This window comes from Squalius cephalus, assembly GCF_949319135.1.
Source record: "Squalius cephalus genome assembly, chromosome: 24".
Lineage (NCBI taxonomy): Eukaryota > Metazoa > Chordata > Actinopteri > Cypriniformes > Leuciscidae > Squalius > Squalius cephalus.
This window is the reverse complement of record NC_137145.1, coordinates 6,423,036-6,477,006: the sequence shown is the minus strand read 5'-3', so window position 1 is coordinate 6,477,006 and position 53,971 is coordinate 6,423,036. Positions and strand designations below refer to the sequence as shown.

The following is a 53,971-nucleotide window of genomic DNA, read 5'->3' as shown; positions in this document are numbered from 1 at the left end:
GCAGAGATATCACACAACACCTGAAATCCCCCAACTTCCGTCAACATTCCAGCGTGAATAGTAGCCGGCTATTTTTCCTACAGTAGACATAGTGAATGGCGATGAACATGGCGGATTTTGTGAGAGACGAGTAGGGTGACTTCTCAGACAGTCAAAAGCCAGAACCATACCTCCTCGATCGCTCAACAGCCTGAGGACGTGAGGATGACAGTCAACACGAACTGGTGGTGAGTGTGATATCTCTGCGCTCAATTAGCAGTGCTTCGCCTGTGCTTCACCCCAATATAGTCCCAAGTCAATATCTGCCTAGGAAATCGCCTAGTCTTAATCTGCATTGTTATTTGTACTCGTTGTGAATACGCAGGCCACAAGAAGTAATTCGTTTTTTTTTTTTTTTTTATCACTTTTACACATGACATGCTAGCTGGCAACAAAGGATTCCATTCATTATGCTAAAGCCTGGTTCACACGGCAGGATAATTAGGCCGATTTTAGCCCCGATTCACCCCTTCTGGCAATCTTAAGGATGCTCCGATTATCGTAAAATAATCTGATCAGATATTCCTGCCGTGTGTGGTGTGTTAAGACTGCTCTCGTCTGTTCGGAAGGACGTCGGGACCGCTCCGATCTCAAATCGGGGATATCCAACATGTTGGATTTTTTTGGCCCGATTTCTCCTCGTGTGTGGTGTCCCCCGGGGACAAACGAGCACGCAGCCTGTGGACTGTGGCGTGTAGCCAATCAGAAAGCGAGGTGACGAGGCGGCGAGGAAGCACCGGGAAACAAAATCAAAACATTCTTTTGAGAACGTTTTTTTTCGGTTAAAAACAAACTACAAACTATCGCCACTGCATCATCTTCGTCCGCTATGATTGTTTACTCTGAAGTCACGTTTGATCTCGAGGGATTTTGCGAGATTTCCCGTCTGACCTGGGAATGCTCAGGAGTCAAATCGGTTCGTGTGTGATGTGTTGATTTTGCCGTGTGGCTGCGCACCACACACTGTATGACCAAAACTGTTAGACCCGTGATTTTTTAGCGCCGTGTGTGGGGTCTCTCAGGTTTGGAAAATCAGCAGACAATTTTAAAATCGTCCCGTTTGAACCAGGCTTAAGCTAAGCTAGCGATGGTGCTTCCAAACTAAAACAATGCATGCACTGAGACAAAAATGCGTTTGCCCTATCTAAATGAAGGAAAGACAGTGAATAAGCCCTATTTCAAAAAACGGTGGAGTGCTCCTTTAAGTTCCGCATCCATTTCAAAGTATTGCTACTGATATAAGGTCCTAAATTGTTTAGTTCCTGTGTATTTAACCAATCATCTATCGCCCTACAATCCATCATGCTCTTTAAGGTCACAAAACTCTAGACTTTTGGTAGTACCTAGGATATCCAAGTCCACTAAAGGAGGGAGAGTGTTTTCACATTTGGCTCTTTTAACTCTGGCCTTCCTGATAATGTTCGGGTCTCAGACTCAATCTCTCAGTAAATCTAGATTAAAGACATCTCTTTAGCCAAGCATAATGCACCGCATAGCCTTGTACTGCAGTTATATCAGATTAAATGCATGTGATTACCTTTTGCTTGAAATGTTATGAACAGCAGCTACGCTAATTATTTTCCATTTGCTTTTCTTTTTTATCTCGGGATGCCCATCTCAAGGTAACTAGAGAGTACGCCTGCTCATATGAAGATATGAACATATGCTCCAATTCTCATATGAAGATTTCAGATGTCCGCCAAATGATGCTAACCCCTGCGAGGACTTCAGATGACGCTAACTCTGAATATGGACCACTGCCAAATTTTCTATAGATTGTAATCATTAGGCTCGCTTGCAATTATTGCTTTAATGAGATCATTGTTTCTGCCTAAATGAATACGTGATAGCCTATTAGCTAACTGCATGATTTATATAGTCTTAGGGCCAATCTCATTTCTCTGTCTTACCCCTTCCCCTTCCCCTACTCCTACCCCTACCCCTAATGTTACCCCTTTGTCTGCGTCTTCCCCTTGCCCCTCAATACCGAGTGAAGGGGGGTAGGGGGAAGAACGTTTCTCTAAGAAATGAGACACCACTCGATTACCGTTTGCGTCATCTTCCCTTTCCGCTAGCTGGCTGCTACGTCAACAGAGGCGATACGTGTTGACATAAACAAACGAAGATGCCGTCGTCTCGGGTTGTGATATCGATTGCCTGGTCTCTCTTTATCAAAGACATTGTTTCATTGAATGTTTCATTTCATTGTTTCATTTCATTGAATCTTTTATCAAAGACATTGTTTCATTGTATTTAACGGCGGCGCCGGCGACACCATATAGCAAAACATTAGCAAACGGCAAATAGCGCATAGCTGCTAGCTAGCGGTTAACTAGCGATTCAAAACAAAAACATTACAACGTCTTGAACGTTTTATTAAAGGTATCATAAAACACGAGTGTCATTAAACTGCTGAAAATACATACATTTGTGCGACTCACTTCTGAGAAATTCCTACCCCTCTCTTTCAAGTGTGGTCCTCCGCAGACTTCGTTTCAAGGGCTATGTAGCCCTACGCCTTGGCCCTAGCCCTTAATCAAAATGAGAATTGGGACACCACTTCCCCTCACATGAACGCGCAAAACCGAGGGGAAGGGGTAAGAGTAAGGGGTAAGACAGAGAAATGAGACGCAGCCTTAGAACTGTACTGTACACTCTTAAAAAAAGGGGTTCCTCGAGGTTCTATAACCCTGGGGTTCAGTACTGAAACTTATATTTCCTAATACATTATAGTTTGCCTTTTTGACAAATCATTTTGTGAAGAAAAAAATAAACTAACCAGGTGTTTTCTTTATTTTGTATACCATATTGTGATGGTTTTAATCTATCGAAGGAAACATTAAAAACAAATAATCGTAAAAATGCCCCCTGGTGGCGTATATGCGTTGCATCATCCTTGAATTCCTATTGGTGGATTGGCGAAGATGAACCTCGAGACAAAGTGACAGTTAATTTTTCAAACTGAGGAGTCCGCCATTTCTGCCCGTTCATACACTCAGGTAAGTTAAGTTTTTACATTTTTGAAATGATTTTACTGAAATATTTAGTATTGCAGTTAATTTTTATATTGGTTAGAGTAGCCCTTGTGTTAAATACTGATAGGCCTACTAGAAGCTAAATTGACCTCAGTAAAAGCACTGCTGTTGTCTACATTTTTGACATAGGACATTATTTGACAGTCACCTCTGATTATTCTTAATTTTAACTAAGAAACATGCATTTTTATGTAAAGCTCCTTGGAAATTATGTACTGTGAAAAGCACTATTCGAATAAATGTGAATTTAATTTAATTTAATTAACCAGCTATAAAAAAAAAAACATTAGCGTAGGTAGGCTACCATGTAAATAACGTTACCATACAGGGGCCTTAACGGTAGCCTACTTTTTGTAAATCACTGGAAATATTTCTGTGAAAATATTCAGATTAATTTATAGGTTGTATTGATGGTTATTATTATATCATTTTTTAATACCAGTAGGCTACGTGCTGACAGGACAGAACGGGCTTCCCTCCCATCATCAACACATGTGGGAGTCGAGCGCTCTGATTGGACAGCGAGTGAGACATGGGCGTGGCATGTGCTGAAGCCTGGAAGAACACAAACACCGCGGAGGTTCACAGGGGCAAGAGAACCGCGGGGAAAGTGACATTTTAATATTTTCGTGCGATGAATATGCATTTTACTTGATGGATTTGATCCTACCTGAGCAAATGAACTAGATGAAGTGTAATTATGAGCGTGCACTCAGTAAAAAGATCTTATAAGGTTTACTTTACGCATGCTTTATGAAACAACAGCGTTGAATTATTTGATACTTAGACAGAAATTGGAAAGTTGAAACATGGGATCCAAGTTGACCAGGCAAAGTAGTTTAGACAGCCAGGCGACGTTCGTTCGTAAGGATCGACAGCATCATGAACGGGATGTGGAGAAGACAAGTGGAGGAAGAGGAGAGTTTTTATTCAGTTCTCTGATGCTGAAGTCCGACAAGCTTCCCGGAATGCTGCGCAAATCCAGTCCCAGCCCTTACGTCCGGAGAGTGGCTTGGGTTCGGGAGATCCAGACCCTGCTGAAGGAGCAGAAGGGGGAACAAGCCATCGATGTGTTGAAACTGCTTAGAAAGGTACAAAACATCATTTTTTAATAACCCAGATTGTTGAACTACAGGTTGTTGTTGTTGTTGTTGTTGATGATGATGATGATGCTTAGCTTCACTAAGAAAAGAAAAATCACAAATGTGTTGTACTGTGTCTCATAGACTACAATGATATATATATATATATATAGAGAGAGAGAGAGAGAGAGAGTCTAGAAATCTCACATGCACCTCCCAGTGTTTAAAATGAATTTTCAGCATCTAAAACTTTTTAGATACTAAAGTCTGCAATGAAAAGTATGAGATTTCTATACAAATTCAAATATTTCTAATAAAATACAATAAAATGGGTACAATAAAATAAGAATTAACTGCCTTTGAAATAAAACAGTTAAAGTTACAAGCCTTAAAAACAGTACTTTGAAAGTAGTGGTAATACCATGGTGCTTTGATATGTGCCAGGGTACTAAATGAGTATCATAATACAGCATGATATTATTTACTGTATAATGTACTTCAAAGAACCTTTTACATAATAGAAGGTATACCATGTTACGTTTAGTTAAATATATTATAAATGTACTGTATATGTGATATATTACATATATATATATATGATATAGTGTGTATATGATATAGTGTACGTAATATAAAGATCGCTGGATTATTAATTTGCTGTGATATGTTTGATCATGATGGACAAACCAGCTTATAGGTGCTTTATAGTGCAGTCAGATTTGCATTTACTGCAATTGTCAAAAAGGATGATCTGGACTCCAACAACTGGAGACAAGACTATCAGGATGTCACAGATTGTTCAGAGCAAATCCCACCTCTCCAAAGCTATTCACTGGATGTTTCCTGATCACGACTGGGAGGTTTGATAGCTGTTGAACAGTTGAGGTCTTTGTGTAGTGCTCAGATATTGCAGCTGATGATTGACAGGCTCCTCAGTGCTCCATAAGTCCATCATTTTAGCAAGTCCAGTGGTGCAGACTCATTGATCCAGCTTATGCTAATGAAAGCACCACAGTTCAAGCTTGAAGTGTTTATGAGAGAATCAGCACGTATGGACTTCATGGAGGATTTTTGGTCATTTAATTGTGTTTATTGAGTAGCTTGCCAAGAGGGTCCTCAAATCACAGGAACACCTCAATGTATGCAACCTGAAGATGAGGGTCCTCCAGTTGCACACTCACTGGATAAAAGGGGCTGAGAAAAGCCTCTTTTGTCTTTTTTTGTGCAACTTGAGTCTTTTTCTAATGATGTCTCCTAGCTTGTTGAACATCTGGAAGGAGATTCTTGGCATCTGAATCAAAAGATAATTGGAACAGAATGAAATGATGGGAGATCTGATAACATGAAAACAGTAAAATAAAGCTGGATTGTCAGAGTTTCTGTGCATGTCTGTGCAAAATGATGCTAAAATGATTTCCAAGTGGTTGCCAAGACATTGCGATTTTGTTGCTAAGGTGTTCTGAGTGGTTGCTAGGTGGTTGTTTACCCCCAAGTCTCATATGGCTCATTTTTTTCATCCATTTAATTTGAGGCACAATTTCAGGTATATTTACTTGCACTTTAATCTTTCTGTTATCCCATTATGACTCTGCTTTGCCATATTGTATGAGTCATTCATTCTGAAGTATACTTTAATGGCCCTATCATATAGGCTATGTCTTAAATTGGATAAAGTCAAATGGATATCAAAATGAGTTTATCAAAATCTTTAAAAAATAAGTTATGACAAAATGGTTTTTTTTTACATTGCTTTAACTCATCAAAATAGGTTTATCACTTTTCAACTTTTTCAAGTTGGATTCAACAAAATTCAACTAATTTAGTAATTTATCAAACTGTAATTTAAGTTGAAATGAATTAAACTTCCAACTTTTTTGGGTTCTGTTTAGAACCATATGTTCTTGAATCAATTTTAAAGAACCCTTTATGTCAAAAAGGTTATTTATAGGGAGAAGTGTCATAAATGAAAGTATTGCATAATAACAGTAAGTTATGCATAATTACAAGTAACTAACCCTAAACCAAACCCTAACTCTAACCGTAACTCTATAAGTACATGTAGTTTAAAGAAATTAAAACTACCGGTAATTCCATGAAATGATCCCATGATGGATCAGGAACCCCTAAAAGGTTCTTTATGAAGCGCCTGACAGAACCCTTTAAGGTTCTAAATAGAACCCATTCTTTTAAAAGTTTATAGAAATATTAATTACATAAGCACGTAGCGCTTAGTTTGTTCAAATTATTTTTGTCATTGTTTTAATATCTGTGAAAAGTTTGGATTTAGTCACGGGGAAGTGAATTTTCAGTCCACAGTTTCATCCCTGTCTAGATATGGCACATTGTCACTTGGATGCCCAGCCAGTCGAAAAGCTTTCCAAACATGGAGCCGTCTCACTCACGTCACCCCGGCCCTGGAAGCTCTTAACACCCTGTTGAAGGAGAGAGAGGGGTCACATCAAGGCAAACCTTGCTACCTGCTAAGACTGTAGGTTGCTGAAAGAAATTAATTCCTGCGCATTGAAAATCAGCTTTTCTGTTCAGGGAAAAATGGATTGGATGTTAATCAACTGAGGGTCAAAAGGATGGAGTAGAATGCTTCCTTTTGCCCCAGAGAGAGTGAGAGAAAGAAAGTGGGAGAGGAGGACAAAAACAACATCCCTTATCTCTGCTGTAGCTCTTCCTGTGCCCTAATGAGTGCAATTCATTTTCCGCTGTTGACTCTCATTGAGCAAAGGCAGGAAACAACTCCGCTTACATGCTCTACTGAGCACATGCAGTGGATGTCAATGCTACAAAGATTGTGTGGTTGCATAATATGTTGAAATGAAAATGTTGTCTCTTTGATTGCACTTTAATCTCCCAGATATGACTCGGCTTTGCCATAATGTTTGGGTCATTCCTATTGTAGTATGTCCCCCATCATCATATATTTCTAAAAATATTGGATCAAGATGAAAGTCAAATGAGTTTGTTTACATTTATCACAGTCTTGTTATTGTTAACTAAAACTATAGTTTTTGGTAATTAAAATAAAGCTGAAATAAAATAAAATATTATATGAAAAACTGAAACAAAAATAAATAAATTTTTAAGCACATAACAAAATTGCTTAAAATTAAAATGAAAACTGGAAACATAAAAATAAAAAGGTAATTCAAAATATTAATAAATACTATAATACTATATAAATACTTCTAAAATAACACTGATCACAATTAAATGAGCATAGGGATGAATTTGAAATAATTTCACTTGAATAATTTCAGTGGATTTTGGCTAACTTTAGCTTTTTATTTCATTCCTGGCGTTGTATTAATTTTCTTTACCAGAACAAAGAGTTTTTTCTGTGGAAATCCTACTAGACTCTTTTCATAGAAAAGCTTTCTTAAATTACAATGCGTTCATATTCATTTTAGAGGTTACTGTGTTCAAAAACTACAGAAATGACCCGTGCTAATGCTTTATAGATGAAAAATAGAGAGCTTGGAGGATCTTCCAGATGGCAGGGAATCCCTGAGAAAAAGAAGTGCAATACATCAGAGTGAAACCCAAAGGGAGTTTCCACTTCCCCGGACTCAGCAGCTTTCCTCCGCCTGACAGTTTCTTCATCAATTTCAGTGGGATCTGTTTTTGAATCGACTCACAGAGTGGTGTAGTTGTTGCTTTGTGATGCTGGCGTTTGCCTCGATGCATTAAATGTGTTTCGCCCTCTTATTCACTTCTATATGTTTGCTTTGTCCCTTCTAATTGCGCAGACCAGTGGATTAAACAAGAAACCTAGTCCTCAGGGAATGTTTTCTTGATTCTCCCACATGCCTTTTTTCTTTCCCTGTTGGTCGTATCAGACTTGCTTGCCTTGGCTGTTCAGTGGGGGAAAACACTTTAGCTGTCTACGATAAGCCCGGCTAATAAGCTGTCACTGTGTCTGCACACACTTTCTCTGCCTTACGTAAAGAAGCTGGACTTAAAGGTTAGCAGCGCTAGTCCAGCAATAAATCAACAAACCGTTTCTTTCTTCCGAAGCACTAGAAGTAAACATGATGCAAAGATTACTTTATCTGCATGTCATTCAAAAAAGCCCCTCGTGTAATCTGGCGAATGGAGATTGGAGGCGTAGGATGAAAGGATTAAGTTGTTGAATATCAAGGTTTATCAGTGACCTTTACTTGAATTTGTAATCCTGCATGCTTAACAATCTCTCGCTCTCTCGACAGGACCTGGGTCTTGAAGGAACATCTCTCAACGACATCCTCTACAAGAACGCTGCCTTCCTCAACCTAGTGGATCCAATTTCCCATGAGCTTTTGCTCAATTTGGCCCGAGACATGCAGTGTCCAAAGAGGGTAAGCCACCAGCACTAATAAGCGTGGATGGTCGTACACATAAACTCGTGAGGTGGCTAGTCGAAGGGTTTGACTCGATATCATGCCAACATTAACTCTGGATCCCAAAACCTATGCACATGTTCATTACTCAGTCTCCAGATATGTAGAGCTTTTATTTTTAGCTGTCGGTAAGAGGCTTGGCGGGCCGATTCTACAGCCCCGCCGAATGATTTAGACCACGGTCAGCTGTCATCCCACTGCCGGGACTGGAGTTCGGGAGCTCGCGCTTCAGCCCTGTCCAAAATTAGTTTGCAAATCGTGAGAAGTACAGAAAGATGGAAGTGACCTTTATTTTGCTCAAGAGAGCCATCAGTGATGTTTTCATTCCATGCTGAAGTTCCACAGTCCTGTTTGGACTTAATTGGACAGAAAGGCCAGCGAGAGGAGCACTTTCCAATAATAGATCCACTTGAAGGGGCACGGCTTGACTTTTCTGAATAGCGGATAGAATCAACATTTGTCATATTTCCAACCTAAATATGTTTACCTAAATATACCTTACCTCTGCTAACATTTTTGCAAATCTCTAAAAACGTACCTATATATTGGCTACTGTACAAGATAAAAGGCAGTAAAACTCCAACAACGTTTATTCCTTTTTATACAAATATTAATTACAGAGGAAGATTATCAATTAACCCTTTGGTACTGTTCGCGTGTCGGTCAATGAAATGATTGTACTATATTTTAGTTCTATAATATTTTTTATTTCATGTTTTGTAATTTTACGGGATTTTATGGCACTAAATTGTATTTATACAGTAGTTATAATCTATGTATTCACTTTTTGAGCATGGACCTGAAAATGAAGTTTCCTACTTAAACTGTGGTAAATCTTGAATGCTTTAGAGCACAGACTTAAGTTTGGTCTCTTTTTAAATTTGAAAAAAGTTATCGTAAATACACAAAAATAGTATTTTCAATTTTAATATGAAATATATTTTTTCCAAAACATGTTTTACTCTAAAACTGTCAAATCAAAGCCATAAATCTAAACAATCTGTGAGAATTTGTTTGTGCGCCTTACCAAACAAAATTCGTCTCCCATTCATTTCCAATGCGGCCATCTTTGACCACGAACAATACAAGAGTGACTAATTTTTTCAGGACCATTTAAGCTTTTCGAATCATGTCCATGATTTGTTTTTGTGTGTGTGTTCACACAGCAAGTGCCAAAACCTTTACCAGATTTCGTACCATTCCGATGAAGGAAATAAATTCTAAAATAAAAAAACAAAGCGTAAAATTTTGAATATATATTAAAATAATTGAACAGCACCAGAGGGTTAATAAAGACTTATTATTTGCACTCAGTTCTTTACACAATTTGATATTACCTTAAAACACTTTTTCCATAGTGCATGATTTGTAAACTAATACTTTTTGACATTTGCTTCACATAATCAGCTCCAAAAGTATGGCTTTCCCGACGTAGTAAACTTGCTCGGTAGGTCACTATGAAAGAGCTCAAAGACTTGTAGAACAAGGTAAAATGGCATGGGTGCTGCAGCAAATGTGTTTTTATTTCACATTTTCTTTGATTAACACTATTTATTACGGTTAAGTGTACAGTAGAGGTGGTATGTTACTTTCAAACTTGATAAACCACCTTTATTTAACCTTTTAGCTCTTCTGTACTGCCGCAATATGTTTAACAACCAACAATAGATCTTTTTTCAGATTCACCTTCATCTGTTTTGGATAAAACTGAACGCTTTTAAGTGCCACTCAATGGACTTGGAAATTGTCACAAAAAGTGACAGTAGCAATGTAATATCATTTTGCAGAAATGTCACCACAGTCATGCTTTTTCCAATGAACTTGGGTAACATATTTCTCAACAGAAGTGCCGAGAAAACGTTTTGTCAGTCAGTGTGCATATCTGATAAAACAAGATTCTAGACAACATTTTGGGTAACCTACTGTAACCCACCGTCACTCACTCAATAAGAATGTAAGTGGGGTCACTGACTAATCGGCCGGCTCTGGCATTGCTTTTCGATTCTCTGTCACGTATTGCAATGGCCCATTTTGACAGTAAATCAATGTGAGGCTCACATAAGTTAGAAGAGGAGCACATCACAAGCATAAACAATTGTAATAGACTTAATTAGGATGCAACTCATTAAGCATCTTTACCCTGTCAGTGTGTCGGTATAGAAAGCTGGGTTGTGCGCTGTTCAGAATTTAGTTGAGAATCAAAATTCCAATTTCAAATTCCAATTCAATGCAAGGAAGTAAATAGTTGGAATTGAAATAAATACATGTAACTGTAATTTTTAAATAAAATGCAAGACAAACATTGAATGTTGGATTAAGATAGATAGATAGATAGATAGATGACAGACAGACAGACAGACAGACAGACATATAGATAGCCTAGATAGATAGATAGATAGATAGGGATGGCTGGATAGACATAGATAGATAGATAGATAGATAGATAGATAGATAGATAGATAGATAGATAGATAGATAGATAGATAGATAGATAGATAGATAGATAGATCCATTTAATGTAATAAAACCCAAGTAAAACGTTTGTTTGCGCAAGCACCGTCACAAGCATTAGCAAATAAAAATAAAATGCAAGACAAACATTGAATGTTGGATTAAGATAGATAGATAGATAGATAGATAGATAGATAGATAGATAGATAGATAGATAGATAGATAGGGGTAGGTAGATAGATGACAGAGACAGACAGACAGACAGATAGATAGATAGATAGATAGATAGATAGATAGATAGATAGATAGATAGATGACAGAGACAGACAGACAGACAGACAGACAGACAGATAGATAGATAGATAGATAGATAGATAGATAGATAGATAGATAGATAGATAGATGACAGAGACAGACAGACAGACAGACAGACAGATAGATAGATAGATAGATAGATAGATAGATAGATAGATAGATAGATAGATAGATAGATAGATAGATGACAGACAGACAGACAGACAGACATATAGATAGCCTAGATAGATAGATAGATAGATAGATAGATAGATAGATAGATAGATAGATAGATAGATAGATAGATAGATAGATAGATAGATAGATAGATAGGGATGGCTGGATAGACATAGATAGATAGATAGATAGATAGATAGATAGATAGATAGATAGATAGATAGATAGATAGATAGATAGATAGATGACAGACAGACAGACAGACAGACATATAGATAGCCTAGATAGATAGATAGATAGATAGATAGATAGATAGATAGATAGATAGATAGATAGATAGATAGATGACAGACAGACAGACAGACAGACATATAGATAGCCTAGATAGATAGATAGATAGATAGATAGATAGATAGATAGATAGATAGATAGATAGATAGATAGATAGATAGATCCATTTAATGTAATAAAACCCAAGTAAAACGTTTGTTTGCGCAAGCACAGTCACAAGCATTAGCATTTACCTTCTAGCTTTGAGTTTGCCGAGGAAAACAAGTTTGAATCAGGTCTGAGCCGGACAGTGGGATTAGTGGGAGTATTTTAACATTGCAAAAAGAGTGTTCAGGCTGGATTTTGATCTCAGTTGGACTCTTAGCAGGCGTCTCAACAGGAGAAGCCTTGAAGAGCTAAGCATCTAAACCCAGAAAACGAGAGCGAGGGATTGAAGGGCTCTAAATTTCCTCTGCTTCTTTTCTTCCTCTCTGACTTTATAAACATCAGTTTCTGGCTGACAGGTAGACAAAATCCCATCCTACTGAGCTCAGAAAAGCCACCATGCACCTCAAAGAAATGGATTCATGCCATTCAGATGTCATGCCTGAAATCCAAACCTGTTAGACTTTGTTATATAATCAGTGTTGGAGGGTAACGAAAAGTAGAGAAATCGTATGTAGAGTCAGAAAGTCTGATTCATTCTACTGAATTAGTTTGGTTGGACAGTTTGTGTACATGAACCAGATTTTTTTTAAAAAGTAATGATTCACTGATCCCAAACTCTATAAACTCATATGCAGCCTTGGAACATCTGACACATTTTATTAAATCAGTTTGTTCGGACAGTTTGTGTACATGAACCGGATCAAAAATAAATTATTTACTGATTCAAAACTCACTAAACTCATATGTAGCTATGGCAATTCATTTCAATGAATCAGTTCGTTCATATAGTTTGTGTGAATGAACCAGACCAAAAAGAAATGTTCATGGATTCAGTGTTTTGCATCCATTTTTTTCTTCAGTTTTATTAGTGTTAATTTATCAGTTAATTTATTTAAGCCATAGAAATACTGCTCTCGTTAAATTAAATTATAAATTATTATAAATAATAATAAATTATTTAAAAGAAATTAAATGCATAATTTGTTTTATTTGAAGGTATATTTCGCCCTTAAATAACTTCAGTATAGTTTTTGTTGGTAGCTTAAAGTGTGACATAATGCTTTAAATAACATCTACATCTACTTTAAATAAGAAAGATGTTGTCATTTCAACAATGTATTTCAAAACAGCATTAAATACTGACAACAGTTGTAGCAAAATCAGCTTCTTTAGCCTGAATTTGTCAGCGGTTTATTGTCTTTAGATATAACAAAATAACATCCATTCAAACAAATAGGGGAAGGGGAAGCAACAGACATATTATCAATCATTTAAATCCCCCAGTGGTGAAAATCAAGTTGTCACTGTTGTTTAATGTGGTGTTTTTAATATGCTTTAAGACAAACCATGAGCAAATTCATATCAACCAATCACGTCAACGTGTGATCGTCAACGAGTGGATCTCTTAGCTGGTGTGAGTGAGTGGAGGCGGGGCTAATTAGCATATTCATAACTGTGTTTACTTATTGAGGCAAGGGTGTAGAGTTACATTCAAGCTATTTTAAGGCATGAAGAATTTTTTTCAAGGAAAATACATTTAAATATGTCATTTTGGTGATCAAAGATGAGTTTTAAAGGATACAATTATTGACTACAGTGGGAATCTGAAAAGAGAAGGGAAAAAAGGTTACTTTATATGGTCATTCCTTTATATAATCCAATATGTTGGAAGAAAAACATTGCCATGCATCAATGGTACTAGGTAGCCTTATTAAATCATGTTGTACATTCACAAGTCACTATTCTAAGGAGGCTATGAAGCAATTGGCTGTTTTGACTGAAAAGCGTGACTTTCAGTATTATAGCTGCGTGTGGTCTGTCTCTACGAGTGGTCCGTCTCTGGCTTCTCCGTGGGTAGCTTAGTGAGCTACGGTTTTAAAGTAGCTTCTGATTGTAAGACAGGTCAATGTGTGTCTCAGTACACCACCATCTAATGAAGTTTTGATTCCCAGGAGTCAGCTGATCCTCGATCGCAGCAGTTAATCATGATGGGAATCATGGGAAATATGCAAAGGCATTTTAATGTTCTTTTGTTTGTGCGTAGCACATAAATTTTGTTTTTCATTTAGCTGTCTTACAACTGACAGTTTTTCATTAAATCGTGGCAGTTGTGTATTGAGCAATAGTGTCTTAATGTTCAGTCCCTGATTGAAAGTTCACGTAAATCCTTCCGACGATAAAACTCCCTCTGGAGTCAGTGGGAGATCAATAAAAATAGTTCGATAATTGCTGTCACTCACTTCTACCAGCAGCCAACTTAATATGCAATAGAGATTCGACTAATGTCTTTGTTTTGACTTAATAGCCATCAGAAGGCCACCAAGATGTACATGTTTAGTTTGTGTCGTTTCTTAGCTAGCCGACTCCAGTCGATGGCTTCGTCCAGTCTTTTGTGTGTTCCTGCCTCGCTTGCGTTGTTGTGCTGTAGATTTAGAGTTTAGATTAGATTAGATTTGCTCAGCTCTGCTCCGGCCAATCCGTTTAAAGAGAGAGAGGCGAGCCAAAGCCTGTTTTGATGCGATGGCTGCAGGCATTGTTGTGCAAAGGACTTGAGATCATTTTACATCAACCTCTCACCCAGCAGTTCAAAACGGCATGAATAACTAAGACCTTTTAAATGAACTCTCATCTTTATCTTAAGCTACATGGTTAGAAAGAGTACTGCTCTTAACAAAAAATGGGGGGGGGGGGTTAGAAATTATATTTTACATGAAGAAATTGACCCCTATTTTTAGGACCATTAAGATTTATTTTACAATATGACGTTATTTTAATGACAGTTAGGCCTATTTCCCCCCAAAATTTGAATTAATGTGGCCAGACATTTCACTTTAGGGTTTTTTGTTATTCCCATTCTCATTAGATTCTTATTACTCTAATACAGTATTAATTAATTATTTAAATCATCATAAATTAAAGAGAGTGCAACACTATTTTACAAATTGCGAACACCACACAATATCTTTCAAAAGTTTGGGGTGAGTACAGTTTGTTTGTTTTTAAAGAAAGAAAGAAAGAAATTCAGTTAGGATGCATTAAATTGATAAAAAGTGACAGTAAAGAAAATATTACAAATGATTTAAATTTTTAAATAATTCTGTTCTTTTGAAGTTTCTATCAATGAATCCTGAAAAAATGGTATCACTGTTTCTACAAAAAATATTAAGCAGCACAACAGTTTTCAATAATAATGATAAGAATAATAATAATGATGTGTTTTTTTAAGCAACAAATCAGAATATTAGAATGATTTCTGAATTATTATGTGACTGAAGACTGGAGTAATGATGCTGAAAATATAGCTTTGCATCACAGAAATAAATTACATTTTAAAATATGTTGAAATAGGAAACATTTATTTGAAATTATAATAATATTTCACTGTTTGTATGGTATTTTTGATCAAATAAATGCAGCCTTGGTGAGCATAAGAGACTTCTTTTAAAAAACATTATTAAATCTTACCGACCCCAAACTTTTGATTCATAATGATCGTTATTATTAATAACTTTGATTAAACATTGCTGTCTTTTATCAAATGGATGTTCATTTTATTTTATTTTTGCTGTTGCCACTTTACAGTGTTTTTCACCTCGGTATGTGTGCTGCTTATGTGTCATGTCATGCCTAACAGCACATCTTGACTATGGTAAAATGTCTAAAAAGCAATGGCCTCTTGTGTGACACTTTGTAAACTAAATCATCACTCACAGATTAACTTGAATGTTTACGTCTGTTTAACCCTTTTAATAGCACTAGACATGGTAAACATCCAAGTTGCTTTGGATTACACTGTCAGTGACCATAAGCCCTCCAGTCTCCTAGATTAGCTCTTCATCACCCTCTTCTTCTCATCCTGGCTTTTGCAGGAGTCTGATGCTCTCAAGTCCACTGAGAAGATCTGCAGGCAGCTGATCTATCACCTGACCCCTCACTCCAAGTGGAGCAGACAGAACGTGCCCAGGAGGAAGTCTCAAGCCTGGTAAGAGTCTTGCGTCTGTCCATCTGCCCCTTATTAGGATACACCTCCACAGCCAGCACAACAACTGACATCAGAGCTTAGAAAAATCAGCGCTGACAGATTGAAATACTAACAAGTGGAAGGAAACAAGATTAGCCTTTCCTGACGTCGGCATAAGATGCTTAAACAGGGGTGTGAAAGAGCACAAAGAGTTTAATTGGGTTAATATTGAGCGACTTCAATTACTTAAAGGAGCAGTTCACCGACAGTTCAATAATGAAAATTCTGTTGTCATTTACTCAACCTCACCATCAAAAAATGAATGACTTTCTTTTTTCTGCGAAATTAAAAATACGCAAAAATCAATTTCGCAAAAACTCCCATATATCACAAAAAAGTTTTTTACGCTCACATGAGGTGGTTTTTTCAGGCAATTTCGAAAAAGGAATATTCACAATGGAAACAGTTTTTTCACATTTACAGTAGGGCTGGGCGATATGGGCCAAAAAAAAAATCACGATAATTTTTTTTATATCAGTCGATATCGATAATTATCACGATAAAAGTCAAATCTTTATTTCTTTCAAGTTTAAAGGCAGATTTTTGCTCCTAAGTGAAAGTTGTAGAAACCAGAGCGTTAATTGTGGTTTTAAACAACTCTTTATTGTCAGAACATATCAGGACAAACACTTGCCAAACTGGTGAACATTTCACAAATCTGAGGTAGAACATTCAAACATTTGTCATTTTTCCTTAACAAAATAAATATCTTTATTGGACAATTAATTTCTTAGTTTCTGCATGTGCTAATTTTTATTTGGTAAAATGTAATATTCTGACTGTTTGAGTTTTATTAAACTTAACCATTGGTCATCCAGTATCATGCATTTAGATCATGATAAATGGCAAAATGCAACTTTATGGTTTCTATGGTATTTGTATGAAAAACAGTAGCCTAAATACATTATTAAATACTGTAATTATATTCCATCAGTCCTTTAATACATCCTCTAATAATATAATACAATTCAATATGTATATCCCACATTTCATGGTGCAGTAATATTACTAGGCTAACGTTACAGTAAATCCATGGTAAATGATGGGAATTTGTAGACGGAAAAGCCTTCAGTGCACAGTGTTTCTCCTGTTTGTCAGCGCTGTTTCATCTGCCTTTAAACTGGTTTAAATCACTGAGACATTGTGTTCTTCGCTGAATTCAAGCACTTCTCACTGGATCTCTTGACGAGAGCGATCAGAGTAAACGCATCGGCTCTAGTGAGCTCGCGCTGCGCTGCCGTTTGGACTTTGAGCCGAGCGGATAAATGGTCCGTGTGGCGTTTGGTTCAAATGAGTTTCGTTCCGCTTTTGGCGCATAAACATTATCGAACATTTATCGAACTCTTGATATCGTTTTATCGAGAAAAATTATATCGCGATAATTATCGTTATCGTTTTATCACCCAGCCCTAATTTACAGGTCACCTGGTGTATGTAAAAGTCGATTATTATTTAAAGATGACGTGGTATGTTTGGACAGAAGACGAGACAGTGTTCTTTATTAAACTCATAAAAGACAAAAGTATTACGGGAATAGTGGATTCTAAACAACAAAGAAATGCAACAATTGATCAAGACCTTGAAGCAGGGGGGAGAAACACACAGAAACACCTCATATGAGCTGCTCCCAGTATAAAGGCTTTCCTTGCCATTAATGCTTGGATAACCCGCCTAGCTCCTTCTATTAAAAATAATGGCTAGTGCGGTGGCTGGGATATACTCAAACCAACTAACATCCATTGCCATGATTTTTGGAATGACTTCTCGCGAGTCGCGAGAGGGAAAAATTACGTTTTACGTTTAATTTTTATCAATGGCAGTGTGTTGTGTATTCAAAGGACACATTTTTTATTATCATTATTATTATTATTATTAAAATTTAAAATAATTTGAATATATATATTAAAATGTAATTTATTCCTGTGAAGCAAAGCTAAATTTTAAGCATTATTACTCCAGTCTTCATGATGTCACATGATCCTTCAGAAATCATTCTAATATGCTGATTTGCTGATTTGCTGCTCAAGAAACATTTCTGATTATTATCAGTGTTGAAAATATTTGTACTGCTTAATATTTTTGTGGAAACCGTGATGTATGTTTTTTAGGATTCTTTGATAAATAGAAGGTTCAAACAACATTTATTTGAAATAAAAATCGTTTGTAACATTGTAAATGCCTTTACGATCACTTTTGAGTGAAATTATTCATTTCCTTAAAAAAAAACCCAACATCTTACTGACCCCAAAATGTTATACGGCAGTGTACGTGCCCGCTGGGAGTCCAGCCAACAACTTTGGTGTTGCTAACACTGTGATCTACCAATTGAGCTGCAAAAACTACTGCAGTTTTTATCTACTGATCCTGACACTTTCCATCATTTAAAAGTGCGGATGCTATTACCCTAGAGGCAGCTGTCACTTCAGAATCGAGAGATGCTAGACACTTTTTATTGATACGACTCTCTGTATCATCCCTTACGAGTGGCGCTTTGCCTCTGTGTCAAACACGGACAGGTGAAACTTAGATGAATGTTTCTCTCAGATGAGTTCCTCTGTCAGATATCATCAAACAGCAAACAGCATACGAAACACAGGGAACGTCTTTCCCTCTGGGCGTTGGGCAGGTATGGTGAGCAAGTCATTATGAAAGGGAAAGTCTTTTTAATGATATCCATGTTCTCTCCCCATCCCAGAGCAATTAACCCAGTTTGGGAGATTTCAACAGCTGCAATTTAGTTCCTCTGCTCCTTGTTTTATCACCAACTCATCTCTAAACAAGCTCCAACAATAACAAGCCATCATCTCCATCGCTCACGTAATTCGTGAACCTCTGCTCTTTCAATCTCTGTTATGAAAGCCTAATCTGCAGAAATGCCTCCTCCGTTTGTCTTGTCACACCCTCGGATGTGATCGTGGGGGGAAAAGATTGAATGCTTGAGCGAAACAAGACCCCGTTAGAGTGTGAAGATATTGTCAGGCCGAACGTTGTTCTATTTAAAGGGAACAAGAGGAGAGGAAAGGTGCTGTGGTGCTGATTCTCTCGGCTTCTAAAGACGTCCCATCTCTCTTTCCTCTTTCTAATATTCTTTAGGAGAGATTTCAGGCTCCTTTAAACCACATTGATTTTTCTTTTTCTTTCTGTGTCTCCTAGAAAAGCTTTAAAGAGTGAGGTTAGGTGGCCGGAGGGGAAAACCTGAAAGATAAAGAGCATCAGAGAGACTTGAGTAGAGCGAGAGAGCAAGAAAGCTGAGAAATACTGCATTTGTTAGCATCTGTGCCGCTAGAACCATAGTTATAGGGAAAGTTCATCCAAAAATGAAAATTTGGTCATTATTTACTCACCCTCATGGCGTTCCAAAGCAGTAAGCAGTAACTTTTTCAGTGGAGCACAAAATATTCCTCCAAAAATGACTGTTGGCAAAGTATTTTTATTTCAAGTCTCATGAAAACAATCCATAGCTTGGTGGAAGTAACAGGACAACATTTAATTTCCCCTCCATAGCTTTTGGGTCTCATTCGCACTTCTGCATATTCATAGTGGCATACTGTATATACAGTATGTGGCGTTGATGAGCAACATGTGAGATTTTCTCATACACTGTAAAAATTATGACCAATAAGTTAAGAAAACATTGCTTTTTTGTGTTATACAAGATTCAACAGATTTTTTAAGTCAGTTTAATGTAATTTAAGTTGAAATGACTTAAAAATCTAAGTGATTATACTTAAAAATTTAAGGCAGTAACTTTTTTTTTCTTTGTTTTTCAGTATATGAAGACCTCTGGATGCAAAAGCCTCTAAAAGCCACCTATGTCAAAAATGATATAATAATATTGAGTGAATGCTCTCCGCACATAGTATACGCTCATCAAATACTTTCACTTCAAACTAAATCCCAACCTCAGCCCATTCAGAAATGTCGGTACTTAGGTAGAAGCCTATAGGAGCCTGATAAAAATGTTAATATTAAAGAAAACCGTTAATATTAAACGAAAAACGAAGAAAAACTAACCTCTAAGACGGACTTAGAGGCTTTTGCATCTGAAGTCTTCATATTCACTTTGCAGTCTTGATGCAATAAACCAGTGAATGCACTGTACTTCATCACTGAGCATAGTTGAGTACTGTACTGTTGCACTGTGAAAAATACAAAGTTCTGTCATGAAACTGTAGATGCCACATGCTGATAGGTCCTTAAAGGATTAAAGGACTTTCAAAAAAACTTTTGCTGATAATTTACTCACCCCGATGTCATCCAAGATATCCATGTCTTTCTTTCTTCAGTCGAAAAGAAATGAAGGTTTTTGAGGAAAACATTCCAGGATTTTTCTACACAGAATGGACTTCAATTGCAACCAACTATACCAATGTTCAAAGAAGGTTCAAATGCAGCTTCAAAGGCTCGACACGATCCCAGTCGAGAAGTAAGGGTCTTATTTAGCGAAACAATCGGTCATTTTCAAAAAATACTTTTTAACCACAAATGCCCGTCGTGTACCATCTCTGAGATGTGCGACGCATTGCGTCATCATGTTGAAAGGTCACGCGTCACGTCATCTATCTAAGATATTTGTCTGTGTACTCCGGTTCAAAAAGGTAGGGAAGGGCGAAAAATGTCATCTCATCATCTGCTATGGGTAATTCATGTATGCTATATTGTACAGCAGTGTGTCGTGTGTGTATTGGCAGTAGCAAGTCCTGTACTTGCTCTGCAGCAGCAGCAGATCTATTCTGGCAAGACCAAATATATATACATTTTCATATCCATTGCCATGTTAAACACTCAGAGAGTTGTCATGACAGACGTATTTTTAACAGAAATATAACAAAGAATAAAACCAAATCTAAAAGTAATCCAAAGCAATCCATGCAAATTATTATATTTATATTACTTTATATTTAATTATTTTATACTACAATATACTATATTATATTAACATATATGTATACAATATTTTTTATATAGTTCTATCTAGTCATTTTATATTATATATATTATATTAAAATAATACAATATTTTATTTATTTTATAGTTTTTTATACTTATTTTAGATTTAATTCTATGTGTATGTGTGGGTATATAGAATATAATATATTATATGATTAATTCAATCTAATTTAACAAAAACAAATGTATATAGCTTAAAAATAAGTATATATATAAGCATTTACAAGTGTTTTGATTGTTTGTACTTGCAATTGTGATGCATTGCAGATCACGTCTCTCTCGCCTCTACGCTTGAGAAGCCAGTGTTGTTTTGTCGTGATTTTAAAATCTGTTCTTGATTTCAGGCTAATCACCCACATATTCTTGATAGCTCCTGGAAAATCCCCTCGTGCGAGAGCACGAAACAGCACAGCGGCAGTTGTTATTTCATCAACCCGGCGCTCCTGCAAGGCAACCGTTCGCCTCTCAGCCGTAACGGCCTCTGAAACGAAATGGAATGATGAATCTGTTTAATAAAGCAGTCGGCAGGGGTGTAGATGAGACAGCAGCAGTTCTCTGTGTAATTATCCCCTCTCGTATGGAGGTCTCGGCTCGGCTTCATGTTGATGCAAAGTTTATTGGGGGAGCGTTTGCTCTTGCATTAAAAGCAGCAAGGAGTTGGTGTTTGTCAGCTAACATCCTCCTCATTCGAATAAGCACTATGTGGGGCATGTTGGCCGCCTGCCGCTGGGGTAAAAGATACACGACCCGTCGCTGCCCTAGTCAGTGGATAGCCAGAGTTAAGAGCATGATGGGTGCGAACTCACAGCAGTCTGACACGAATGAGGACCTGCGGATGGCCACGGTGGCCTATAAAACAGACCGGTTGAGCTGAACACATGTGAGGCGGCTTGGGTTTCAGCTTATGTGATGCATGTGCCCGCTGCTGGCTGGCATACCCGCATATCCGCGCACGCGCCAACCCGGGAGCAGGTTGGCGTTTCGGCCCACATTTGAAGATGCTGCCGAGCAGAATGATCCGCATCCGATCTGTTCTGCATCCCACATCCCTGTTTTGTGTCCCATATGTTCCTGCGGACATTTACTCCCTGTGATGTCTTTGAGATTATAAGAGAAATGCACTTAAAGGAGGATTAATATTTTGCATTCCACTCAGATTTATCTTGTTTGGAAGATGTTTAGATATTTTTATTGAAGAAAAAAAAACATTTCTAGCTACTGTACTGTGTAAATTATATCCCTCTCTGAAATAATGCGGCAGTACCGTTGTTCAGTGATGGCATCATAATCATGGATTTTAATGTTTGATTATCATACAGTACCTGTCAGAAGTTTGGAAACATTAAAAAAAAAAAAATGTTTTCGAAAGAAGTCTCTTATGCTCACCAAGGCTGCATTTATTTAATCAAAAATACAATAAAAACACTAATATTGTGAAATAATATTATGAATTAAAAGAACAGTTTTCTATTTGAATATATTTTAAAATATATTTTTATACTGTGATGGAAAAGCTGAATTTTCAGTCTTTAGTGTCACATGATCCTACAGAAATTTGCTGCTCAAGAAACAGTTCCTAGTATTATTAATATTATCAATGTCCAAAACAGTTGTGTTGCTTAATATTTTTGTGGAAAACAGGAACATGATTCTTTTTGTGATGAAAAAAAGTTAAATAAACAGCATTTATTAAATAGAAATCTTTTGTAACATTATAAATGTCTTCACTGTCACCTTTGATCAATTTAATGCATCCTTGATGAATAAAAGTATTCATTTCTCTCTCTTTTTTAATCTTACCACAAATGTTTGAAATGTTATTATTGTTTCCACAAAAATGTTAAAAGCTGCAAAAACTGTTTTCAACATTGATAATAATAAGAAATGTTGAATAAGAAATATTTTATAGAAATAAGTATAAGAAATATTTCCCTCCCCAATTCGCATTTTATTTACTTTAATGCATAAAAAGTTTATTTACACATTATTGTAGTATTTGAGGTGGTATTGTCTTTAATTTATGCTGATTCAATTCGAATGTTTTACATTTAATTTTTTTTAATCGCCGCTAATGAGCCAAAAATACTGATTAAGTTTGTAGCATATGATTTAGTTGCCCCCCAAAAAGAATAATAATATTTCTAGCTAGTATATATTTTTTTATTATATCCCTCTATAAAAGTACAGTGGCATTATCATAGTTCATGATGGTATTAAATGGTCTTACATGATATACCATGATAATGTCCGAATATCATATGCATATACCATGTTATTTAATTGGTACTAAAAACTATTTTGCATTGTGGCATAACAATTAAACACAGTTCCTTCCCATTTTCATTACTATTAATTTAAGTTTATTTATACATTATTGGAGTATTTGCTGTAATGATTTTATTTTTATGCTGATTAGTTAGATTTTGTTTTATTTAAAAGTTCTATTTTACCACTTTATTTTTTTCTTAGAAAATAAGACAAAACAAATATATTATAATTATTTTTGTAGTGTACACTCTAACCCTTATTTGTCTGCTGTTTACACTCCTTTTGATTTCTTTTTTATGTATTATTTTTTCCATTTCTGCTTCCTGACCTCTTTGTTGGCCGTGTCTAAGTGTGTTTGACCTACATACTGTGTGTCTGGGCAGCCCTGGAGAGCCGAGGTTAGAAATGTCATCAACAGGTCTGACTCATCTCTCCTGTTTCTCCAAAGCAGCCCTTCACTCTCTGGTCGCCCGGCTTTTATTGAACTTGAAACTGTCGTTAATTTATCACTCTGCTTTGTTCTCTTCCCCTTTGCCCTGGTTAAAGTGTCGAGCTACTGCACTTACACCTCGACGCTCGATTTAATCCAATCAGATACGCGATTCTGCGAACTCTACCTTGACAACAGTGTTAAGCTGGCATCTTTGAGCCTTATCCCTGATTAATCGTCTATGGAACTCCATGTGGAGAACTTTTGGTACAGAACATCTCACTAGTTGTAAATAACAGGGTGAGCCGACTTTTTTCAACCAAACTGTCATCCTCGTCAGGCATGTTTTGTTTGGACTATTGTAGATTATAGTAGCACATTCCTGATTTTAATTTTTATATATATATATATATATATATATATATATATATATATATATATATATATATTAATATACCAATGAACTATAGTACATCTACAGTATACAATATGATATCAGAAGGTAGTACATGATAATGTTTGATTCTTGTTGTACTGCCTTTTAATATATGCTTATTATTTTACATTTGTAAAAATTTGGATGTAATGGAAAATTAAAGGGAAAATGTATGTAATTGTCATGAAAATAATACAAAAACAAGTTACAAATTCAGTACTTTTAATTAAAAATATTTTAATTAATTAATTTATTTTTTAAACTGTGGGGGAAATGTGACCTGAACATGTTTTCATGAGATTCACTCATTAAGACTATGGTACAGTGAAAATGTTTTTATCATTTTAATATATTTAAAAAATATGTTATACATTTTATGGTAAAACCACATGATTTTCTTATAGGCATAATAGAGCTGCACAATTCTGGATAAATTGAGAATCACAATTTTTTTTGTTTCAAATAGAGATTCTCCCACGATTCTTAACACACAAGTAAACAAAATAACTAAATTTACTAGAGGTTCTGACAAAAGTTGAATTAATCTGAATCATTAAAAAAAACTCTGTTTGAATGAATGATTTAATGACTCATTAATACTTCACTTGTTTCATTACTGTATGAATCATCGTTTTTGAATGAATCTCTTGAAGGAATGATTCAGTGACAAAAACATTTTCTAACAGTCACTAGTCGCGATGTAATTGATGTAATCGTTATTTGAAATGCCGAGTTACTTTCTGAAGGTGATTTGTTCTATTTTGATCGCTACTGTTGACATCATTGTTTTTTTTTTTTTTCGAACTATAAACTTTTATCCCAGTACTTCTGTGATAATAAGAATATTTGTAATACTGTGTGGTTGAAAAAGACTGTTTCATACCTACACATGACAACTGCTCTCTCTGGCCAACGAATGTTGAATTTGAATGTTCCGGTATTATTTTGTCAAATATCAAGCGCAGCGTCAGGTCTGGCAGGTCGTGTTAGTCAAGCTCGTGACTCTCAGCTGATCCACGTAGGAATACGACGCCTATCACTGTATTCATATATAAGCTCTTCAGTATTATCAGCTGCTATCGCGTTTCTCAGGAGCGAATTACCTAAATTCTCGAATGATGTTGTACATTAAAATCTTGAATTAATGATATCTGCAATACATTCATGTTGGTTCTGTTCTGTTTACCCTAAGGGGGGTTATCGCTGCTCTTCTCGCCCAGAACAGAACCATACCGCCAATCCAAACTGTATGCCAATTGTCAATCGTATTTGACGATGGTGATCCTGACAGAAAAGCGGGTTACATCATTTACGAATAAGATCGCGTGGGTGTTAGAATTAAGATCGCAATTTTTTTTAACGATTAATCATGCAGCTCTTATAGAAATCTATTTAACAACAATATTGATCATTCAAAAAGTTATGTTACAGTATTAGCATTAAAACAGACGAGCCATGAAATCTCTGCCTCGTGTTGAAAAGATGCATTTGCCCTCCAAACGCTTTGATTAGCATAAACATCACATCACTGTATGTAGCCTTGGCAGAAACCAAGCCAATGTGCCGACACATAAATTCCCAGAGGGCTGACGCATTAAAAAGGCCGAGCAGACAGTCGGCACCAATCCGCTGTACAGTAGAAGAGCTCAAACCAGCTATCAGCCTCTGGGATGCATCCCTTCTGAAGCAATACACTTTAATGCTGTTTTTGTAGCCATTTTGCAATGACTCTGCTAGCTGGGCACCCACTATGCTACTGTTACATAATCCATCACTTCCTTGCAGACGGCCCTCTCCAATAATTCAACTTTCAAAGCCTTATACAGGCAGGAAGAAAGGAGGTGCAGACATTAGACTCATGCTAGCAAATACATACAAGCGTGTAGCATTAGCGGCGGACAGGGTTTGAAGCTTGATCTCTGCAAAACATTGCACTGATGCACTTGCAGAGCTTTGAAGTGTCTTTTTTGAAGTGTTTCTTTCTGCAGATACGAGGGAGCAAAGCTCCTAATCAGCCATTTTAGGAGCACCATGCTATCACACGCATTGTGTGCTATTATCATCATTATAATTATTGCTATCATTACTCTTGCCATGCCACGGGCTTTTATCAAAGGGGAGCTGGTTCAATGGCTGCAAATATAACGCTACTACATGTCTAAATTGGGGAAGGGTGTGTTATAACCCGATTCAAATCGGGGGTGTCTTTGTGCATAATTAGACATACTTTTCATTCAAATTACTGCTATGTTAGCGCCGTTGAAAGTAGCCGTAGCCCTCGATTATGCTGGAAATTGGTCCTCCTTGGAGTTCCAGGAACAATCAGCCTGATAAGTAATCTGACATGCTAAAACCTTGTTTATGAACTTTTAAATTATCTAGCTTTTCTGCTTTATCTAGATACCTTCCTATATGCATTTTAATCTTTAACGTTTTTCACACATTATCAAGTAGCATGTGTTTTCCACTGGCATTGTTGGTTGAGCTAATATATGCTAATTAATTTGTAATTTTTCAGTATTTTTATAGTATTACAGTAATGGAAATATGGGTTTAATTTTAAATATATTCTTTATAGAAAATATAAATTATTATCTTCTCTTTTGATTAATGTGACCCAGAAATGTTTTATAATGAGAATTTATATGAATACATGTTTTATTAAAAGTCTAATTGTGTAAATAATGTCCCAATGCAAAATCATTTTAATGGTTCTAAAAAAAACCCTTTTTTTTCTTTCATTTTTTTTCTTTTCTTTTGACTTTGGGGTAAAATGTGACCTTAAAATGTTTTTGTGATATTCATTCATTAACATAGTACAGAAAAAGCAACAACAAATAAAACCCCAAATGGTATTCATATAGTATTATTTGCTATGGTGCTTTTCTGATTTATTTAGATTCTGTAATATAAGCCTTTTTTAGTCATCATTATTTATTTCCTTATTTTACCATATTACAATAATTGTGTTTAATTGTCTTGAAAACAATGCCACAATAAATAAAAAATCTCAATGACTTTACTTTTTTATGCAAAATATAATTTCTTATTTTTTTTCTTGGGGTTGTGAAATATTTGGCTTTGTTGCTTTATTTAGATTGCTTTCTATATGCCTCTAATCTTTAACGTTCCTCTCACATTAGCATGTGTTTTCCACTGGCACAGTTGGTGAAGCTCCCGCTCAAATCCATGTCCTAGGTGAAACCCCATGGAGAGGTAGCGATGTCCTGAAATCTCACGTGTGATTGTGTTGATTGAGTGTGAGTGTGTGCATGTGTGTTGAGTAGGATTAGCTGCTCCAAGAACTGGCACTACTTCAGTCTGACACTCACTGTTAAGCCCGCAGTGGCCTTCTGACAGGTTGGCATGAGCTCACGGTGCCACACCGAGCAATGGGTGGTATATATATATATAGCTCTGTCATCTGGGACCTTCGCAGTGCTTTTATACCGAGTTCTCTGTCTACACTCGACTTTATATATAGCCTCGACTATCCCACCAGTAATGAAATGGGATTATCCAACTGGAAAGTCATTGTTCTCTGCAGTTCGTGTTTAAGATGGCTGGGGAAATGTGTATGTGGTACTACTGAGAGAAAACCTGATTACCACCTGCAGAAGGTTTAGAGAATGACCACAACCATCATCCCTGGAGAGATTCAGAGCCCATGATGAATGTGATTTAGACTGTCCATTTGGCAGACAAACGTCACATTGAATTGTGTCTTTAAATCTAAATAAAGTCTCAGAGACATCAGTTCTTATAGAGGACATGTCAGAGTGTCAGTATGGAGATATATTAATGCAAATGGGCCTTCAAACCTGCCACGTCGTCAGGGCTTGGTAGAGAAATCATCTGAAGAGAGTTTTGACAACGTTATTTTCAGAGTTATGGTGGCATGGTATGCAGATCTGCCCTGACAGGTTTTCTTGAGCTGGGCACACACTACAATATAATCGGGCCGATCTAGACAATCCTAGGTAAAATCCTGATTATCTTGATGGTTCTACAGTTTATATTATGAGATTTTCCTGTGGTGTGAGGTGTGTTAGAGTGATTGAATCTGCTCGTGAAGAATGTCAGGGCTGCACCAATCAGAAATCCTGTGGTGTGGGGGGAACCCCGAGGACGAACATGCAAGCACTCTATAGATTGTCACGTGGAACGAAATGATACCAAATCAGAAAGCGAGCTGACGGAAGCATAACATGACTTCATCCAAACCTTTTTCTTTTTTACATGAATTTTCTGTAAAAAAGCAGTCGAAACACTATTATCGCCATTTCTTCTTGCTCATCATCCTTCATGTTTGTTTAATCTAAAGTTGCGTTTGATCGTGAGAGATTTTATGAGATTGTTAGTCTGCTTGTTTGTGAATGGAATCTGTTAGTGTGTGGTGTGTGTATTGGTCACATCGTGGCACTCCACACACTACAGTGACAAAACAGTTAAATCTTAGATTTTTTTATCGTCAGGTTTGTGGTTTCTCACATTTTAAAAATCTGATATGATTTTAATAATCTTCTATTGTGGTGCCAGCCTTCAGTCAAGTGATTTTACGGCACAGAAGACGCAATACAGATCTTTAGCAAATAAAACCGTGTTTGTTGGTAATGAAACATTGTAACATTAACATTTGTCACATTTAAGTAGTGCTTTCTTGTAATGTCTATTCAATGTTTTTGTCTACCACAATAATATAATTTATTTGAATTATTTAAAAATTTTCTCTGCAAATATTGATGCATGTGATTCATTTGATTAATTAATGAACATGTTGTGTAATTATTCAGAGTAAAATTATTCAGAATGTGTCTTGTGTGGCGGCCTCCTATATTTAATTCTTGTTTCATTGTAATCTCTCGCTGTTTTTGAGGTTGTATTTGATAGGTCATGTAAGCTCTCTGTGAAAACATGTCAATATCCCAAAGGGCAGAGTGGATGTATGAGGCAATTAGAACCAGTATATCTCTCATTAAGCAGGTTGTTCAGCTCCGCCGTGGATTATAGACTGTTCCACAGTTAATTTAATCAATGGATTTATTGGTTTTGTCTTCTGACCTTACACATGACCCTGGAAAATCACTTTTCAAATTCCATAATTTACCTCAATGTTTGATTTTTAGATATTTTAAATGGAAAATGAGTGAAAAATACTATCTGTTCAGTATATATATATATATAATTTTACTGCTTTTACTACTTATTATTTTATTTTGTAGCAGTTATGTTATTTTTGATTGCCTGTCAGTGGTTAAACATGCTATTTGCCTGATTATTGTTGTAGTTACAAATTCGACCAGTAGGGGCTAACTGCCAAACATAACCAGCCAAACCTTGACCTCATGGGCGATTCCTTTCTTAGAATATTTAGTAATACCATGGTTTATTCATGGTCTATGTATCTCACAGTATGTGCATTTTGAAAAAGTAATGTGGCAAAACTACAGTCTAAAATGGTTTGTTCCTATGATCAACAATGTCAGGAGACTGTGTTAACAACATCCTTAAGATAAAGAGTGCATGATCTTGAGTCTATACTGGAATTAGCACTTCCATGTTACCTTGCAGATGGGCAACCAATTCTGGATTACATTCTTCTACCTACCCCATCCATTCCACCCCCATTCCAACAACTCCAGGAGCTCTCAGCACCCTTCCTCACGACTATAACACCAACACACAGTGTTGTTATTGAAAAGGGCTGATACGTGCGTATTGTTTGGCTGGACCTCTGGCTCCTACGCAGAAATGTGTGAGCAGCGTGCCAGGCAGCCCCTGTAGAAAAGCCCTTAATCCAATAAGACAAGCCCAAACTCAGAACAATGAGCATACGGCGTAGGAAGTCCAAATCCTGCAGTCACAGCAAAAGCCCCTCTGAATGTAAGGCTGTCATGCCAAGCAGAGGAGAAGCAGATGGACTTTCCCCGCTGCAGAGGGGTGGGGTGCTGCAGGCTGATTGAAGAAGGGAACTGCATTGCTGTTCAGTTGTCAGCTCTCTAATTTAAAGCGTAGTTAATGCACAAGGAGCCATTTCTTATGCGTAAGAGTCTTTATTATTACCCATGTATTCAGAATATTTCATGTTGAAGTAATGCAAAAAAATTGGTCTGTCTTCCATAAATATGGAAGACAAGCTGAATTGCATTTAATTTCAGGAATCGACAACCTTGCTCATTTAAGCTGATGCCCCCTGGCCGCTGTGTCGTCCAGACTAGTGTATGGGGGAGTTGCAGTAGCAGTACATCGGAGCAATCCACACACAATTGCAAGCATCTCCGTCAGCCCGAGTTGCCACAGTTTTCCATTTTTTGGTGTGTGTACTCATTTATTCTGACAGCCCTGATTCTCTTGTCAACGTGACTGCTCTGGGCAAGAACAATGACTCATTGAACCCTATCCATACATCCGATTTTCATGTTTCCTTGCCTATTTTGTGAGTCTAAGAAAGAGTCTAATCTAAATGTTGGTCTGGCTTTGCATACATGGATATGCGGTAGATGTGCTGATGGGTAATGTGTGGAGACAGAGTGGGAAATGCAAGCGCTGTGCACATCACAAACAACATTGGTCATCACCGTAAAAAACATGTTGGCAGAGTTAGATTTAAATTGCCTGTAATTTTATGACCCTTTTCTGAGAAAATACACTGTCTGGTTAAGTCACATGGATTTTGAGATTGAATGATGACTAATGTTTGAATCACTAATATGCTTTATAGGGATCAAGTCAACCGTAAAATACTGTCACACATTTCATGTACTCTAATAAGTTGTAGGTGTGTTTTTGCTGTGTAGTTGTGGATATATTTCCTAAAAGTACTTTTGCTCTATTGAACAATCTCCCTGGAGCAACATGCATTTGGCTTTTGGAATGCAAAATGAGGAATTACCCCAGCATCAAATATGCTCAAAAATGCAACAAATGTGCTGTCAATGTTCGTATTGTGTTACATAGACTGTTTTTAGGTATCAGAAATCGCTTTTGTATTGGCAGGCGCGGAATTCTACCACTGAACCACCAATGCTTGTGGAGCCCTATTTTTGATGTTGCCTCAGTCGGATTTCACAGGCCTGCTTTAAAAATGCCCTAAAAAATCACTTTTGCATTGGCTGGGAATCAAACCCAGGCCTCCCATTAATTCTAATTAATCTAATTTATGGCAGGTGAGAATTCTACCACTGAACCACCAATGCTTGTTGATGTACTTTTTTGATGTTGCCTCAGTGGGATTTCACAGGCCTGCTTAAAAATTTGTGGCTTCAAAACTCACTTTTGCATTGGCCGGGAATCGAACCCGGGCCTCCCGCGTGGCAGGCGAGAATTCTACCACTGAACCACCAATGCTTGTTGAGGTCCTTTTTTGATGTTTCCTCAGTGGGATTTCACAGGCTATCTTTCGAAGGTTTGAAATTTTTGTCTCTCAAAAGGCACTTTTGCATTGGCCGGGAATCGAACCCGGGCCTCCCGCGTGGCAGGCGAGAATTCTACCACTTTTTTGATGTTTCCTCAGTGGGATTTCACAGGCTATCTTTCGAAGGTTTGAAATTTTTGTCTCTCAAAAGGCACTTTTGCATTGGCCGGGAATCGAACCCGGGCCTCCCGCGTGGCAGGCGAGAATTCTACCACTGAACCACCAATGCTTGTTGAGGTCCTTTTTTGATGTTTCCTCAGTGGGATTTCACAGGCCATCTTTCGAAGGTTTGAAATTTTTGTCTCTCAAAAGGCACTTTTGCATTGGCCGGGAATCGAACCCGGGCCTCCCGCGTGGCAGGCGAGAATTCTACCACTGAACCACCAATGCTTGTTGAGGCATTTTTTTATGTTGCCTCAGTGTGGTTTCACAGGCCATCTTTCGCAGGTTTGAAAATTTTCTAGCTTCAAAAGTCAATTTTGCATTGGCCGGGAATCGAACCCGGGCCTCCCGCGTGGCAGGCGAGAATTCTACCACTGAACCACCAATGCTTGTTGAGGCATTTTTTATGTTGCCTCAGTGTGGTTTCACAGGCCATCTTTCGCAGGTTTGAAAATGTTCTAGCTTCAAAAGGCACTTTTGCATTGGCCGGGAATCGAACCCGGGCCTCCCGCGTGGCAGGCGAGAATTCTACCACTGAACCACCAATGCTTGTTGAGGCATTTTTTTTATGTTGCCTCAGTGCGGTTTCACAGGCCATCTTTCGCAGGTTTGAAAATTTTCTAGCTTCAAAAGTCAATTTTGCATTGGCCGGGAATCGAACCCGGGCCTCCCGCGTGGCAGGCGAGAATTCTACCACTGAACCACCAATGCTTGTAGAACCCAATTTTTGATGTTGCCTCAGTGCGGTTTCACAGGCCATCTTTTGAAGGTATGAAATTGTTGTCTCTCAAAAGGCACTTTTGCATTGGCCGGGAATCGAACCCGGGCCTCCCGCGTGGCAGGCGAGAATTCTACCACTGAACCACCAATGCTTGTTGTGTCCTTTTTTTTCTCACCAAAAATTTACACGTCTTTTATAAATAAAACACAAAATAAAAAATAAAATGCACAAAAAATAAAAACAAAAAATTATTTTACTTTGTGTATGCTCTAAATGAATAATTTTGACTCATTATAAAAATGGTAATTTAATGTGAATTGCTAATGCTGTTGTTTTTTTTCTTTCACAGTCTTAAAACTACACTGAAAAAGAAATTAGCAAATGATACCGTGGATCTGTCTGGTATCCCTCTCTCTGGGCGTGATTTGCATCGTGTGGCATATTACCTTCAGAACAATGGTTCATCTGTGACAGCAGTGGACATCAGCTTCACGGAGCTCCTGGATGAGAGCTTGCGACTTCTTCTACCATTCTTAGGAGCGTTACCCAAACTCACCACACTTGCCATCAACGGTAACCGACTGACTGTAGCTATCCTTAAAGACCTGATAGAGGTGGTTAAGGACCCCAAAAAGTTTCCCAATTTGTCCTGGGTGGATCTGGGCAACAATGTGGACATCTTTACTGTGCCTCAGCCATTGCTGGTCGCACTACGCAGACGCTTTGGAATGAGAAGCAGTCTACCTACCATCTATGAATACAGCGAGGGCCAGGGCAGCAGCTACTGCCTAGAGACTTCTGCTGAGGAAATCAGTCTGTTTGAGGAAGAGGAGGATGACCTGGAAGACCATCTGATGCTGGAGCCCTGGAGTGTAGAAGAGAAAAATACACTGCATTTCTGTGAGAGGTGATGGACCCTGGTTCCTTGTGGTTTGGTATTGTTCTTTTGCTATTCTTATACTCCAAATTACAATGTATCAACATTGTAAAAGCATGAAGCGCCCCTTCACCACAAAACCAAACTTGAGTGCCATGAGACAAAATGGTTATGTAAAGTTGGTGCATGGAGGTGGGATTTTGAAAGAATTGAAAGGGGAAGGAGTATCAGGACATGTTCCACACTCCCACCATCTTTATTCTTAGTCCAGTTGCTGCAGAAAGAACCAGCCAATTGTTTGCCAAGTTAAAATTTAGGGTCAAACACTGACTGACCACATGTAACAAATTTGTAACACGTAAACCCATTACCACAAGCCAGTCTTTGCCACCCACACCAGCAGCCGATGTGAATATTTTAAGTTTTGCTTGTGATAGATACAGTCGAATGCTCCCCACTGAGGAGGCTTTTGTCCGGGGTATATTCGCCTCAATTAGAAGAGAGCGAGGAGAGGTGAGAGAAGAGAGAAAAAGGGCTGCTGGAGTGCCTGTGGGCTAGAAAAGAGACTGATGTCTGTGTGTGTGTGTGTGTGTGATGTTGTTCTGATGCAAATGTAGCTTTAGCCAGAGCTCATTAAACAGGACACAGGCAGCCGAGAGACTAACAATGCCACATGAGCGACGTGATTATTTTTCTTTAAATCTCATCCAGTTAGCAGTGAGAGGTAACATTACACGACACGTAAACACATGGCAGCGTTTCATCAGCACAAGAAACATGTTTGTATGGTCACAGTTGAATTGATTTCAGTGTTTTATAGAAAAGAATTTGTTTGATTCATGTCAATATTTAGTATTTTTTAAACAAATTTGATGTAACAGAGTTCATTTATTAATTATTAATGCTGTGTGTGTGCGAACGCATGAGTGTTTGACAGTAAACGTGACCTTTTGAGTTGTTTTATGATGCCCTTTGCTCCACAGGAGGTGTTTCCTTTACAGACGCATGTCTGATTTGCACTTTACATGGCGGGCTTTTCTATTTGGCTGGCCATCTCCTGTCTTTTTTTCTTTTTTTGTCTTATGACTCCAACGTCTCAATTTTAATTGTAGTTCAATGTTCAGTTCTAGTATAAATGTCACAAATGGTGTGATTCTAATGGCGTTGAGCACCTGGATGTTCTTTATCTTTCTGTTTTTTAATAAACACTAATGAATGATTGTTCTTGCTATGTGAAATAAACACTGTTTGTAAAAAAAAAAGGACATGTTTGTGTTTGTGAGATGACAAAAATGATCCTTTTTTAAGGGGCTGCTTTTGACAACGTGCCTCGTGGACAGATTGGACAGGAACTGGATCCATCCTGTTTTTACCTGCCGGATGTGTTTCTCTCTTATTTGTCTCCCAGAATGCATGTACAGTAAGTAATTACAGGAGTCAGCAGTGCTGTCAGTAAATACTGGGTTGTGTCGATACATTTTCTAACTTGATGAATCGTTTGTGGGAGTCTCTTAAAAAAAAGGATTGAGGCGGTAACACCCTGGTATTGAGTGATTTCTATACTCATAAATGATATTTATTGTATATGGTGCTCCATGGTACTTTAAAGAATATCAGTCCAAAAACATGATATTTTAGATAAGTGAGTATGTGCTTTCCAGTATGTGGTGCTGTCTTGTACCAAACGAAAAGCTCATTTTGACGAGGTTTTCTTTCCCTCTTCATTTCTCATCCCGGTGTGATCAATAGTGAGGGTTTCTCTGTGTCTCTGTTTGCTAAATGAGAACAGTGCTCTGCGTTAGCAGACAGCACTTTCTTAATGAGACTCCATAATTCATTTCAACAGCTGGCAGCTTTCACAGGCAGCCTCTGGATCTCTGCGACATATATAAAGCTCTAATTCACTAATGCAGCATTCTCATTATCTTTTTATTTTAGTTTATTTGAAAAAAAAAAACATACTCAGTAACTTCTCCTTCTTCATATATTGATGTATAGGATTGTTACCCCCCCCCAATAATTAATTTCCCTTAATAATTCTCTAAATAATTCATGCATCATATGGTTAAATAAATTAATAGCAGCTTAAATTTATTTAAAGGTGATTTAAATGAAAATATTGGGCAACACTTTACAAGAAGGTTTCATTAGATAACATTAACTACTTTAGTTACAGCATTTATTAATCTTAGTTAAGTTTATTCATTAAGGTGAAAGGTATATAAATAAATACATAAGAAGTCAAATTCTTGCACAAAATTGTTTTTGGGTTTTTTTCATCCCGGGATTTGCACTGCTCAAATTTATATGGAGATGATTTAAATGAAAATATTATACATCATTTTTTTAATAATGTGATGTGTTTGTGTATAAAGGTTTATAAATACATACATAAAAAATGACTGATTTTATAGTCTGCTCGAATTTATACGGAGAGGATTTAAATGAAAACATAATACAATATTTTTTTAATATAATGTGGTGTGTTTATTTACAAGGGTTTATAAATGCATAAAAAGAACAATTATTGCACAAATTTGATTTTGTCATCCTGGGATTTTGTACTAGTCCTTTGGCAATCTGGTGGTGTGGAATAAAACATCTGTAGCGAGTTAGAAGCTGTTTGTTGGTTTTACAGTAATAACCCTGACAATGTCAATGACCTTTGATTCGTTCAACTCCCCAACTGCACACATGACAGGAAACAGCAGCTTCAGAAGTGCAGATGTGCCAAATGAATGATGACGGTTCGCTGTCCTTTATAAACTGAGTGTTTAAAGACATAAGTCATGCATTCGGTTGATTTGTTCCATGTGTTTGGTCATTTCAATGACCTCGGTTGCAAAATTCAGCAGTTGTTTTTTACGAGACAAATGGCCAACTGTCTCTGGGGTGCATTTCTAAAGTCTTAGTTTCAGTGTTACTGGTGGTTACTTGCACCTTTTATGGGCTTAATAACAAGCCATAAAACCTAAATCTGCACGAAATTAATGACACCAGGGAATTTACGCATTTAACTTTGCATGCAAGTCACAGTGTTCCTGGAAAACCAGAAAGTTCTAAGAAAACAAAACTGGACTGGTATTTTGAAATTTCCTGTAACAAACACTGTCATTCTGATTATTCAGACACAACATATGAGCAGATTTGGTTTTAATTAACACTGAAAATTACTATTTTTAATAGTAGGCCTAATTTAATGCTTACATTAAAAATGTTAATTTATTAAGCTTAAATACATGAAACACTTAACATTTCATTTAAATAAGATCAACAATGGAAGTAACTTCATCAAATGATGTATGTTTTACAAAAAAAAGTACACGCAGTTTAGTTTTTGAGATGAGGTTATGAATGCTCCAGGTACAACTTCTGATTGAGTGAAACGGTTTGCCCAGTTTGTTATCCTTTCACTGAGCAGGCCTACTTCTATTTCACGTTTTATGGTCCATGTCGCCCCCAACTGGACAAATGTTTGAACTACTCTAACATGTGAAGGACCTAAAAAAAGAAAATATCTGCCAAGATGACCGCAAATAAACTCTAGATCAGAACATTCATAAAATAAAAAGGAAATATTATTTATTTTGATGCAAATATTTGTTTCTAAACTGTTAGAAATTTTTGCCATAAATGGATAGATTTTCCCAAAAATGAAAATTCTGTCATTACTGTAATTAGGCTAATCACCCTCATGTCGTTAAAGCCTAAATGAAATCTGTTCATCATATAAAGTGATCGCGTCTCTTTAAAAATTTCGACAACACCACTCAATTCATATGGATTAGTTTTATGAACTTTTTGAAGCGTCAAAGTGTTGCTTAGCTGTCAATTGAGGGACCGAAAGCTCTCAGATTTCATTAAAAATATCTTCATTTGTGTTCCGAAGATGAACTTAAGTCGTTTTGGAACAACATGTGGGTGAGTAATTCATAAAAGAAGTTTCATTTTTGGGTAAACTATCCCTGTAAGTCTTCACATGGAAACATATTTCATTACTGTAACTTGCACACTCGTTTCTCAGGTTTGTTTACTTTGGCAAGTAGGACTACATGCATCACTTCACTCTGACAGGTGGCAAATGTTCAGTTCTTTCACCTGTCAAAAGTGAAAACAATCTTGCTTGTAATCTAATACTATATGAATGATATGAACTTTGCTTCTCTCTCTCTCTCTCTCACACACACACACACACATAGATAGATAGATAGATAGATAGATAGATAGATAGATAGATAGATAGATAGATAGATAGATAGATAGATAAGTGTGTCGTGTGTTTTCACCTGAGCGTTGAGAGTGTGAGTGTGGATAAACTGCATCTCTCTCCTGCAGGCTGCGGTGACTCCACCATCTGTAACACTCTGACTCATTTGCATATCAGATCTCGTTAAAATTGTACTTATGCTGCGTTCCAGGCAGGTTTTTGAGCACGTAAATCACGACTTCAAACCACGACTCACGACTTTGTAGCGTTCCAGGCAACCTGTAACCCGTGTTTTTCCAACCTTATAGGCCTACCCGTGAAAGTGCACTGGAACGGCAGTCAAACCCGTGACTTCCCATCCGTGAACTCGTACTAGATCGATGTACTCCCAGTTACAAGTTGGAAAAACACGGGTTACAGGTTGCCTGGAACGCGGCATAGTCTGTAGGGCCTACATGTTAAACGTAAAACTTTTTTTTTTTTTTTTTACTAAACTCATTACCGCAATGTGTGTGCTTACGTATTTTACATCGATGTATTATATTGTTATATAAAATAGGCGAAGTTGAATTCGTATTAAATTAAACAGAGACTAATTAAATCTGGCTCCTTAAAGGGATAGTTCAACCAAAAAATGTAAACGTTGTCATCATTTACTCTCCCTCAAGTTGTTCCAAACCGGTATGAATTTCTTCTGCTGAACACAAAAAAGGTATTTTGAAGAATATGGGTATAGGGCTGCCAACTCTCACGCATTGAGCGTGAGACTCACGCAATTGACACTTTTCACACGCTCTCACGCCACACATCCATTTTCTCACGCACAGAAAAATTGCGGAGCAAAGAGGTACTTTTAATATTAAACTAATTCTCAGCTCTTAGATTCCGTCAATTTTATTACGAAATTCAGACAAAAATACGTTTGGCGCTTGTAAATGTGACGTGACAGATCGCTGAGCGCCTCAGTTCAAGTGCACGCGTGAACCGATCATCTGTTACTTTTTTATTTAAAGATGCAGTAGGCCTACAACTTACCGAAAGTATACATAATATCGACCAATTAGTGTTTTTCAACCACGGAAAGAGGTCAATATAACAGTAGGAGAACAATTATGTCACATAACGTTACATTTACCTCAGGAAAGCCATTTAATGACCATAGCATGTTAACTGAATAGAAAAAATAGCTAGAGAGGAGATTTTGCTGAGCACTATATTACATATTTATTATATTTGTACTTATGTCATTAAATAATTGTTATTATAACAAAAACTGCATTATATTTAATTTAATTTGTTATTTTTAACCTTTAATAATACCAGCAGATTGGGCCGTTTACAGCATTAGGTGAGATTATTTTTTTTAATAAAATTTAAAATAAACATGTATCCAAATTAGTAAATATTGAATCAAAATCGGAATCAAATCACAAGAATGGAATTGAAATCTTGAAATTTTTGTCAAGCAATAATAAAAACTGTATCCTACCAGTCATTGTACAATGTAAACATTGTAACATGCTGTCACTAAACTTCATAAAATTCTATTTAGTTACCAAATGTTTTGACAATCACAATTACACTTATTGTGATGCAATATTTGTTTTTACTTAGAGCAAAGTGCAGTATCTGTAGGGATTGTCTTTCACTCATCTGACCACTAGATGTCCTGCTTTCTCACTTTATTGTAAAACAATGGCGTGTGTTGCAATGCACCTCAAGCTAAAACTCGGATGCAACTGAAATAAAAGATTAAATTGATTTTAATTATGTAAGTTGGTGAGCATGCTCTATTTACGGTATTATTTTATTTAGAGCACGTAGCCTAATTAAATATACATTTCTAAAATAACGTATTTGTGTAAATGAGTTCATATGGTTTATCTTGACATGTTAAAAATCACAGGACAGCTAAGGTGATGAATTTTGAAAATAGAAACATATGGTGTTTTAAAGTATTTAAGAACCGCGGTGTGTGAGAATTAATCATTGTGAAATACCTCGTCGCTAATAAAACATTCCAGCACTTTCCAGTGCTGTAGACCAAACAAACAGCAGCCAGTTCTTATCAAACTCATTTAAATATTTTCATTAACAACAAACAGCAGGCAGTTCGTATCATACTCATTTAAACGTCCCCAGTAACCACAAAATTTTGATTAAAAGTTAGCCAGAGTTCACTAAAGAAACGCTCGAGAACAGAAAGCGCGTTGATCTGAAGAGGTAACCATAGCAACAGGCCGCTCGAGCGCTTTCCTCTGGCGTCGGACGTCACACAGACAAAAACAAAAGTAGCCTACTGTTATTTGTCACATCATATAATGTTATATGCACATTTATATATCGTAAGTAGTTTGAAAGGTCGGAATCCAATTAGAATTAGCCAGACGAATCTCAACGGATTGCGCGAGCACAGAAATTCCCTTTTGTTGAAAGTCACTGAATAATTCGCACATTAAGGCAGTTTCCTTGTTAATGAAACTGAGAGTGGGGATTTAATTAGCACGGCTAGGTTAATTAGCAAATCAGAGCTGGACATAATTATCAGCTTTCTACACATCTGCTTCCAAACAAGGTCTGTTGAGAAAGCAGTTAAAGGGTCACACTCACTCACACTCCAGTGTCGCTGCATCAAACTGATGTCTGCACACATGCGTGGCTAAAAGACACGCCCACTCGCCGGCAAACTCAACGCCGATTGGCTGCTATACATACCAGCGGGCCTTGCTATTTCGGGATTGGCGGATCCGCGCTTTGCCATTACGTTATCCTCTTTTCTACACACACACAAGGATGCTAGAAAGAGAAGACGTAATGGAGTGTTCCTGAGTGTCCTTGCAATGCAAATCACTTTAGAATTCGACAGTTTTCACGGACGGGAGTTGCAATGAAGGTATGTAAACATACATAAATGTCAGATGTTTTATTGATATCGACGAGATTTGTCATCTGCATGTAAACAACGAAATAATTTATTTCCGTAGCCTATTGACGTTCGTTATGTCAACAGTCGGACTTCTTAAGAGTTGCATCAGTTGGATGCATCAAATGACTCTGCAAATAGCAATGCGTGCGTTCTTCCTTATTTTCTATGCTCGTGCATTAGGAGTGTTTGCTTGGGTGACAGCTGCATTGTTTTTATTGTCGTTTAGCAAGAGATATCTGTAGATATCAGGACAGGTGCAGCTTGATTTGTCCAGTGGAACAGCGTGTACAAGCAGTGATCACCATAACCCAGTTTATCCCAGCACTTCTCTAATGAGATTGGAGGAGAGTCTTTGCCAGCAGTCACTGGATGAGCTGATATGAATGGACAAGCAGCTCAGACAGTCATGAGGGACAGAAGTGATTTCCCCTACTAAAACGTCACAATTAAATTATATCATAGTGATTATGGCGTCAGGATAGCGACACAAGTATTGCGCGTGCGATGACAGCAGTGGTTCCCTCTACAGAAACGTCGCGATGTAATTACGTGCTTAGTAATTATGACGTCACAATTCTTATTGTGATGATTGCTACTTGTATAAATCGGTAGGCAGTTCAGACAGTCATGAGGGGCAGAAGTGATTCCCCCTACTGAAAAGTCACAATTTATTTATAGTGTAGTGATTATGATGCCAGATTAGTGATACAAATAATTAATATCAGTGGACCAGCAATTCACATCGTTTCTCCTACTAAAAAATGTCTTGATTTAATTGTGTATGTAGTGATTATGACATCAGAATAATTATGAAAATGAATGTGATTGTGATGACTGATAGTCTTATGAATGTACATAAAGTCAGGAGGGATATAAGTGATTTCCCAGAAGAGAGTCGGAATAGTCATGAAAATAGTAATTATGTTTGTGATATCTGGCTGAGCTGTAGTTAGACCAGCGGTTCAGAAAGTCATGGCTAAATTGACATTTTTGAATTGTGGCATAGTGATTATGACATGGGAATTGTGATGAAAATGATTGTGGTTGATTCTATTTGTAATGTCTGGTTGAGCAGTTATAATTGGACCAGCATTCCAGATAGTAATGACTAAAATGTCAGTTTTGAATTATGATATACAGTATGCCATCAGAATAGTGATGAAAATGTATGGCCATGCTGGTATAAATGGACATAAACATCACAAATAATGAACTATCACATAGTGGTTATGATGCCAGAATAGAGGAACATGATGAAAAGTGTGAAGATGAAAATGACTGATTCCAATAGTGATTTTTTACAACGTGAAAATCTGCTCAGACAGAGATTATTCCTCTCATTAAAACTCAAAATTGCATAATGATTATATTTATGATGTCAGAATAGTAGACTGTAACAAGGAGGGAAGATTGTAATAAAAGTGTGATTATGATTGTTGTGATTTGCCGAGATGTTAGGAATGGAGAAAAGTTGCTCAGTCACGCGAAACAGAAGTGATTCCCCTTCTAAAACATCACAGTTGAATTATGACATGATGAATATAATGTCAGAATAATTGATTATGATGAGAGATGTGATAAAAAGTTTTGGTAGGCTACTATGATTGTGGAGGTATTTTAAATGTTAATAGTGGGAATTTACTTGCTGGGGAGAAAAGATCTGGTGATTGTGATGAGTTTTTTGTCAGCACATAATGACTAAATGCTTTCAAATACTAATTTCCATTTAATGTGTGAGGTGTTTTTTTAACTCAGTGTTGACCTCACTTCTTCAGGGAGCAGCCGTGAAGCAAAGCGTGAGTGGGTATAATTGGCGGGTTAATCACATGTTAGATAATTCTGAATAATTCCTCTCATTCAAAAGAGCACCCCTGTCTGGCCTCGTTTCTCCCTGTGGTTTCTGTGATGGCACTGTGTAGTGACACTTTTAAAGCACAGAATCCCCCGGGAAGCAAAAGGACAAACTGCCTTCTGTTCTGAAAGAAAGCTTTTTCTGAGGATAACCACTCTTCTTTTACATTGCTTTTTGGGAATTCTTTTAATGTGAATTGTGGTTATTATTTCTGGAGGTGTTCAGAACCCTGTTATTGTACAATCATTCAATGATATTTATCTGTTCATTCATTCATATTCTACTTTTGGTATCTGGTCCACACACTATAGCTGAAGTCATTATTTTTAGGACTCTAGAAAGAGTTAAACAAAAGTCTGGAGAAGTTTCAGATGGAGATAATCTGCCTTCATCTGTTTTATATTAAAAAAGCAGTGGAAATGAAATGGCATATCTCCACCAAGATCATTATTAGAAACGCCAGTCATTTTGTAATAAAGTTAGCAACAAAAAAAATCTACTGATGATTATGAAGATTTTTCTAAATTTACATTTAATAAAAAAACATTTGTCTTTGTAACATTGTCTAAATACTTTACTATATTAATGATGTCTTATTAGATCCCAGCAAGGTTCCTACACTTCTTTAAAGGATTAGTTCACTCAAAAATGAAAATGTTGATAGTATTTAATCACCCTCATGCTGCTATTTGCCAATATTTTTTGAAGAATCTTCTTCACACAGCTCTTTTTCCAAACAAGGAAAGCTTATCAGGGTTATTATAGTTAACTAAAACTGAAACTAAAACCATGAAAAAAACATTTCCGTTACGTAAAATATGTAATATACACGTTAATAAAAAATATTTAAAAAAAATATTTTTGCCAAGACAACATTACTCATTTTAATTTAGTAATAATTAATTACATTTTAATTTTAATGAAATAACTAAAATAAAAATGAATAAAAACTTTATAGGCATATAATTTTTTTTTTTAAACTGACAAAAACGCACAGCAAAATTACTTTAAAATAAAAATGAAAAATATGTCAAATTCAAAGCTGTTGAGCTAAAAAAAAAAGGCCATTTACTTTTAAACTATATGTAGTTTAATATGGATCCGTTTTATGATGTTTTTAGTCATTGTTTGTGGCTTGACTCCTTCATTTTAATTTTTGGATGAGCTATTCCTTCAAGAAACGTTTCTTAAACCAACAACATGTTCAAAGCTGCTCAGTCCCATATCTGCTTGTGTGATTAGTTATGCACTCTCATGTGAATGCTCATTAGTCAGAAGTCATTGGAAGTCGTGCATCTCTGTCAGTGGAAGGGGTTTCATTACTCTGTAGTTCTTTCTGAGCTTTACAAAGACCGTCGCTGCCGGTGAGAGGAGAGACAAGGCATTTGCTTTACCTTTATTCCGTTGTGAATCAGAAGTGCTGATTCATTGTTTTTAAGAAAATCAGGCACAAGTCAGTGGAACGCATCTTATCAAGTCACCTTATTCCCAGTGCTTAATGCAGTTATAAGTTTCTGCATGTATTAAATCTTGAGCACTGGAGACATTAGTCTGAATTCAGTTGATGTTGGCATGCACGTGGTCTCGTCCAGTGTCCTCCTCATCAATTAAAAATAAGCATTTACCTTAAGATTTGCTTTCAAATGAGTCCCTGTGCAGCGAATCGTGACTTAGGGGAACTGTAACGCTCTGTTTTCCTTGAAGGAAACAGCGCTCTGAAGGCTCTTGGTCTGACATGAGAGAATAGGTCATCAGATCTCTAAAAGCAGGAGACTGTATCGCTGGAGTCCTCTAGACTGTCAACCTGTCAGAAACTATACCAGAACCAATGCTGGGTCAGACGTACTTTACGCCAGACGGACGAGATGTGCACACACACGTTATATAAACAAACACTGCTTTTTCCTTTAACTTGTTCAGTCATTTCTCATTTCTGTAACTTCCACTTTGAAACCTTTATGCAATGCATTATTAAGATATTCTTAAAGCACGCTAGATTTGGGGAAAGTTACTTTTAAAAGTAATGCAATACAATATTGCATTACTCCCTAAAAATGTAACTAATTGTGTTTTTTTACTTTTTATGGAAAGTCAAGTCACCTTTATTTATATAGCGCTTTATACACTACATATTGTCTCAACTCAGCTTTACAGTGATAACAGGAACATGATTCAGTGATGCAAACAGAGTTCATTTTGGCAGCTCTAAAAGAAAATAATGCCATTGTTCAGCTGAAGTAAGTTCAGTGTTGATTCAGTTTCGTTGTAAAGATCATACATTTTTAAATGAGTTAATTTCATCTTTAAAGCAGTTCTGCAGAAAACAGCGATGTCATCGTCCAGCTCAGTTCAGTGTCAGTGCAGTCAAATCAACAATATTGTTGAATATAAAGTAAAGGGTTAAGTTACTTTTGCATTACTTTTTCTGACCTAGGCTGGGTTTGCTTGTTTTGTTTTTAAATAATAAAAAAGCAAATGTAAAGGACCTTTCACACCAGAAGTGAAATAAACAAGCCTCAGGCTGAAGGAAATGCAAATTCACTCTTGTACAGTAGAGGGCGCTGCTCAAAATAACCTTCAGCGGTGCTGCCACTCTGGATCACAGAAGAATAGGATGCAGGAGAAGAAAGTTCTCAAACCAAAAAATGAAACACAAATGTGATGTTTAACTAAATGTAAACAGTCCTACTCGACCCGCTCCGAGCGAGATTCAAACTGGGGTCTCTAGCGTGGGAGGCGGGTGCGCTAACAAGGACGCTAAAGACCACAGTCGCTAGAGCTGTCGCTAGAGCTCCTCTTGAGGTCAGGGGAGTGAGGTTTACACATACACACAGCTCTTACTGGCCTACGTCCGTTACACTCACCCCCCTAAACCTCACTCCCACCCGGGTCACGGCACCAAATCTAACCAGTCCTACTCGACTCCCTCCAAGTGGGATTTGAACTGGAGTCTCCGGCGTCAGTCGCTAGCTCGCCTCTTGAGGCCAGGGGAGTGAGGTTTACACGCACAGCTCTTACAGGCCTACGTCCGACCGTTATAGCATTACCGCATTTTTGCTTATTTGTACGGTTGAATTGGATCGTCGAAGGTCAGCAGCAAAGACATTGGTTAATAAAGTGAGATTAAATACATAAAGTATATTGTGATATTTAACATATTTAATTATTGCTGGTTTGTGTAAAAAAAACAAACTTTTTTCTATTAATTTTGAGGAACACTGAATCTGTTTTTGTGCAAGTGATATAAGTAAATGCAAACTCACATTTAGTCTAGAACTACAATAAACATCATGTTCACAACGCCTCTGCACTTACTCTGATTTCTCTCAACATGGAGACAGAAGAGCTGTCAGTCAATAAATGGGAAAACAAAGTAACTTGCGTTACTTATTTGAAAAACTAACTCCGATACTTTGTTGTAAATTTAAAAGTAATCCGTTACTTTACTAGTTACTTAAAAAAAGTAATCTTATTACATAACTTGCATTACTTGTATTACTTTACCCGCAACACTTTACTCACTTTGATTCAAGTTTATTTGTATAGCGCTTTTCATACAATGTCTTTCAATACACAATACAGCAGTAATATACTGTTATACGATAATACAAGTTATGTGGTTAGTAAACAATGTATTCACAATGAACACAAAGAACATGTTAGACAATGATTACAATTTTTGATTAAAATAATTACAAAAGGATCATTTTTGACATTCATATTTTGAATGTAGATCCAAAGTTGGTATCATCTGAAGTCTTTGCAAGTTTAAAAAAGTCATGCAATACTTCATATTCTACATTCAGGCTTCATAAATAGTGCTGCAATTTGTTAGTAACAAATGCAAATATACACAAAAAATGCGAGGTCTTGGGGTTAGAAGCTGCCGTGTTCTTCTCTCAGTGGTTTTGTGATGGACGTGGCCGCCTCGCTGAGCTCACGGGGCTCTAATTGAAGTGACAGGGGGAAGCTGTGCCACCGGCTCTCTGCCAGACTGAAGCACGAGCAGCGGCTTCATGCCCTGACCTTACGTTACGCAACACGGAGATCACGCTAACTGCCATACTGTTCAAATACTGAGGGAACTGCCAGAGGGATTCCTCTCAAACCCAGGGTGCACTTCATGAGCAGCCAACATCATTTATAATATGATAAACAGGAAATATTAGTGGCCTGCCAGACAGACTTCAGTATAAAGGTTGTGCTTTTTGAACTGGCTTACACTTATTAAATAAAAAATATATTTGTTTATTATATAGTAGTACTATAGTTATGGCTAATACCAAGTTACAACAGTTTTGCAGAAACACTTCCATTCAAAAGTTCTGGTTCAGTCTGTATTTTTTTAAAGATATTAATACTTTTATTCTGCAAAGACTCATTTCATTGATCAAAAGTGACAGTAAAGATATTTAATATAATGTTACAAAAGATTTCTATTTCAAAAAAATGCTGGGTTTTTTTTCTTTTGGTTTTTCCTGTTTATCATAAGAATCACAGTTTTCACAAAAATATTAAGCAGCACAACTGTTTTCAACATTGATAATAATAAGAAATGTTTCTAGATCAGCAAAACAACATATCAGAATGATTTCTGAAGGATCATGTGACACTGAAGACTGGAGTAATGATGCCTAAAAAGTCATCACAGGAATAAATTACATCATAAAATATATTTTAAATTGTAATAATACTTCACAATATTACTGTTTTTAATGTATTTTTGGTCAAACAAATGCAGCCTTTGTGAGCATAAGAGATTTCTTTCAAAAACATAAAAAAGTCTTACTGACCCCAAACGTTTGAATGGTCGTGCATTTATGTGTATTGTCGGGTCCACTAGTCTGAGCACATTTTATTTAGTTTTTCTAATTTGATGCAGTTTTTTCATTACAAATAATATTATCAGCATAACAATTAGTGTTAAGTGTTGCAAAATCAACCAGCTATTTTGCTATAATGTCTGCTCTGTTGTCTTTCTATATAAGAGAAAGAATCACTATTATCAAATTGTTGTGTGCTCATACTGTACATACACAAAAAACACTACACACAGCAGTGTTGGCCTGCATTTTGTAAGTGTTTAAACAGCAAACGGAAAAAATTGGTTTGACGTTAGACGTTCGATATTCACATATTTATATATGAATATATAAATATGTGGCTTAACCTGCCCTACACTGAGCAACAACAGATTTCAGCCGCTCAGCCAACACTGATATGTCAAACACAGAACAACCCATCGCTCTCTCTGCACCATAGGATGCATGTATGCTCATTTCAGCTCATTGATTCTCCTGCTCTTTAACAGAAGATGCATTCCCCCCCTCCTCTGAAGTGTTCTTCTGAGACAAGACATCACGGCGCCATGTTGGATCACAGGCACTGATGAAAGCTGCCGGTTAGCCATGTTTCATGATGGTTGTGCATTTGTATGCATAAATGAGGGTTTATTAATCAAAGAAACAATGGATGTTGTTTCCTGTACAAGGATTTTATTTTTATGCTTTACTGTCCCTTCACTGAGCAAGCACGGATCTGATTGGCAGACTTTACGAACCTTCTGTGAGTTTTTATTAAAGTGCACTATGCAACTTCTTTTTTGTTTAAAATGAACAAAATTTAAATAATGAGTCAACACGCAATCGAAACATCTTCCAAAACGTGTTTTTGTCTTACCCTGATTCACTATGGTAAGCCCGTTATAAGTGTTTATATTTTAGACCTGTCAGTATGGTAACCGTGGGAAATTGCGTAGATGCGTCACTCGCCCGTGTGTCTCTTCGAATCTGTTAATACAGAAAAGTTGCTCCAGCTACTTTGATGCGTGTATGTTGTGGGAGTGGCAGGGGTTAGTTGTCACAACGAGCGAGAAAGGTTGACACGGAGCAGCTAAATCTTGAACCTCTGGGGAATCACCCATTTTCAACAAACAGCATCAGAGTCAGCTGGCAAAAAGAGAATGCGACAGAACTCGTAATAAAACAAGAATCAACATTGGCTTGGCTTTTCAGAGATGGCGAGAACTGAGGGATTTGAAATGTTTGAAATTTGTATGTAAGGTATTTTTTTGAAAGATAAATTGCCATATGTAGCCCTCTAACAGAGTTCATTGTAAAGCGTTATCTATTGTGAAGGGTCAATTCATTATGGTTGTTGTAGCGCTGTGCTGGGATTTACACTCACCTAAAGGATTATTAGGAACACCTTTTCAATTTCTCATTAATGCAATTATCTAATCAACCAATCACATGGCAGTTGCTTCAATGCATTTAGGGGTGTAGTCCTGGTCAAGACAATCTCCTGAACTCCAAACTGAATGTCAGAATGGGAAAGAAAGGTGATTTAAGCATTTGAGCGTGGCATGGTTGTTGGTGCCAGATGGGCCGGTCTGAGTATTTCACAATCTGCTCAGTTACTGGGATTTTCACGCACAACCATTTCTAGGGTTTACAAAGAATGGTGTGAAAAGGGAAAAACATCCAGTATGCGGCAGTCCTGTGGGCGAAAATGCCTTGTTGATGCTAGAGGTCAGAGGAGAATGGGCCGACTGATTCAAGCTGATAGAAGAGCAACTTTGACTGAAATAACCACTCGTTACAACCGAGGTATGCAGCAAAGCATTTGTGAAGCCACAACACGCACAACCTTGAGGCGGATGGGCTACAACAGCAGAAGACCCCACCAGGTACCACTCATCTCCACTACAAATAGGAAAAAGAGGCTACAATTTGCACAAGCTCACCAAAATTGGACAGTTGAAGACTGGAAAAATGTTGCCTGGTCTGATAAGTCTCGATTTCTGTTGAGACATTCAGATGGTAGAGTCAGAATTTGGCGTAAACAGAATGAGAACATGGATCCATCATGCCTTGTTACCACTGTGCAGGCTGGTGGTGGTGGTGTAATGGTGTGGGGGATGTTTTCTTGGCACACTTTAGGCCCCTTAGTGCCAATTGGGCATCGTTTAAATGCCACGGCCTACCTGAGCATTGTTTCTGACCATGTCCATCCCTTTATGACCACCATGTACCCATCTTCTGATGGCTACTTCCAGCAGGATAATGCACCATGTCACAAAGCTCGAATCATTTCAAATTGGTTTCTTGAACATGACAATGAGTTCACTGTACTAAAATGGCCCCCACAATCACCAGATCTCAACCCAATAGAGCATCTTTGGGATGTGGTGGAACGTGAGCTTTGTGCCCTGGATGTGCATCCCACAAATCTCCATCAACTGCAAGATGCTATCCTATCAATATGGGCCAACATTTCTAAAGAATGCTTTCAGCACCTTGTTGAATCAATGCCACGTAGAATTAAGGCAGTTCTGAAGGCGAAAGGGGGTCAAACACAGTATTAGTATGGTGTTCCTAATAATCCTTTAGGTGAGTGTATTTTCAAGGAAGTACCATGTCTATTAATGGGTGAAACTACAGAAATGTCTTCTGCTAGTCAGGGGTGCGTTTCCCAAAAGCATCTTACCCAAAGATGGTCGCAAGTTCCCTTGAACTCTATTGGTAATGACAGAACTTGCGACCATAGTTGGGTTTGGGAAACGCACCCCAGCTTGAGATCCTTTCCATCTAAACTGGATATATCTCTTACTATAAGCCTATAGTAGTGAATGGTTTATGAACATTAGGATAACTATATTCATCCACGGTCACGTATGGCCGTATGCCAGCGGTATTATGAGACATTCAGCGTAGTGAAACCAACATCTTCTAAATTTACTCCTTAAGTAAATGAAAGCTCTTGAAACATCAGACCATTAGACCTTTGGAGAGTAAGAATACTTCTGGTAATGCATGCTTTTTATGATTATTTTGAAAGCATTGTTTGGTTTGCACATGCATTTGGCTGAAACCAGAGACATCCATTAATCTCAGCTGTTTAGCTCGTACTGGCGTTTTGCTCTGCCGACTCCGTTTTAACACTCCAAATGCGTGCTAGAATTAGCCGGACCTTGTCTCGCCCTAACAGCCATTTACACTGTATCATGTTCCTTGAGGAATCACTTAAGGACTGCAATGCATTGATTTAATCCAGATGATTACTAACAGATTTTATGAGTGTTGAGGTTGAGTGGATTCAGTTGTTTATGATGTACAAGTTACATATTGTGAAGCATGCACTACATTTTTTTAATATATATATATTGAATATATATATTTTAAAATGTTATTTATTCCTGTGGTGCAAAGTGAAATTTTCAGCATCATTACTCCAGTCTTCAGTGTCACATGATCCTTCAGAAATCATTCTAAGATGATGATTTGCTGCTCAAAAAACATGTATTAGTATCAGTGTTGAAAACGGTTTTCACTTACAATGATTTCTGAAGAAATGTGACTGAAGACTGGAGTAATCACAGGCATACATTTGATATTAAAATATATTAAAATGAAAAAAACATTATTTTAAATTGTAATAATATTTCAACATATTACTGTTTCTGCTGTATTTTTGATCAAATAAATGCAGCCTTGGTGAGCATGAGACTTCTTTTAAAAACTTTGTTTAAAAATTGTTAGTATATGTGCTTGATTTCATGTGTGACTGGCACACGAATTTGCCCTCTGTGGTAAAGTGCATGATCGTTTTTGCCATTGCTTTATCATAACACACTGTGAACATGTCCTTCTTCTCCAGGCGGGGGCCTCCTCCATGTGGGCGTCATGTTGCGGGCTGCTGAATGAGGTGATGGGCACGGGGGCGGTCCGCACCCAGCAGCCAGGCTTTGGAGCCGGAGCAGGGCCGTTCCGCTTCGCCCCGAGTGCTGGTTACTCCACCTACCCACCCAGCAGCACCACCTCAGGAAGCGCGGGCCTGGCGTGCAAAGCCTGCGGACTGGCCTTCTCTGTGTTCAGGCGAAAGGTAGGATACCTGGGGTTTATGAAATATGATTTATGATTGTGTATAAATAATGTTGATCTGTCATGCCTAAGTCTGGCATGCCTCATACCCTGGCAAAGGAAAGGACAGAAGTGATGAAAGGTCGAAGCATTCACTTTTCCACAAAGCATCTCTGTTTTGAAATCCTATCAGCACATTCACACCTGTCTGCAGACGCTCAGATGCCCAGATGGTGTGATGCATTTGCAGATGTGACACATATGCACAGACCTGATGGATAGACCTGACATTAACCCAGAGTGCAATGCTTTGATTGAACAGCTCATTCATCAGCAGGGTGGCATTTGATAACAACCACTGAGCTTGCCAACAGAGATTCCTCAACTGCTTCTGAGAGTCTGAAAGTGTCTTGAAAAACGAAGCTCATGCCGCAGTGATTTAGAGATGGAAGTGTTTGTATTCTGTCAGTGTCAATCAAACCAACTAAAGCATGACGTAATTAAATCACACGCATAATAGTTGACTGTTTAAAGCTATACTATGCAACGGTTGATGAAGTTAGTTGCAGAGGAACATTGTTTTTGTTATTACGTGAGTTAATACAATAATGGAAGACGGATATCTGAAAAAGATTGCTTATGAGAACCTAGTTAACCTAGTTAATGCACAGCAAATGTGATGCTATGTTGAATTTTGTTTTATTATAGGTCCCTAAACGGGTTGAATGAATGATTCAATGACTCACTCATAAATACTTAACTTGTTTCAATCAACACAATTGTTATTTGAAGCACAAAGTTCCTTTCAAAAGGTGATTTGCTCTATTCTGATCGCTTCCGCAGATATCAGTATGTATATGGGAACTATGAACTTTTATCCCAGTACTTCCAATATATGTGACACAGAAATATCGATAGTGCGTGTGGTTAAAAAGTGGTTTCACATCTTCACATAATAACTGCTTTCTCTGGCTCAGCGGCAGATTTGAATATTTTCCGATTACCATTTAGGAATGACATCACGTGGGTGTTTGAATCGAGATACAGATTTATACAGATTTATAAAACTGATCCGAGATCAGGTAAAAAACACATAGACACTGGTTTATGGGTTCCCGAGATCACCTAGCAGTGAACCATTAAAATTTCGTACCGTTTCGAACCGTTTTCGCACCAAACCAGTGATTCGAAAAAAATTATTCACTTATGTTTTGAACCTTCACAGAGAAGTAGGTGCATATCAATTTACGTACATATGCACTATTCTATACCGTTGTGTAGTATAAATAGTGCGAGTAGTGCGTTCACTCGAATGAGGCAAATAATTGCGAATAATAACTGTCGCAGCTTTCCTTATGTAGCGGAGGGGGAGTGGCAATCAGACTGATGTTGAATGACAAAACCTTATGAAATTCACACACTACACTGTTGAGTACATAGTGCATATAAGTGTGTCATTTGGGACACAACTAGTGTTTCGAAAATGTCCATCCCTATTATGATGTACTCTCATTATTCAAATTTTGTTCATTTTGAACCAAAAAAAAAGTAACGTAGTGTAGCTTTAATGATTCATCCCTCTCTCTTCCCAGCACGTTTGCTCGGACTGCAAGAAGAGCTTCTGCTCGCTGTGTTCCGTGCTGCAGGAAAACCTGCGGCGCTGCGCCACCTGCCACCTGCTGTGGGGCACGGCCTTCCAGCGGCCCAGGTTAATGCGGCTCCGCGTTAAAGACCTGCGGCAGTACCTCATGCTGAGAAACATCAACACGGAGACTTGCAGGGAGAAAGAGGACCTGGTGGACCTGGTGCTCTGCCATCTGGGGGCCGAGCTGGAGATCGGGGAAGATGAGGAGGAGGAGGAAGTAGAGGAGGCGGAAGCGGAAGCGGACACGGACAGTCTGCCGTCACTTCCGCGCTCTCTCTCCACGCCGCCCGCTTCCACGGCGCGCTCCTCCTCGCAGCAGTCGGCGCTGTCCGTAGCCGTGTCTCAGGGAGAAGCTCTCAGTCGCAGCGATAGCTCAGGGACAACCAATCAGGTGAGGCGCTTTCTTTCAGTCACTTTACCGATGTTTTCCCATGCATTGCATCACAGTTCGGTTATAGAATGCGGTTTTGTTTTGTTTTTTGATTTGGACACTTAAAATGTATGTGTATAACGTAATTATCAAGACTATTTTACAAATTTTTAACATGGAAACAAGTCCTATATATATATACTATAAGACGTGTGATTCAGCATTTATAATCAATAAGATATATTCATTAAATTTACAATTTACAAAAATAAATAAATACATTTCACTTTAATACGTTTATTATTCTTTTTTATAATTTTGTTAAATGATATTTATTTATATTTATTTTCAATGGTTTAAATGGCCACTAAATAGAGCAATATTTTGAAAACACAACAGATTTACACATTCAACCTTCAAATTACTTACCTAAAATTGCACAGTATTTTTTTACATTAAAAAAATTACCAAAAATCTTTCTTCTAATGTATTGCTTTAACATTACTGTCAATTATTATCTTTAAAAGTTTTGTTGCGTTATATCATAATTTAGCATGCCTACTGTTAAAATGCGTATTGCATTATACATGTTGAAGCATGTTCACTTTCTGAATACATAAGCGAGGGTTTCTTCTCAATCGTAAACATTTTTACTCCCTGATCTATTGACTCCTGTTCTCAGTACAGTTATTAAGCTGCTTACAGCCCTCAGTTAGCAGGCACTCATCCGCTCTGACGTGCTCTGATGTGACGTGACCGCGTGGATACTGGAAACAGCTGTACCCCACCAGGCTAGCCGTGACGTTTAAGCCTTTACTTTTTATTTAGACGTCACGTGACATGCTGAGCGTGTTACATAATGTTGGAACGGGTTGTCCGATAATTCCTGAATGACTTAGACTTACAGTTAAAGAACAGCACAGACAT

The 53,971-nt window shown here is 37.4% G+C and overlaps 2 protein-coding genes across 5 annotated transcripts in view; both read left to right on the top strand.

Moving 5' to 3' along the window:
- The first annotated feature begins 3,624 nt into the window (after positions 1–3,624).
- On the top strand, positions 3,625–34,435 carry lrrc75bb (leucine rich repeat containing 75Bb). The gene is made up of 4 exons (XM_079861353.1): positions 3,625–4,165; positions 8,374–8,502; positions 15,774–15,886; positions 32,656–34,435. The coding sequence occupies exons 1-4, from the start codon at positions 3,884–3,886 to the stop codon at positions 33,215–33,217; spliced, it is 1,086 nt and encodes a 361-aa protein (XP_079717479.1). The 5' UTR covers positions 3,625–3,883; the 3' UTR covers positions 33,218–34,435.
- A 5,704-nt stretch (positions 34,436–40,139) lies between these two features.
- Positions 40,140–53,971, top strand: part of rnf34b (ring finger protein 34b) — a 21,770-nt gene continuing 7,938 nt past the window's right edge. For 2 of the 4 annotated variants that reach the window (XM_079861765.1, XM_079861763.1), the window contains exons 1-3: positions 40,140–40,283; positions 50,827–51,051; positions 52,622–53,065. In XM_079861765.1, coding sequence (XP_079717891.1) covers positions 40,278–40,283; positions 50,827–51,051; positions 52,622–53,065 — 675 coding nt within the window. In that variant the 5' untranslated portion in view covers positions 40,140–40,277. The remainder of the gene's footprint in view (positions 40,284–50,826; positions 51,052–52,621; positions 53,066–53,971) is intronic. The other 2 variants (XM_079861766.1, XM_079861764.1) reach the window with 1 other exon arrangement.

Coding starts and splice junctions, on each gene's coding strand:
- lrrc75bb (XM_079861353.1), top strand. CDS start 3,884: ATGGGATCCAAGTTGACCAGGCAAAGTAGTTTAGACAGCCAGGCGACG. Junction 4,166..8,373: donor TGTTGAAACTGCTTAGAAAG/GTACAAAACATC, acceptor CTCTCTCGACAG/GACCTGGGTCTTGAAGGAAC. Junction 15,887..32,655: donor AGGAGGAAGTCTCAAGCCTG/GTAAGAGTCTTG, acceptor TTTCTTTCACAG/TCTTAAAACTACACTGAAAA.